The sequence below is a fragment of the Nicotiana tomentosiformis genome, chromosome 4 (assembly GCF_000390325.3).
Source record: "Nicotiana tomentosiformis chromosome 4, ASM39032v3, whole genome shotgun sequence".
In the NCBI taxonomy this organism is placed as follows: Eukaryota; Viridiplantae; Streptophyta; class Magnoliopsida; order Solanales; family Solanaceae; genus Nicotiana; species Nicotiana tomentosiformis.
This window is the reverse complement of record NC_090815.1, coordinates 95,965,561-96,037,649: the sequence shown is the minus strand read 5'-3', so window position 1 is coordinate 96,037,649 and position 72,089 is coordinate 95,965,561. Positions and strand designations below refer to the sequence as shown.

The following is a 72,089-nucleotide window of genomic DNA, read 5'->3' as shown; positions in this document are numbered from 1 at the left end:
CACTATGGCTCGAGAGATTGAGATGGGTACTTCTTATGAGCTAATTGTGGAGATAGCCCGGAGGATTGAGGGTGTACGTCAGCGTAGCCGAGAGCAGGTTACTAGAGATAAGTGGTTTAGGTATTCTGGAAGAGTTCAAAGGTGCTCCGTCTGGGGGCAGAGGTCAATTCATGAGAGGGCAGTCCAGCAGGCCCCCATATACAACACCACCGCCTCCTCGAGGTGCTCCAGTGCGACCCTATCTCAGTGCTATACTTAGAGAGTACTTATCGGCCACCAGCTATTCAAGGTTCTTCTAGTGGGTATTCAGGTCACCAGGGCCAGACTTCTAGTCAGCAGCTTATCGCACCGAAACGTTGTTACGAGTGCGGGGATCCCAATCATATACGGAGATTCTGACCCAGACTGCGGGGTAGACCAGTGCAGCAGGGTCAGCAGCCTATGATTACCGCACCAGTTTCTCCACCAGTAGTCCGACCACCAAGAGGTAGAGGACAGGTGGGTAGCGGTCGTCCTAGAGGTGGAGGTCAGCCAGGCGGAGGCCAGCCAGTTAGCGCTCCAGCTCGGTTCTATGTTTTTCCAGCTAGACCAGATGCAGAGGCCTCAGATGCCGTGATTACATGTATTATTTTTGTTTGCGGCAAAGATGACTCAGTATTATTTGATCCAGGATCTACGTATTCATATGTGTCATCTCTATTTTCTCCATTCCTGAGTGTTTCTCGTGAGTCCTTAAGTACTCATGTTTATGTGTCTACTCCTGTGGGCGATTCTGTTGTTGTGAACGGGATCTACCGGTCCTGTATTATTACATTCTGTGGTTATGAAACTAGAGCAGATCTCTTATTGCTTGAGATTACTGATTTTGAAATTATTCTAGGCATGGACTGGTTATCTCCATATCATGCTATTTTAGATTGTCATGCCAAGATTGTTACCTTGGCTATTCCAGCATTGCCTAAGCTGGAGTGGAAGGGTTCGTCTGTTAGTTCATTTAATCGAGTTATTTCTTTTATAAAGGCTCAACACATGGTTGAGAAGGGTTGTTTGGCTTATGTAGCCTATGTTCGGGATACTACTGCAGAGACTCCAGCTATTGATTCAGTGCATGTAATTCGGGAGTTCTCCGATGTATTTGCTTCAGATCTTCCAGGTATGCCACCTGATCGTGATATTGATTTCTGTATTGACTTGGCTTCAGATACCCAGCCTATATCTATCCCACTGTATCGCATGGCTCCGAAAGAATTGATAGAATTGAAAGAACAGTTTGAGGAGCTACTAGCCAAAGGGTTCGTCAGACCGAGTGTATCGCCTTGGGGTGTACCGGTATTATTTGTGAAAAATAAGGATGGAACAATGCGGATGTGTATTGATTATCGCCAATCGAACAAAGTTATTATTAAGAACAAGTACCCGTTGCCACGTATTGATGATCTATTTGACCAGTTGCAGGGTGCTAGGGTATCCTCTAAGATTGACTTGAGGTCGGGGTACCATCAGTTGAAAATTCGGGATTCGGATGTTCCGAAGACTGCTTCTCGGACTAGATATGGTCATTATGAGTTTCTGGTGATGTCTTTCGGTTTAACTAACGCTCTGGTTGCGTGTATGGATTTGATGAATAGGGTATTCAGGCCATATATTGATTTGTTTGTCATTGTCTTCATTGATGACATTTTGATCTACTCGCGCAGTAAGGAGGAGCATGAGCAGCATATGAGAGTAGTGCTTCAGACGTTGCGGGAACAAACGTTATATGCTAAGTTCTCTAAATGTGAGTTCTGGCTTTAGTCTGTAGCATTTTTGGGGCATATTATATCGGGCAAAGGTATTAAAGTCTATCCCAAAAAGGTTGAGGAAGTTCAAAATTGGCATCGTCCCACTTAGGCGACTGAGATCATGGGTTTTCTGGGTTTAGCAGGTTATTATCGTCGGTTCGTGGAAGGTTTTTCATCTATTGCAGCACCTTTGACCAAATTAACCCAGAAGGGTGCTCCGTTCCGATGGTCCGATGATTGTGAAGTGAGCTTTCAGAAGCTCAGGACAGCATTTACTACATTACCCGTGTTAGTGTTGCCTTCCGGTTCGGGGATGTATACAGTATATTGTGACGCTTCACGCGTTGGTTTGGGTTGTGTATTAATGCAGGAAGGGCGAGTTATTGCATATGCTTCATGCCAGCTGAAGCCCCACGAGTAGAATTATCCGATACATGATTTGGAGTTAGCCGTGATTGTTCATGGTCTTAAGATTTGGAGGCATTATCTTTATGGGGAGTCTTGTGAAGTTTACACTGATCATCGCAGTTTGCAGCATCTGTTCAAACAGAGGGACTTAAATCTGAGACAGCGCAGATGGCTTGAGTTACTAAAAGATTATGATATTACTATCATGTACAATCCAAGCAAAGCAAATGTGGTTGCAGATGCCTTGAGTAGAAATGCGGAGAGTATGGGTAGTTTGGCTTCCTTTTCAGCAGAGGAGAGGCCATTAGCTTTGGTTATTCAATCCTTGGCTAACCGACTTGTGAGGTTGGACATTTCACAGCCCAGCTGAGTTCTTGCATCTATTGTAGATCAGTCTTCACTATTTGAGCAGATCAAGGCTCGCCAGTATGATGATCCACACTTAATGGTTATTCGAGAAATGGTACTACGGGGTGGTGCCAAGGAAGTTACTATTGGAGCGGATGGCGTTCTGCGACTCCAGGATCATCTATGTGTCCTTAATATGGATGGACTGAGGAAAAGGATCCTAGAGAAGGAACACAGTTCTCGATATTCTATTCATCCAGGTGCTACGAAGATGTATCATGACCTGAGGCAGCATTATTGGTGGCAACGAATGAAAAAGAACATTGTTGAGCATGTAGCTAGGTGTCTGAATTGTCAGCAAGTGAAATATGAGCACTAGAGGCCAGGTGGCCTACTTCAGCAGATGACTATACCAGAGTGGAAATGGGAACGCATCACTACGGACTTTGTAGTTGGTTTGTCGCGGATCTTGCAGAAGTTTGATGCAGTTTGGGCCATTGTTGATAGTTTGACCAAGTCGGCACATTTTATTCCTGTTATGACTACGTATACTTTAGAGAGGTTGGCCCAGATTTATATTCAGGAGATAGTTCGGTTGTACGGCGTGCCAATTTCTATCATATCAGATAGAGGCCACCAGTTTACTTCACATTTCTGGAGAGCAGTACAGAGTGAATTGGGGACCCGTGTAGAGCTCAGCACAGCCCTTCATCCGCAGACCGACAGGTAGTCAGAGCGGACAATTTAGATTTTGGAGTATATGCTCAGGGCATGTGTGATTGACTTTGAAGATCATTGGGATCGTCTCTTGCCTTTGGCCGAGTTTGCTTATAATAACAGTTACCAATCCAGCATCGAGATGGCTCCATTTGAGGCTTTATATGGTCGGCGATGTCGTTCGCCCATCGGGAGCCTTGGAAACAATAAAATTGATTCAGGAGCGACTTCATACAGCGCAGTCCAGACAGAAGAGTTACGCGGATCAGAAAGCGCGTGTTTTATCATTTATGGTAGGTGAAAAAGTTATCTTGAAAGTTTCGCCGATGAAGGGAATCATGAGATTTGGGAAAAAGGGGAAATTGAGCCCAAGGTTTATAGGCCCATTTGAGGTGTTGAGATGAGTTGGGGAGGTTGCTTATAAGCTTGCATTGCCTCCCAGCCTATCAGGAGTTCATCCAGTTTTCCATGTATTTATGCTCCGGAAGTATCATGCCGACCTATCACATATGTTAGACTTCAGCACAGTTCAGCTGGATAATAGCTTGGATTATGAAGAGGAGCCAGTTGCCATTGTTGATAAACAGGTTCGCCAGTTGAGGTCCAAGAGGATTTCTGTAGTAAAAGTCTAGTGGAGGGGCCAACCAGTCGAGGAAGCAACTTGGGAGGCCGAGGAAAACATGCAGAGCAGATATCCACACTTATTCAGTACTTCAGGTATACTTCAGGATGAACGTTTGTTTAAAAGGTGGAGAATGTAATGACTCAACCGGTTATTTTGACTTTTAGAACCCCGTTACCTAAAATAAAACTTCTCGTATGTGTTTTTAATGATTTATGACTTACGGGGATGGTTGGTTCAGGATTTGGAAGTGTTTGGGTTGAAATCGGAACATTTGGTTCTTTAAGATGGCTTTAAAGGCCAAGTTTGACTTTGGTCAACATTTTGAGAAAACAACCTCGGAATAGAATTTTGACGATTCCAACAGCTCTGTATGGTGATTTTGGACTTAGGAGCGTGTTCGGAATTTTATTTGGAAGTCCGTAGTTAAATTAGGCTTGAAATGGCTAAAATAAGAATTTAAGTTTGGAAGTTTGACCCGGGAGTTGACTTTTTGATATCGGGGTCGGAATCTAGTTTCAAAAATTTTCATAGCTCCATTATGTCATTTATGACTTGTGTGCAAAACTTGAGGTCAATCGAAGTTGATTTGATAGGTTTCGTCATCGAATGTAGAAGTTGGAAATTTTAAGTTTCATTAAGCTTGAATCAGAGCATAATTCGTGGTTTTAGCGTCGTTTTATGTGATTTGAGGTTTAAAATAAGTTTGTATGATGTTTTAGGACTTGTTTGTATATTTGGTTGAGGTCCCGAGGGCCTCGGGTGAGTTTCAGATGGTTAACGGATCAAAAGTTGGACTTAGAAAGCTGCTGCAATATTTCTCTTCTGCTGAATATTCTGGACTGTGATCGAGCCCAGGATCGAGCCCAGGGTCGACGGCCAGGGACGAGGCTCAGGATTGAGCCCAGCTCGAGGGCTATGATCCAAAGCTCAGCCTCGATGCCATGATCGAGGCCATAACCGAAGGCCTAGGCTCGATGCCCTGATCGAAGGCCCAGCCTTGATGCCATAATCGAAGGCTCATGATCGAGGCCATGATCGAAGGCCCCGACTTGATGCTAGGATCGAGGCCATGACCAAGGTCCAGGCTCAAGCCTGTGATGGAATCCACGATCGAGGCCTAGGCTCGAGGGTCATGATCGAAGCCACGATCGAGGACCAGTTCCGAAGGCTGTTTGGGCAGTTTTATAAAAAGAGGGTATTCGTCTCATTATTTTTAACAAATTGGAGCTTGAGGAGAGGCAATTTTGGATAGATTTTTAAGGAAAAACATTGGGGTAAGTGATTCTAACTCGGATTTAGTCTATATACACAAATATATCATTGGTTTCACCATTTATTTAGTGTTTTGAGATTGAAATTTTGGAAATGTTTAGAAATCTCATAGAAACGAATTTTTGAGATTTGGGTATCGATGCAGAGTCGGATTTGAGTGAAACTGGTATGGTTGGACTCGTAATTGAATGGGTTGTCGGATTTCGTAACTTTTGCGGGATTCCGAGATGTGGGTCCCATGGACGAAATTTTAATTAATTTCGGATTTTTATTGAAAATGTAGTATTTCCTTATAGAATTGATTCCTATAAATGTTAGTGATTTTATCAAATTATTTTTGGTTAGATTCGAGCTAATCGAAGTTGGATAATCGAGGAAAAGGCCTACTAGTGGATTAAATTGGAGCAAGATAAGGTAAGTCTCTTGTCTAATCTTGTGAGGGGGAAATCACCTATTGTTGCTAATTGTGGGGGCTACGTACGCACGAGGTGACGAGAGTCCGTGCGTAGCTACTATTAATGCTAATGTCCGGGTAGTTTAGAACTTAAAGCATGAATTACTTGTGTAAATTGTATTCTTTTTTTAATTAATATTATTATTATTATTATATATATATATATATATATATATATTGTGAATTGTTAGATAAAAATATTAAAGGATGGAAATCTCAGATACTTGATTTTCTATTTAAATTAATTAATTATTAAGAGAAATTATTCTTCCTCCTGAATTTATCTTATAATAAATATACTCTCATTCCAGAGGTACATAAGAAAATGTCCTCCTTTCTTGTGGAGCGGGACGAATGCCTCGGCAAGATAGATGCATCTATGGATCGTGCCGCACGTCCCTCAGCAGTGTACACGAAACTCTGGATCGGGCCGTACGACCTCGGCAGAAATCGTGCTTAATAATATTAATAATTACACGATACTTGGACAGTTTATTGCAGCTTGTGAAGCTAATTGATAAATTGAAAATCTTTGGAATTTAATGAATTATTATTCCTTCTTGTTAAGGAATTATTGTTATTCCTATAAATGAGACTAATTGATAAATTTGGAAATTTATTGGAATTGAAAAAATTTAATTAATATATTGAGAATTGTTGCATTTGAAGAAATTTAATTATTTCTGTTGGTTAAATAAATTATTGTTATCTTCTGTGAATCATGTTGATCTAGATATTTTAGTTTTATTTCAATCATTATTATTGACCCATAGTGAGTGTCAAAGTCGGTCATCTCGTCTCTACCACTTCGAGATTAGGATTGATACTTACTGGGTACACGTTGTTTACGTACTCATACTACACTTGATGCACTTTTTGTGCAGGACCCGAGGCAAGTACAAGTGGGGGACCTATCGTCTTACACCCATGTTATCCAGGGGCATAGTGGTGAGCTGCCTTTCTGAGCCGTTCTGCAGCTACCAGTGTCTCTCCTTGTATTTTTTATTCTGTCTATTTTTATTTCAGACAGTATTAGAGGTTTTGTATAATCTACTAGATGCTCATACACTTGTGACACCAGGTCTTGGCACACACATTGGTAGAATTTGGTGTCTTATTATTTTTCTTGGATTTAAATTTTATCGATATATGTTTAATTTATTAGTTGGTTTGCCTAGCTGTAGTGTTGGGCGCCATGATGACCTATAGGTGAAATTGGATCGTGACAAGCTGCACCAACCCGTTCACTCCCCATTGGCATCAACTAAAGGACGACAATACATTCCAACCCAAAGTCATATTGTATCCTTTTTCATATTAAGCTACCCCATCCTGTCACACCCAATCTTCCTCAATATAGCACCCGATATTCCAAATTAAGTCCATAGACCTAGTCACTGTCCACCATGGATCCCAATCACTCCAAACTTTCCTCAAGACGTGTAGCTATCCTACCCCATAACCCATATGCTACCTTGCCACTCTCCCACTTTGGTCAAACCCTCTCCTTTAAGCAACTACTCGACTCATGTTTCTCACACTTGGCCTTCTAGAAGTTTAACCATCGTGAGACACCTCCCACGTGTCCTTCCTCATCCTTCGCTGCCTAGTTGTTACCCTAATCAATATCTATCTCTGTATCACTTGGACCAATAGATCGCCACCAACTTTAAACCTCCCCGAAGATCATCTTCCTTCCTCAACACCCGGAACACCGATTCAATCCTGAATCACCGCACACTGCGATCTCTGACAGCCGCTTCCCCGACACTATTTCACAATACCCTGCCCTGAAGGCAAATTGATGAAGACCATAACACCGGCAAACTTAACACATTCAATCAAGGGCAACGACACCACATTATTGATGAAAATTCTACCACGCTCGAGAATACCAAATCTCGTTATTTTATCAACCCAAATTTAAACATTCCTAGTCCGATTGCCTTTCCTTCACCGGAAATAAAATCTTGGATCTCTGAATCATGCACTGAGTAAACCTCCTTCTAAATCATTCACTGCTTCGACGCATAGACAAGCATCCTTACATTACACAAACACGGTGTGATAGCAACACACGAATCGTCATACCAATTGGTGCATAGCCCCCAAAACTATCAAAAATACAGCTACTGAGCTGAGATGACAGAACATCCTTCCACAAGGCGACGACGTTAGCCCCAATCGAATACGTAGGGAGAGACATCCTGCTCTACATCATTAGTGCCATTAAAATTCCTCGATTCCAATTTATAATAAGCGCTTCGTTTCGCGTAAGATTGAATAGGAAGGAAATGAAGGCATAAGCCTCAATGGAATCGAATCGCACAATGAGGAAACAAGAAGGGAAGGGCTCCTAACAGCCATGTAGCCTCTCGAAAATAAGTACAGACGTCTCTGTACCAATCCGCAAGACTCTACTAGACTCGCTCATGACTCGTGAGACCTAAGTGAACCTAGTGCTCTGATACCATGTTGTCACGACCCAAAATCTGTTAAAGGTCGTGATGGCGCCGGACACCACTGCCAGGCAAGCCAACACTAAATAGTTAATAAAATTCTCATTTTAATATTTTTGAAATCGTAAATTTACTACAATTTATCTAGTAAAAGATGAGTTTACAGAATAATAATAATAATAATAATAATGTTTCCCAATTTCAATACTGAACATCCCATAATCATCCCAGAATCCGGTGTCACAAGTGCATGAGTATTTTCTAAGAATTTAAAATAAGATACAATAACTGTCAGGAATATAAATTGGACAGGAAAGAAAATATAATACTCTGAAGGAGACTCTGCTGGCTGCTGTGCATCGTATAGAATGCAGCTCACCTAAGTCCACACCATAATCACGCCTCTGCGCCCACAAGGCCTCTAAACATATGTGTACCTGCACAAAAATGTGCAACAAGTGTAGTATGAGTACGTAAATCAACGCGTACCCAGTAAGTATCCCGTCTAACTCCAAAGAAGTAGTGATGAGGGGTCGACTTCGACACTTACTATAGGCTATAAATGGGGTATCAATGATATAATTAAGAATGGATTATATGAACGGTTGTAAGCTCAATATTTTGAAGTAAGTAAGCAGTTCTTTCGTAATAAAGAAATCTCCAAATTTATCTCCCGTTATTTAACAATTTAACTCAGGTCGAGGAGGCAATATCATTATTTATAAGTTTCAAGGCAAGTAATACAAGAATGCGCAAATCATGCCGAGGTCGTACGGCCCGATCCAACAAATATTTAAATCGTGCACTGCTAGAGGGTCGAATGGCGCGAACCATAGATTCATCTATTTACTACCGAGGCGCTCGGCCCAATCCACAAATAACAATTATTTTCAATAAAACACAAGTTTCTCATTTACAGTCAAGTATCTCTACAAACCTTCAAGTAGTGAATTTAACCTTACACAATTCTTTTATCAATTCCTATCATGACTAAGTGATTATATTAGCAAGTAAGGGTACAAACATTCCAAGTATAGCATGATACGGGTCCTAAACTACCCGGACAATAGCATAATAGTAACTACGTACGGACTCTCGTCATCTCGTACGTACGTAGCCCCCACAATTAGGTACAAACAATTATTTAATTCACCTATGGGGTTAATTCCCTCTTACAAGGTTAGAAAGGAGACTTACCTCACTCCGAAGTTCCATAACCATCTTCCGAGCCCTTCAAACAACTCAGATCGATGCCCAACGCTCCAAAACTAGTCAATAAATGAGCAAATCCATAAATATATACTCTAATACTCATTATAATCCAATTTATAACAATTCTCAACTCCGTTCGAAAAGTCGTAAAAACCACCCTCGGGCCCACGTGCCCGGGTTCCAAAAAATTTCAAAGATAATCATTACCCATAACCTTATGAACTCAAATATATGATTTATTCCCAATTCCATGCCCAAATTCGAGGTCAAAATCCAAAATACCAAATTCTAGGTTTTCTACCAAAAACCCCACAATTTATACTAATTTCCATGTTCAAATCCATATAAACTCATGTATTTAACTCAAAGTTGTGAATAAAGCACTTACCCTATTATGATTCATGAAGGTGGCACTCCAATGTGCTCCAAAATCAGCTCCCATGGGTGAAAATGAAATGAGATAGAGCCAAACCCGTGCTTTAAAGGAGACACTGCCCAGCCCCGACATCCGCACCTGCTGCTTCTTCGTTGCATCTGCGGTCTCGCAGGTGCGGCCATAACCTCGCACCTGCGCATTCCCTATGCCTAGCTCAACTCCGCACCTGCACCTTTCCTTCTGTATTTGCGCCTTCGCAGGTGCGGACATACCCTCGCACCTGCGCTCCCAGATTCTTCTCTCACTCTCGCACCTGCGATGCACCTCCGCATCTTCGACCGCGTAGGTGCGGACAACCCTTCGCACCTGCGGTCACTACCCAGCTTCGCCCAAACTGCACCTGCGGCCCTTATTGCGCAGGTGCGATCACACCAGATATCAGCTACCTCATCTTTTCTTCCAAGTCCAAACTCGATCCGTTAACCATCCGGAATCCACCCGAGGCCCTCGGGACCTCAACCAATTATACCAACACATCCAAAAACACATTACGAACTTAGTCAAACCTTCAAATCACATCAAACAACGTCGAATTCATGAATCGCACCCCATTCCAAGCTTAATGAACTTAAGAATTTCAAACTTCTACATTCGATGCCGAAATCTATCAAATCACGTCCGATTGACCTCAAATTTTGCACACCAGTCACATTTGACATTACGGACCTACTCCAACTTCAGGAATCAAATTTTGACCCCGATATCAAAAAGTCCACTTCTGGTCAAACTTCTCAAAAACATTCAAATTTTGTAGCTTTAGCCAAATGACTCCAAAATGACCTACGGACCTCTGAATCCACTTCCGGATGTGAATCCGTTGTCACAAGTGTATGAGCATTTTCTAGGAATTTAAAATAAGATACAATAACTGTCAGGAATATAAATTGGACAGGAAAGAAAATATAATACTCTGAAGGAGACTCTGCTGGCTGCTGTGCATCGTATAGAATGCAGCTCACCTAAGTCCCCACCATAATCGCGCCTCTGCGCCCACAAGGCCTCTAAACATATGTGTACCTACACAAAAATGTGCAACAAGTGTAGTATGAGTACGTAAATCAATGCGTACCCAGTAAGTATCCCGCCTAACTCCAAAGAAGTAGTGATGAGAGGTCGACTTCGACACTTACTATGGGCTATAAATGGGGTATCAATGATATAATTAAGAATGGATTATATGAACGGTTGTAAGCTCAATATTTTGAAGTAAGTAAGCAGTTCTTTCGTAATAAAGAAATCTCCAAATTTATCTCCCGTTATTTAACAATTTAACTCAGGTCGAGGAAGCAATATCATTATTTATAAGTTTCAAGGCAAGCAATACAAGAATGCGCAAATCATGCCGAGGTCGTACGACCCGATCCAATAAATATTTAAATTGTGCACTGCCAGAGGGTCGAATGGCGCGAACCATAGATTCATCTATTTATTACCGAGGCGCTCGGCCCGATCCACAAATAACAATTATTTTCAATAAAACACAAGTTTCTCATTTACAGTCAAGTATCTCTACAAACCTTCAAGTAGTGAATTTAACCTTACACAATTCTTTTATCAATTCCTATCATGACTAAGTGATTATATTAGCAAGTAAGGGCACAAACATTCCAAGTATAGCATGATACGGGTCCTAAACTACCCAGACAATATCATAATAGTAGCTACGTACGGACTCTCGTCATCTCGTACGTACGTAGCCCCCACAATTAGGTACAAACATTTATTTAATTCACCTATGGGGTTAATTCCCTCTTACAAGGTTAGAAAGGAGACTTACCTCGCTCCGAAGTTCCATAACCGGCTTCCGAGCCCTTCAAACAACTCAGATCGATGCCCAACGCTCCAAAACTAGTCAATAAATGAGCAAATCTATAAATATATACTCTAATACTCATTATAATCCAATTTATAATAATTCCCAACTCCGTTCGAAAAGTCGTAAAAACCACCCTCGGGCCCACGTGCCCGGGTTCCAAAAAATTTCAAAGATAATCATTACCCATAACCTTATGAACTCAAATATATTATTTATTCCCAATTCCATGCCCAAATTCGAGGTCAAAATCCAAAATACCAAATTCTAGGTTTTCTACCAAAAACCCCACAATTTATACTAATTTCCATGTTCAAATCCATATAAATTCATGTATTTAACTCAAAGTTGTGAATAAAGCACTTACCCCATTATGATTCATGAAGGTGGCACTCCAATGTGCTCCAAAATCGGCTCCCATGGGTGAAAATGAAATGAGATAGAGCCAAACCCGCACTTTAAAGGAGACACTGCCCAGCACCGACTTCCGCACCTGCTGCTTCTTCGTTGCATCTGCGGTCTCGCAGGTGCGGCCATAACCTCGCACCTGCGCATTCCCTATGCCTAGCTCAACTCCGCACCTGCGCCTTTCCTTCTGCATTTGCGCCTTCGCAGGTGCGGACATACCCTCGCACCTGCGCTCCCAGATTCTTCTCTCACTCTCGCACCTGCGATGCACCTCCGCATCTTCGATCGCGTAGGTGCAGACAATCCTTCGCACCTGCAGTCACTACCCAGCTTTGCCCAAACCGCACCTGCGGCCCTTATTGCACAGGTGCGATCACACCAGATATCAGCTACCTCATCTTTTCTTCCAAGTCCAAACTCGATCCGTTAACCATCCGGATTCCACCCGAGGCCCTCGGGACCTCAACCAATTATACCAACACATCCAAAAACACATTACGAACTTAGTCGAACCTTCAAATCACATCAAACAACGTCGAATTCATGAATCGCACCCCATTCCAAGATTAATGAACTTAAGAATTTCAAACTTCTACATTCGATGCCGAAATCTATCAAATCACGTCCGATTGACCTCAAATTTTGCACACCAGTCACATTTGACATTACGGACCTACTCCAACTTCAGGAATCAAATTTTGACCCCGATATCAAAAAGTCCACTTCTGGTCAAACTTCTCAAAAACATTCAAATTTTGTAGCTTTAGCCAAATGACTCCAAAATGACCTACGGACCTCTGAATCCACTTCCGGATGTGAATCCGTTGTCACAAGTGCATGAGCATTTTCTAGGAATTTAAAATAAGATACAATAACTGTCAGGAATATAAATTGGACAGGAAAGAAAATATAATACTCTGAAGGAGACTCTGCTGGCTGCTGTGCATCGTATAGAATGCAGCTCACCTAAGTCCCCACCATAATCGCGCCTCTGCGCCCACAAGGCCTCTAAACATATGTGTACCTACACAAAAATGTGCAACAAGTGTAGTATGAGTACATAAATCAATGCGTACCCAGTAAGTATCCCGCCTAACTCCAAAGAAGTAGTGATGAGAGGTCGACTTCGACACTTACTATGGGCTATAAATGGGGTATCAATGATATAATTAAGAATGGATTATATGAACGGTTGTAAGCTCAATATTTTGAAGTAAGTAAGCAGTTCTTTCGTAATAAAGAAATCTCCAAATTTATCTCTCGTTATTTAACAATTTAACTCAGGTCGAGGAAGCAATATCATTATTTATAAGTTTCAAGGCAAGCAATACAAGAATGCGCAAATCATGCCGAGGTCGTACGGCCCGATCCAACAAATATTTAAATTGTGCACTGCTAGAGGGTCGAATGGCGCGAACCATAGATTCATCTATTTATTACCGAGGCGCTCGGCCCGATCCACAAATAACAATTATTTTCAATAAAACACAAGTTTCTCATTTACAGTCAAGTATCTCTACAAACCTTCAAGTAGTGAATTTAACCTTACACAATTCTTTTATCAATTCCTATCATGACTAAGTGATTATATTAGCAAGTACGGGCACAAACATTCCAAGTATAGCATGATACGGGTCCTAAACTACCTAGACAATAGCATAATAGTAGCTACGTACGGACTCTCGTCATCTCGTACGTACGTAGCCCCCACAATTAGGTACAAACATTTATTTAATTCACCTATGGGGTTAATTCCCTCTTACAAGGTTAGAAAGGAGACTTACCTCACTCCGAAGTTCCATAACCAGCTTCCGAGCCCTTCAAACAACTCAGATCGATGCCCAACGCTCCAAAACTAGTCAATAAATGAGCAAATCCATAAATATATACTCTAATACTCATTATAATCCAATTTATTACAATTCCCAACTCCGTTCGAAAAGTCGTAAAAACCACCCTGGGGCCCACGTGCCCGGGTTCCAAAAAATTTCAAAGATAATCATTACCCATAACCTTATGAACTCAAATATATGATTTATTCCCAATTCCATGCCCAAATTCGAGGTCAAAATCCAAAATACCAAATTCTAGGTTTTCTACCAAAAACCCCACAATTTATACTAATTTCCATGTTCAAATCCATATAAATTCATGTATTTAACTCAAAGTTGTGAATAAAGCACTTACCCCATTATGATTCATGAAGGTGGCACTCCAATGTGCTCCAAAATCGGCTCCCATGGGTGAAAATGAAATGAGATAGAGCCAAACCCGCACTTTAAAGGAGACACTGCCCAGCACCGACTTCCGCACCTGCTGCTTCTTCGTTGCATCTGCGGTCTCGCAGGTGCGGCCATAACCTCGCACCTGCGCATTCCCTATGCCTAGCTCAACTCCGCACCTGCGCCTTTCCTTCTGCATTTGCGCCTTCGCAGGTGCGGACATACCCTCGCACCTGCGCTCCCAGATTCTTCTCTCACTCTCGCACCTGCGATGCACCTCCGCATCTTCGACCGCGTAGGTGCGGACAATCCTTCGCACCTGCAGTCACTACCCAGCTTTGCCCAAACCGCACCTGCGGCCCTTATTGCACAGGTGCGATCACACCAGATATCAGCTACCTCATCTTTTCTTCCAAGTCCAAACTTGATCCGTTAACCATCCGGAATCCACCCGAGGCCCTCGGGACCTCAACCAATTATACCAACACATCCAAAAACACATTACGAACTTAGTCGAACCTTCAAATCACATCAAACAACGTCGAATTCATGAATCGCACCCCATTCCAAGATTAATGAACTTAAGAATTTCAAACTTCTACATTCGATGCCGAAATCTATCAAATCACGTCCGATTGACCTCAAATTTTGCACACCAGTCACATTTGACATTACGGACCTACTCCAACTTCAGGAATCAAATTTTGACCCCGATATCAAAAAGTCCACTTCTGGTCAAACTTCTCAAAAAACATTCAAATTTTGTAGCTTTAGCCAAATGACTCCAAAATGACCTACGGACCTCTGAATCCACTTCCGGATGTGAATCCGTTGTCACAAGTGCATGAGCATTTTCTAGGAATTTAAAATAAGATACAATAACTGTCAGGAATATAAATTGGACAGGAAAGAAAATATAATACTCTGAAGGAGACTCTGCTGGCTGCTGTGCATCGTATAGAATGCAGCTCACCTAAGTCCCCACCATAATCGCGCCTCTGCGCCCACAAGGCCTCTAAACATATGTGTACCTACACAAAAATGTGCAACAAGTGTAGTATGAGTACGTAAATCAATGCGTACCCAGTAAGTATCCCGCCTAACTCCAAAGAAGTAGTGATGAGAGGTCGACTTCGACACTTACTATGGGCTATAAATGGGGTATCAATGATATAATTAAGAATGGATTATATGAACGGTTGTAAGCTCAATATTTTGAAGTAAGTAAGCAGTTCTTTCGTAATAAAGAAATCTCCAAATTTATCTCCCGTTATTTAACAATTTAACTCAGGTCGAGGAAGCAATTTCATTATTTATAAGTTTCAAGGCAAGCAATACAAGAATGCGCAAATCATGCCGAGGTCGTACGGCCCGATCCAACAAATATTTAAATTGTGCACTGCCAGAGGGTCGAATGGCGCGAACCATAGATTCATCTATTTATTACCGAGGCGCTCGGCCCGATCCACAAATAACAATTATTTTCAATAAAACACAAGTTTCTCATTTACAGTCAAGTATCTCTACAAACCTTCAAGTAGTGAATTTAACCTTACACAATTCTTTTATCAATTCCTATCATGACTAAGTGATTATATTAGCAAGTACGGGCACAAACATTCCAAGTATAGCATGATACGGGTCCTAAACTACCCAGACAATAGCATAATAGTAGCTACGTACGGACTCTCGTCATCTCGTACGTACGTAGCCCCCACAATTAGGTACAAACATTTATTTAATTCACCTATGGGGTTAATTCCCTCTTACAAGGTTAGAAAGGAGACTTACCTCGCTCCGAAGTTCCATAACCGGCTTCCGAGCCCTTCAAACAACTCAGATCGATGCCCAACGCTCCAAAACTAGTCAATAAATGAGCAAATCCATAAATATATACTCTAATACTCATTATAATCCAATTTATAACAATTCCCAACTCCGTTCGAAAAGTCGTAAAAACCACCCTCGGGCCCACGTGCCCGGGTTCCAAAAAATTTCAAAGATAATCATTACCCATAACCTTATGAACTCAAATATATGATTTATTCCCAATTCCATGCCCAAATTCGAGGTCAAAATCCAAAATACCAAATTCTAGATTTTCTACCAAAAACCCCACAATTTATACTAATTACCATGTTCAAATCCATATAAACTCATGTATTTAACTCAAAGTTGTGAATAAAGCACTTACCCCATTATGATTCATGAAGGTGGCACTCCAATGCGCTCCAAAATCGGTTCCCATGGGTGAAAATGAAATGAGATAGAGCCAAACCCGCACTTTAAAGGAGACACTGCCCAGCACCGACTTCCGCACCTGCTGCTTCTTCGTTGCATCTGCGGTCTCGCAGGTGTGGCCATAACCTCGCACCTGCGCCTTTCCTTCTGCATTTGCGCCTTCGCAGGTGCGGACATACCCTCGCACCTGCGCTCCCAGATTCTTCTCTCACTCTCGCACCTGCGATGCACCTCCGCATCTTCGACCGCGTAGGTGCGGACAACCCTTCGCACCTGCGGTCACTACCCAGCTTTGCCCAAACCGCTCCTGCGGCCCTTATTTCACAGGTGCGATCACACCAGATATCAGCTACCTCATCTTTTCTTCCAAGTCCAAACTCGATCTGTTAACCATCCGGAATCCACCCGAGGCCCTCGGGACCTCAACCAATTATACCAACACATCCAAAAACACATTACGAACTTAGTCGAACCTTCATATCACATCAAACAACGTCGAATTCATGAATCGCACCCCATTCCAAGCTTAATGAACTTTAGAATTTCAAACTTCTACATTCGATGCCGAAATCTATCAAATCACGTCCGATTGACCTCAAATTTTGCACACCAGTCACATTTGACATTACGGACCTACTTCAACTTCAGGAATCAAATTTTGACCCCGATATCAAAAAGTCCACTTCTGGTCAAACTTCTCAAAAACCTTCAAATTTCTAGCTTTAGCCAGATGACTCCAAAATGACCTACGGACCTCCGAATCCACTTCCGGATGCGTTCCCAATACCAGAATCATCATACAGAGCTATTCCCAAATTGGAATCCCAAACGTACATGGATAACATTGAAATGCACTTCAATCCAAATTTATGAAATTCTTCCAAAATGCCAACTTCCACAATAGGCGCCGAAATGCTCTCAGGTCATCCAAAACCCAATCTGGACATATGCCCAAGTTCGAATTCATCATACGAACCTGTTGGAACCTTCAAATCCCAATTCCGAGATCGTTTACTTAAAAATCCAACCTTAGTCAATTTTTCCAACTTAAAGCTTCCGAAATTAGAATTTTCTCTCCAAATCAACTTTGAACTTCCCGAAATTCAATTCTGACCATACAGACAAGTCATAATACCTGAAGTCAAGCTGCTCATGGCGTCAAACTGTCGAACGACGTGCTAGAGCTCAAAATGACTGGTCGGGTCGTTACAATTATGGTGGTCTCGATTATTTAAAGAGGCATGTCAAATTTAGAGTGAACCATATGCCCTCTTAATAAATTCGTTATTGCTATATATACCACTTGTTATTATAGGTAACATTATCATGCCTCTCGGTATTTCAAGTTATGTACAATATAAGAATATTATTTCGATTCATCCTATCTATCTACAAAGAATAATCCAGCAATATTAGAGTTGAATTTTTGTAATTGTCACGACCCAATTTTCCCTTTGTATGATGTCGTGACGACACCTAGTCTCTACGACTAGGTAAGCCTAACATTTGCGGAATAATAAAATGAAAATATAAATTTAACAACTAACTGTAACAGTAATAACATAACTGGGTACCATGCTGGCTGGCATGTACAATAACCAACTATTCAAAAATACACAGAAATCCCAAAACCCGGAACATCGTAAATCACAAACTACAAAAGAAAAGTCTAGTATCTCTATACATCAGAGTCTAACAAAAGAAAAATACAGAAGATAATGGACATGGGAAAGAGTAGAAGGGGACTCCGAGGTCTGCGGACGCGGCAGATATACCTTGAAGTCTCCAAAGCTATCCCGGCTCACTGATAGTGCGGCAGATAAGGAGCAACTGGATCTGCATACGAAATTCATGTGCAGAGAGTAGCATGAGTACACCACAATCGGTACCCAGTAAGTGCCAAGCCTAACCTCGGTCGGGTAGTGACGAGGTCAGGTTAGGGCCCTACTGGTATATATATAATAAAACAAGGTAGAATGAAATACCGCAGTAAAATAAAGACTGAAATTTAACAGGAATGAAATCATAGAAGACAACAGCTCAGTACACAGAGATAACAACAGGGGATCTCCCGAGATTCCATCTCGTAGTCCCAAATGTAAATGTGTAGTACAGGGGGATCTCTCGGAATACCGTTCCGTAGTCCCAAAGTAAATATGCAGTACAGGGGGATCTCCCATAATACTGTTTCGTAGTCCCAAAAGTAAATATGCAGTATAGGGGGATCTCCCGAAATACTGTTCCGTAGTCCCAAAGTAAATATGCAGTACATGGGAAAACAGTAAATAGGGGATCGGGGCTATAACTCTCAAAATGACTGGCCGGGTCGTTACATCCTCCACTCTTAAAATAATCGTTCGTCCTCGAACGAGCATGATGTAATGACTCGGCCGGTCGTTTCGAGAGTCATAGCCCCGATTTCCCTATTTCTGATTCCTTTTGTGCTTTTCAACTATATTATGATATATCGGGTTAGTTGGTTCGGGTCCGGAGTGGCTTCGGAATGAATTGAGACATTTAGTCTCTTATTTAGAACCTTAAGTTGGAAAAGTCAACCGGATATTGACTTATGTGTAAATGGTCTCGGATTTGAATTCTTATAGTTCCATTAGCTTCGTTAGGTGATTTTGGACTTGGGAAAGCATCTAGAATGTGATTTGGAGATCTGTAGTGGAATAAGGCTTGAATTGGCGAAAGTTGGAAATTTGGCGATTTCGATCTGCAGTGGAAAATTTGATATCAGGGTCGGAATGGATTTTCGGAAGTTAGAGTAGTTTCATGGTGTCATTTGTGACGTTTGTGTAAAATTTGAGGTCATTCGGACGTGGTTTGGTTGGTTTCAGCATCGGTTGTCGAATTTGAAAGTTTAGAAGTTCTTAGGATTGAATATGAGGGTAATTTGGTATTTTGATGTTGTTTTGAGAGATTCGAAGGCTCGAATAAGTTCGTATGTTGATATATGACTTATTGGTATGTTTGGTTGAGGTCCCGAGGGGCTCGGGGTGATTCCGGATGGCTAACGGGAGGTTTGGAATTTGGAAATGCAGCTGAACTACTGCTGCTGGTGTTTTTCCGAACCTGCGGAGGGGGAGCCGCAGGTGCGAGGTCGCAGGTGCGCTTGGGGAGCTGCAGATGTGGACATAGAGGACCTGGGCTGGAACCGCAGGTGCGTAAGAGTGGTCGCATTTGCGAGCCCGCAGATGCGAGGCTGAGTCGCAAATGCGAAAGTGAGGAGATTGGCCTATTCCGCAGAAGCGGAGGGAGATGCGCAGGTGTGCAACCGCAGGTGCGCAACCGCAGGTGTGAGAGGTTGGTCGCAGATGCGGAACCTGGAGTATTAAGTGAGTTTTGCACCTGCGATGGAAATTCGGCAGGTGCGGTATCGCAGAAGCGTAAAAGGGACCGCAGGTGCGGTATCGCTGGGCAGAAGGTACAAAAAGGGGACTTCGTGATTTTCGCTCATTTCCACCATTTTCAATTCGGACCTTGGAGCTTTTGGAGTGAACTTTTGAAGGGATTCAAGGGTTTTCACAGAGGTAAGTTTCTTGAGCTCTAATACTCCTAGCTATAGTGTTTTCCTGTTATTTTCCCACCTAATTAGTAGGATTTTTTAAGTGAAATAAGGGGTTAAGGCTTGGGATTTTGGAGAGTGTAATTTGAGGATTTGAGGGACCAAATGATGTTGGATTTTGATAAATTTAGTATGGGTAGACTCGTGAGTGAATGGGCTTTCGGGTTTTGTGACTTTTGTCAGATTTCGAGACGTGGACCCGGGGGGCGGGTTTGAGTGAATTTTGGGATTTGGCCTATAATTTGGTATTTTCCTTGTGGGATTCATTCCTTTAGCTTATATTGATCGTATTTTATTGCTTGTGGCTAGATTCGGGTCATTTGGAGGCCGGTTCAAGAGGAAAGAGAATTTTCGGAGTAGGAGTTCTACGTTATTGAATTAAGTAACAGTTTTAAATCTGGTCTTGAGGGTATGAAACCCGGAGTTCGGTATAATGTGACTGTTTGGATGTGGCACCCATGCTAGGTGACGGGCGTGCGGGTGTACACCGTGAGGGATTGAGACTTGGTCCGTCCCGGGAGACTATGAAGTCTAATAGCCTTTATTTGTGTTTATATGCATTCCTGTCTACTAGAACTTGACTATCTTTCATGTTAGAAATCATGCTTAGTCTATATTCCTGATCATGGTAGTTATATTCAATCATAATGATTCTTGTACATGTTTACCTCAGTCTCTGCTATTTCCCCTGATGATATACTGTAACACTTTGATTTGGGATGTTTTTCCTTTCTTTATTGAGAGCTATGAGACTTGAGAGGTTCATTACTGAGTGAGGCCGAGGGCCTATTTGTGAGGTATTGTACCTTAGCACAATAGTTGTCCGTGTGGGCCTTGATATGATATTATAGCACGTGAGCTGTTCGTGCAGATTATAGCGCTTGGGCTATAGGAGCCCCTCATGAGTCTGAACACCCCCAGTGAGCACAGGTACCTATTGAGCGTGTGCATTGAGGGCTGAGAGTTGAGTGTCGAGTTATTGAGGGTTCGAGTGACAGTGTCTGTTAGGTTTCATCTATTTCACTTTGTTGCTGCATTTAGCTGATAATTGTCTGGCAGGAATTGTTAATTATGCAACTGATCTTATACTCATGTTTACTCTTAACTGTGAAAATTATCAACTGAATTGTTCTGTAAAGCTCATCACTACTTCTCAATTCCTTATTCATTGCTGTTACTTACTGAGTTGGTTGTACTCATACTACACCCTGTACTACATGTGCAGATCCAGGTGTGTCTGCACACGGAGACTGTTGAGTCCAGGCCTGTTTGAGTTTCGGAGACTGCAAGGTAGCTGCCAGCGTCCGCTGGACCTTGTTACTCCTTCTACATTTCTTTCCATTTGTAATGATATTTAGACATTGGCTGTAATAGTTTTATATACTTAGACGCTCATGACTTGGTGATACCCTAATGTTTGGGGCTCGTTTTCCGCACTTTGTTTCCAAATTTGAGTTTAACTTTGATTTTATGAAAACAATTCCTAATATAGAAAGCTTTACTTTACTTTTATATTTAGTTTGGAAGTATTTTTTTGGAAGGTCGGCTTGCCTAGTACCACCCATAGGCGCCATCACGACACGTTAGGTATTGGGTCGTGACAAGTTAGTATCAGAGCCTAGGTTACATAGGTCTCATGAGTCATGAGCGGGTTAGTAGAGTCTTGTGGATCGGTACGGAGACGTCTACACTTATCTTCGAGAGGCTGCAGAACCCTTAAGAAAATTTCACATTCTTGGATTCTTGTCGTGCGAATCTATCTATTCTGGTAACTAAACACCTGTTGTTTCATTCTCTCACAGATGGTGAGGACTCGTGCTACCAGTCAGGAGGGCCAGCCACCAGGACCGCGAGAGGCCGAGGCTGCGGTAGAGACCGTGGTAAGGGCAGAGGTGCAGCCCGCACAACAGCCGGAACAGTACCTGCAGATCCACCAATTGTCCCAGATTAGGACTAGATTCCAGTTGTTGATGCACCAGCACCATCTGTGCCTATTGTGATTCCAGGCCTTCAGGAGGCCTTAGCTTAGATTCTGACCACGTGTACCAGTCTTGCTCAGGCGGTCTCTGTTACGACCGCAACAACCACTTCTCAGGCTGGGGGAGGTGCTCAGACTCCCGCTTCCCATACACCAGAGCAGGTGGTACAGGGATTCCAGACACCGGGGGCACCACCAGCCCAGCCGATTACAGCTGCTCAGGATTATGTGGTTCCTGTTATGCCTGAGGATGATCAGCGTAGATTGGAGAGGTTTGGGAGACTACAACCTCCACTTTTCAGTGGCACAGAGAGAGAGGATGCCCAGGACTTTTTGGACAGGTGTCAGAGGATACTCTGTACAACTGGTATTCTAGAGACTTATGGGGTCTCATTCACTACCTTTCAGTTTTCTGGGGCTACACTCAGATGGTGGGAGACTTACGAGAGGCGTAGGCCTGTTGGCGCAGCAACCCTTACTTGGCAGCAGTTCTCCGTGGTCTTTTTGGAGAAGTTCGTGCCTTAGTCCTTTAAAGAGGAGCTGCGTAGACAGTTTAAGCAGCTTCGCCAGGGTGAGATGTCTGTGATGCAGTATGAGATGCGATTCTCGGAGTTGGCCCGTCATGCTATCTGATTGGTTCTCACATATAGGGAGAGGATCATGAGGTTTATAGATGGTCTCACTTTTCAGCTACGGTTGCTTATGACCAGAGAGAGGGTGTATGGTGCTACCTTTGATGCGGTTGTCGACATTGCTCGGCAAATTGAGATGGTTCACGGTCAGGAGAGGGTTGAGAGGGAGGCCAAGAGGCCTCGTGGTCAGGGTGGATTCAGCGGTGCTCATTCTGGGGGTCAGTTCCAGTACGATAGAGGTCGTCATTTCAGGCAGGCTCAGATAGCTCGGCCATTTCACCGTAGTGCATCATCTGGCCATGGTTCTCACAGTCATCAGTAGGGCCAGCCATCTTTCATTGCACTACCAGCGCAGAGTTCTCATCATGCCCCATCCGCTCAGATATCCCCGGGTAGTTCTTTTGGGCATTAGGAGCAGCATTTTCGTTATAGGAGGGGTTATTTCGAGTGCGGAGATTTTGGTCACATTATGAGAGATTGCCCTAGGCTATTGGGTGGGACTCCACAGCAGAGTACTTGGCCCATGGCACCAGCACCCGTTCCTCCACTACCCGCCCAGCCAGCTAGGGGTGGAGCTCAGCCAGCTAGGGGTGGAGCCCGGTCAGCTAGGGGTCGCCCGAGAGGGGGCGGTAGATCAGGGGGTGGACAGGCTTGTTTCTATGCTCTCCCTACCAGACCAGATGCTATTGCTTCAGATGCGGTGATTACAGGTATTGTCTCAGTTTGTCACAGAGATGCCTCTGTATTATTTGACCCTGGTTCCACGTATTCATATGCTTCCTCGTATTTTGCCCATTTTTTGGATATGCCCCATGAGACTTTAGTTTCATCTGTTCATGTATCTACTTATGTGGGCGATACTATTATTGTGGACCGCGTATATCGGTCATGTGTAGTGACTATTGGGGGTCTAGAGACCCGAGTGGACCTTTTGCTGCTCAGTATGGTTGACTTTGATGTGATATTGGGCATGGATTCGTTATCTCCATGTCATGCTATTCTAGATTGTCACGCTAAGACTGTGACGTTGGCGATGTCGGGGTTGCCGAGGGTTGAGTGGAGCGGTTCTATAGACTATGTTCCCGGTAGAGTGATTTCATACTTGAAGGCTCAATGGATGGTTGAGAAGGGTTGTCTATCCTATTTGGCTTTTCTGAGAGATGCTAGTGCAGAGACTCCTGCCATTGATTATGTTCCGGTGGTACAGGATTTTCCGAATGTGTTTCCTGCAGACTTACCGGGCATGCCGCCTGATAGGGATATTGACTTCGGTATTGATTTGGTGTCGGGCACTCAGCCCATTTCTATTCCACCGTATCGTATGGCACCAGCGGAGTTAAAGGAACAGATTCAGGAACTCCTTGATAAGGGGTTTATTCGGCCTAGTGTGTCACCTTGGGGTGCACCAGTTCTATTTGTAAAGAAGAAGGATGGTTCCATGAGGATGTGCATTGATTACAGGCAGTTGAACAAGGTCACAGTCAAGAACAAGTATCCTTTGCCTCGTATTGATGATTTATTTGACCAGCTTCAGGGAGCGAGGGTGTTCTCCAAGATTGATTTGAGGTCCGGTTATCACCAGCTGAAGATTCGGGATTCTGATTATCTTAAGACAGCTTTCAGGACCCGATATGTCCATTATGAGTTCTTGGTGATGTATTTTGGGCTGACCAATGCCCCGGCAGCGTTCATGCATTTGATGAACAGTGTATTCCAGCCCTATTTGGACTCATTCATTATTGTATTCATTGATGACATTCTGGTGTACTCACGTAGCCAGGAGGAGCATGCTCAGCACTTGAGGATTGTATTACAGAGATTGAAGGAGGAGAAGCTTTATGAAAAGTTCTCCAAGTGTGAGTTCTGGCTCGGTTCCGTAGCATTCTTGGGGCACGTGGTGTCAAGTGAGGGTATTCAGGTGGATCTAAAGAAGATAGAGGCAGTGCAGAGTTGGCCTAGACCGTCCTCAGCCACGAAGATTAGGAGCTTTCTTGGTTTGGCGGGCTATTACTGTCGCTTTGTGGAAGGATTTTCATCTATTGCATCGCCCTTGACAAAATTGACTCAAAAGGGTGCTACATTCAGTTGGTCGGATGAGTGTGAGGAGAGCTGTCAGAAACTCAAGACTGCTTCGACCACGACTCCAGTTTAGTTCTGCCATCAGCTTCAGGCTCTTACACCGTGTACTGTGATGCCTTGAAGGTAAGTATTGGATGTGTTCTGATGCAGGAGGGTAGGGTGATTGCCTATGCCTTGCGCCAGTTCAAAATCCATGAGAAGAACTATCATGTCCATGATCTTGAGTTAGCAGCCATTGTTCACGCCTTGAAGATTTGGCGTCATTATTTGTATGGGGTTTATTGTGAGATCTATACTGATCACCGGAGTTTGCAGCATTTGTTTAAGCAGAAGGATCTTAACTTGCGTCAGCAAATATGGTTAGAGCTTCTTAAAGACTATGATATCACTATTTTGTACCATACGGGGAAGGCCAATGTGGTGGTCGATGCTTTGAGTCACCAGGCGGAGAGTTTGGGGAGTCTAGCATATCTCCCAGTAGTAGAGAGACCCTTGGCATTAGATGTTCAGGCCTTAGCGGGCCAGCTTGTAAGATTGGATATTTTGGAGCCAAGTCGGGTATTGGCTTGAGTGGTCTCCAGGTCTTCTCTTTATGACCGTATCAGGGAGCGTCAGTATGATGACCCCCACCTGCTTGTTCTTTAGGACAGGGTTCAGCGAGGTGATGCTAGGGATGTGACCATTGGTGATGACGGTGTGTTAAGGATGTAGGGCCAGATAGGTGTGCCTAATGTGGATGGGCCCAGGGAGTTGATTCTCGAGGAGGCCCATAGCTCGCGGTATTCCATCCACCCGGGTGCCGCGAAGATGTACTGGGATTTGAGGAAGCACTATTGGTGGAGGCAAATGAAGAAAGATATAGTTGGGTTTATGGCTCGATGTCTCAACTGTCAGCAAGTTAAGTATGAGCATCAGAGACCGGATGGATTGCTTCAGAGGTTAGAGATCCCAGAGTGGAAGTGGGAGCGGATCACCATGGACTTCGTAATTGGGCTCCCACGGACTTCGAGGAAGTTCGATGCTATTTGGATGATTGTGGATCGGCTGACCAAGTCTGCGCACTTCATTCCAGTTGGTACTACTTATACTTCAGAGCGGTTGGCTGAGATTTATATCCGAGAGGTTATTCGTCTGCATGGTGTTCCAGTTTCCATTATTTCAGATGGAGGTACTCAGTTTACATCGTAGTTTTGGAGGGCCGTGCAGCGAGAGTTGGGTACTCTGGTTGAGTTGAGCACAGCTTTTCACCCTCAGACGGACGGGCAGTCCGAGCACACTATTTAGATATTGGAGGACATGTTGCGTGCTTGTGTCAATGACTTTGGGGGTTCATGGGACCAGTTCTTGCCGCTCGCAGAGTTTGCATATAAAAACAGTTACCAGTCGAGTATTCAGATGGCTCCGTACGGGGCTTTATATGGGAGGAGGTGTAGATCTCCGATAGGATGGTTTGAGCCGGGTGAGGCTAGGCTCTTGGGTATAGACTTGGTCCAGGATGCATTAGATAAGGTGAAATTGATTCAGGAGCTGCTTCGCACGGCGCAGTCTAGGCAAAAGAGCTACGCGGACAGGAAGGTTCGTGATGTGTCTTTTATGGTTGGGGAGAAGGTTTTGCTGAAGGTATCACCCACGAAGGATGTTATGAGGTTTGGGAAGAGGGGCAAGTTGAGCCCTCGATTCATTGGGCCTTTTGAAGTGCTTCAGAGGATAGGGGAGGTAGCTTATAAGCTTGCCTTGCCATCCAGCTTGTCGAGTGTGCATCCAATGTTTCATGTTTCCATGCTCCGGAAGTATGTTAGAGATCCTTCCCATGTTTGGGACTTCAGCACGGTTCAGTTGGAGGGTGATATGACTTATGATGTGGAGTCGGTGGCCATTTTGGATCGGCAGGTTCAGAAGTTGAGCTCAAAGGACATAGCTTCGGTGAAGGTGCAGTGGAGAGGTCAGCCTATGGAGGAGGCCACCTGGGAGATCAAGCGGGAGAATCGGAGAAGATATCCACACCTATTTGAGACTCCATGTATGTTTCTAGACCCGTTCGAGGACGAACGTTTGTTTAAGAGGGGGATGATGTAACGACCCGGCCGGTCATTTCGAGAGTCATAGCCCCATTTTTCCCATTTATGCTTCCTTTTGTGCTTTTCAGCTATATTATGATATATCGGGTTAGTTGGTTTGGGTCTAGAGTGGTTTCGGAATGAATTGGGACACTTAGTCTCTTACTTAGAACCTTAAGTTGGAAAAGTCAATCGTATATTGACTTATGTGTAAACGGTCTCGGATTTGAATTCTGATGGTTCCATTAGCTTCGTTAGGTGATTTTGGACTTAGGAGAGCATCCGGAATGTGATTTGGAGGTCCGTAATATAATAAGGCTTGAATTGGCGAAAGTTGGAAATTTGGTGATTTCGTTCGGTAGTGGAAATTTTGATATCGGGGTCGGAATGGATTTTCGGAAGTTGGAGTAGGTTCATGGTATCATTTGTGACGTTTGTGTAACATTTGAGTTCATTCGCACGTGGTTTGGTTGGTTTCGGCATCGGTTGTCGAATTTGAAAGTTTAGAAGTTCTTAGGCTTGAATCCGAGGGTAATTTAGTATTTTGATATTGTTTTGAGTGATTCGAAGGCTCGACTAAGTTCGTATGTTGATATATGAGTTGTTGGTATGTTTGGTTGAGGTCCCGAGGGGCTCGGGGTGATTCCGTATGGCTAACGGGAGGTTTGGAATTTGGAAATGCAGTTGAACTGCTGCTGGTGGTATTTTTCCGCACCTGCGGAGGGGGAGCCGCAGGTGCGAGGTCGCAGGTATGCTTGGGGAGCCGCAGATGCAAACATAGAGGACCTGGGCTGGAACCACAGGTGTGTAAGAGTGGTCACATCTGCGAGCCCGCAGATGCGAGGCTGAGTCGTAGATACGAAAGTGAGGAGATTGGCCTATTCAGCAGAAACGGAGGGAGATGCGCAGGTGCGCAACCGTAGGTACGAGAGGTTGGCCGCAGATGCGGAACCTAGAGTATTAAGTGAGTTCCGCACCTACGATAGAAATTCCACAGGTGCAGTATTGCAGAAGCGTAAAAGGGACCGCATGTGCGGTTTTGCTGGGCAGAAGGTATCAAAAGGGGACTTCATGATTTTTGCTCATTTCCACCATTTTCAATTCGGACCTTGGAGCTTTTGGAGTGAATTTTTGAAGGGGATTCAAGGGTTTTCACAGAGGTAAGTTGCTTGAGCTCTAATACTCCTAGCTATGGTATTTTCCTGTTGTTTAGTAAGAATTTTTAAGTGAAATAAGTGGTTAGGGTTTGGGATTTTGGAGAGTGTAATTTGAGGATTTGAGGGACCAAATGATGTTGGATTTTGATAAATTTAGTATGGGTAGACTCGTGAGTGAATGGGCTTTCGGGGTTTGTGATTTTTGTCAGATTTCGAGAGATGGGCCCGGAGGCCGGGTTTGAGTGAATTTTGGGATTTGGCCTATAATTTGGTATTTTCCTTGTGGGATTCATTCCTTTAGCTCATATTGATCGTATTTTATTGCTTGTGGCTAGATTCGGGTCATTTGGAGGCTGGTTCGAGAGGAAAGAGCATTTCCGGAGTAGGAGTTCTACGCTGTTGAGGTAAGTAACAGTTTTAAATCTGGTCTTGAGGGTATGAAACTCGGAGTTCGGTATAATGTGACTGTTTGGAGGGGGCACCCATACTAGGTGACGGGCGTATGGGTGTACGCCATGAGGGATTAAGACTTGGTCCGTCCCGGGAGACAGTGAAGTCTAAAAGCCTTTATTTGCGTTTATATGGATTCATGTCTACTAAAACTTGACTGTCTTTCATGTTAGAAATCATGCTTAGGCTATATTCCTACTCATGGTAGTTATATTCAGTCATTGTGATTCGTGTACATGTTTACCTCAGTATCTGCTATTTCCCCTGATGATATACTATAACACTTTGATTTGTGTTGTTTTCCCTTTCTTTATTGAGAGCTATGAGACTAGAGAGGTTCATGACTGAGTGAGGCTAAAGGCCTGTTTGTGAGGTATTGTACCTTAGCACGTGAGTTGTCCGTGCGGATTCTGATATGATATGGTGGCACGTGAGTTGTTTGTGCGGGCCTTGATATGATATTATAGCACGTGAGTTGTCCATGCAACACGTGAGTTGTCCGTGCGGATTATTGCGCTTGGGCTGTAGGAGCCCCTCATGAATCTGAACACCCCAGTGAGCGCATGTACCTATTGAGCGTGTGCATTGAGGGCTGAGAGTTGAGTGTCGAGTTATTGAGGGTTCGAGTGATATTGTCTGTGAGGTTTCATCTATTTCACTTTGTTGCTGCATTTAGCTGATAATTGTCTGGCAGGAATTAATAATTATGCAACTGATCTTATACTCAATGTTTACTCTTAACTGTGAAAATTATCAACTGAATTGTTCTGTATAGCTCATCACTACTTCTAAATTCCTTATCCATTGTTGTTACTTACTGAGGTGGTTGTACTCATACTACACCCTGCACTACATGTGCAGATCCAGGTGTGTCTGTGCATGGAGACTATTGAGTCCAGGCCTGTTTGAGTTTCGGAGACTGTAAGGTAGCTGCCAGCGTCCGCAAGACCTTGTTACTCCTTCCACATTTCTTTCCATTTGTACTGATATTTAGACATTGGCTGTAATAGTTTTATATACTTAGACGCTCATGACTTGGTGATATCCTTGGGGCTCGTTTTCCGCACTTTGTTTCCAAATTTGAGTTTAACTTTGATTTTATGAAAACATTCCTCATATGGAAAGCTTTACTTTACTTTTATATTTAGTTTGGAAGTATTTTTGGGAAGGTCGGCTTGCCTAGTACCACCGATAGGCGCCATCATGACACATTAGGTTTTGGGTCGTCACACATAGAGACATATCTAAAGTGGTGAAAACATGAGGATAACGGCTGCGCATATCCTGCTCAGTCTCCCAAGTCGCCTCCTCGACCGGCTGTCCCCTCCACTGAACCTTCACAGAAGCAATGTTCTTTGACCTTAGCTTTCTGAATTGCCTGTCTAAAATAGCCATTGGCTCCTCAACATAAGATAGATCCTTGTCCAACTGGACGGAGCTGAAATCCAATACGTGAGCTGGATCACCATGATACTTACGAAGCATCGAAACAGAAATACCGGATGAACTCCTGCTAGGATGGGAGGTAAAGCAAGCTCATAAGCAACCTCCCTAACTCGCCGCAACACCTCAAAGGGACCAATAAACCTTGGGCTCAGCTTGCCCTTCTTTCCGAACCTCATAATGCCTTACATAGGCGAAACACAGAGCAAGACCCGCTCTTCAACCATGAATGCAACATCGCGAACCTTTTGGTCCGCGTAACTCTTCTGTCTGGACTGGGCAGTGCAAAGTTTATCCTGAATCACCTTAACCTTCTCCAAGGCACACTGAACCAAGTCTGTACCCAATAATCTAGCCTCGCTCGGCTTGAACTAACCCACTGGGGACCGACACCGCCTACCATACAGAGCCTCATATGGTGTCATCTGAATGCTGGACTGATAACTGTTGTTGTAGGCAAACTCCGCAAGTTGCAAAAACTGGTCCTAAGCACCTTCAAACTCCATCACACACACACGGAGCATATCCTCAAGAATCTGAATAGTGCCCTCGGACTGCCTGTCCGTTTGAGGGTGAAAAGTTGTGCTCAACTCCACCCGAGTACCCAACTCCTATTGTACAGTTGTCCAAAATCATGATGTAAATTCCGTACCCTGGTCAAAGATAATAGATACCGGTACGCCATGAAGCCTGACAATCTCGCAGATATAAATTTGAGCCAACTGCTCCGAATAATAGGTAGTCATCACAGGAGTCCAACAACGAAGTCCATAGTGATCCGCTCTCATTTCCACTCCGGAATCTCTATCTTCTGAAGCAACCCAACCGGTCGCTGATGCTAATACTTCAAATGCTGGCAATTTAGACATCTAGCAGCATACTCTACTATGTCCTTCTTCATCCTCCTCTACCGATAATGCTACTTCAGGTCCTGATACATCTTCGCGGCACCCGGATGAATGGAGTACCGCGAGCTGTGAGCCTCCTGGAGAATCAACTCACACAAACCGTCTACAGTAGGCACACATAGCCTGCCCTGCATCCTCAATGCACCATCCTCCCCAATAGTGACCTCATTAGCATCACCGTGCTGGACCGTGTCCTTAAGGACAAGCAGATGGGGGTCATCATACTGACGCTCCCTGATACGATCATAAAGAGAAGACCGAGAGACCACACAAGCCAATACTCGACTCGGCTCAGAAATATTCAATCTCACAAACTGGCTGGCTAAGGCCTGAACATCCAATGCCATAGGCCTCTCTGCTGCTGGTAGATATGCTAAACTCCCCAAACTCTCTGCCCGACGACTCAAAGCATCGGCCACCACATTCGCCTTCCCAAGATGGTACAAAATGGTGATGTCATAATCCTTAAGCATCTCTAACCACCTCCTTTGATGCAAATTAAGATCCTTCTGCTTGAACAGATGCTGCAAACTCCGGTGATCAGTATAGATCTCACAAGGTACACCGTACAAATAGTGCCTCCAAATCTTCAAGGCATGAACAATAGCTGCTAGATCAAGGTCGAGGACAGGATAGTTCTTTTCATGCACCTTCAGTTGTCTGGACGCGTAGGCAATCACCATATGGTCCTGCATCAACACCGCATCGAGGCCAACTCGCGACGCATCAAAATAAACTGTATAAGGCCCCAAACCTAAAGGCAATACCAATACTGGGGCTGTAGTCAAAGTTGTCTTGAGTTTTTGAAAGCTCTCCTCACACTCCTCTGTCCACCTGAACGGAGAACCCTTCTGGGTCAGCCTGGTCATAGGCGTTGCAATAGATGAAAATCCCTCAACAAACCGACGGTAATACCCCGCCAAACCAAGGAAGCTCCGGATCTCTGTAGCTGAGGACGGTCTGGGCCAACTCTGCATTGCTTCCACCTTCTACGGATCCACCTGGATCCCCTCACTCGATACTATATGACCCAAGAATGCCACTGAGTCTAGCCAAAACTCACACTTTTAAAATTTTGCATATAACTTCTTTTCTCTCAAGGCCTGAAGCGCAATCCTTAGGTGCTGCTCATGATCCTCTCGACTCCGGGAGTATACCAGAATGTCGTAAATAAACACAATGATGAATGAGTCGAGATAAGGCCGGAACACACTGTGCATCAAGTGCATAAAAGTTGCTGGGGCATTCGTCAGCCCAAAAGACATCATAAGGAACTCGTTGTGACCATACCGAGTCCTGAAAGCAGTCTTCGGGATGTTTGGCTCCCGAATCTTCAACTGATGATAGCCGGAACATAAATCAATCTTGGAAAACAACCTGGAACCCTGTAACTGATCAAATAAGTCATCAATATGAGGCAATGGATACTTGTTCTTCACTGTAACTTTGTTCAACTGGCGGTAATCAATACATATCCGCATTGAACCATCCTTCTTTTTCACAAATAAGACAGGAGCACCCCAAGGTGACATACTGGGTCGAATGAATCCCTTATCAAGCAGCTCCTGTAACTGCTCCTTCAACTCAGGCGGAGCCATATGATATGGAGGAATAGAGATGGGTTGAGTGCCCGGTAACAAATCAATATCTCTGTCGGGCGGCATCCCCGGAAAATCAGCTGGAAATACATTTGGAAAATTTCTCACTACTGGGACTGACTCAACTGTAGGGGTATCAATACTGATATCTATCAGATAAGCTAGATACGTGTCACACCCCTTCTCAACCATTAGTTGAGCTTTAAGAAATGAAATAACTCTGCTGGGAGTATACTCTAAGGTACCTATCCACTCTAATAGCGGTAATCCTGGCATAGCCACCGTCACAGTTTTGGCGTGACAATCAAGAATAGCATAATGGGGTGACAACCATTCCATGCCCAAAATAATATCAAAGTCCACCATGCTGAGCAATAATAAATCGGTTTTGATACCAACTGATGTAACGACTCGGTCGGTCGATTTGAGAGTTATAGCCCTGATCCCCTATTTACTGTTTTCCCCTGTACTGCATATTTATTTTGGAACTATGGAATGGTAATCCGGAAGATCCCCCTCTACTGCATATTTACTTTGGGACTTCCGGTATTCCGGGAGATCCCCCTATAGTGCATATTTACTTTGGAACTACGGAACGGTATTCCGGGAGATCCCCCTATACTGCATATTTACTTTGGGAATACGAGACGGTATCTCGGGAGATCCCCTGTTGTTATGTCTGTGTACTGTGTTGTTGTCTTCTATGATTTCATTCCTGTTAAATTTCAGTCTTTATTTTACTGCGGTATTTCATTCTACCTTTGTTTATTATATATATACCAGTAGGGCCCTGACCTGACCTCGTCACTACCCGACCGAGGTTAGGCTTGGCACTTACTGGGTACCGATTGTGGTGTACTCATGTTACTCTCTGCACATGAATTTCGTGTGTAGATCCAGGTGCTCCTTATCAGCCGCACTATCAGTTAGCCGGGATAGCTTTGGAGACTTCAAGGTATATCTGTCGCATCCACAGACCTCGGAGTCCCCTTCTACTCTTTCCTATGTCCATTATCTTCTGTATTTTTCTTTTGTTAGACTCTGATGTACAGAGACACTAGACTTTCCTTCTGTAGTTTGTGATTCACGATGTTCCGGGTTTTGGGATTTCTGTGTATTTTTGAATAGTTGGTTATTGTACATGCCAGGCGGCATGGTACCCAGTTATGTTGTTACTGCTACAGTTAGTTGTTAAATTTATGTTTTTATTTTATTATTCCGCAAATGTTAGGCTTACCTAATCGTAGAGACTAGGTGCCATCACGACGTCATACGGAGGGGAAATTGGGTCGTGACATGTTGGTATCAGAGCTCTAGGTTTATAGGTGTCGTGAGTCACAAGCTGGTTTATTAGAGTCTTGTGGATCGGTACGGAGACGTCTGTACTTATCTTCGAGACAACTTTGGAGACTTCAAGGTATATCTGCCGCGTCCACAGACCTCGGAGTCCTCTTCTACTCTTTCCCATGTCCATTATCTTCTGTATTTTTCTTTTGTTAGACTCTAATGTATAGAGACACTAGACTTTCCTTCTGTAGTTTGTGATTCACGATGTTCCGTGTATTGGGATTTCTGTTTATTTTTGAATAGTTGGTTATTGTACATGCCGTGTGGCATGGTACCCAGTTATGTTGTTACTGCTACAGTTAGTTGTTAAATTTATGTTTTCATTTCATTATTCCGCAAGTGTTAGGCTTACCTAGTCGTAGAGACTAGGTGTCGTCACGACGTCATACGGAGGAGAAATTGGGTCGTAATAGTAATATAGTTTTGAAAGAGAAAACCTAAAAAGAATTAGTCTAAGACGATTGAGGTTTAGCTCTAAATTCTTTTTCTCAATTCTAACACAATATTTCCACGTTGTGGAATTGCCACGTGGCTTAGGAGAAAGTTTGATATTTTTAGTTTTAGGACTTTAATGTTACTACTACAGTCAAATAACAATTTTGGTTGGATTTAAAGTTCTAAAATTAAGCAAAATCTTAAATATTTGTCACGGCCCAATTTTCCCCTTCGTATAACGTCGTGACGGCACCTAGTCTCTATGACTAGGTAAGCCTAACATTTGCGGAATAATGAAATAAAAAAAAACATAAATTTAACAACTAACTGTAGCAATAACAACATAACTGGATACCATGCCACTTGGCATGTACAATAACTAACTCCTCAATATACTACACGGCATTTTCAAAACCCGGAACATCGTGAATCACAAATTACAGAAGGAAAATCTAGTGTCTCTATACATCAAATTCTATCAAAAGAAAATACAGAAGATAATGGACATGGGGAAGATTAGAAGGGGACTCCGAGGTCTGCGGACGCAGCAGATACCTTGAAGTCTCCAAAGCTGTCCCGGCTCACTGACAGTGCGAATGATAAGGAGTACATGGATCTGCACACGAAAAATATGTGCATAGGAGTAGCATGAGTACACCACAATCGGTACCCAGTAAGTGTCAAGCCTAACCTTGGTCGAGTAGTGACGAGATCAGGTCAGGGCCCTACTGGTATAAATATAATGAAATAAGACAGAATGAAATATCACAATAAAAATAAATACGGAAATCTAACAGGAATAGAATCAATGAAAGACAACATCTCAGAACACAGTGATAACAACAGCGGATCTCCCAGGATACCCTCCCGTAGTCCCAAATGTAAATGTGTAGAGGGGATCTACCAGAATACCGTTCCGTAGTCCCAAAGTAAATATGAAGAACAGGGGGATCAACCGGAATACCGTTCTGTAGTCCCAAAGTAAATATGCAAGACAGGGGGGATCTACCGAAATACCGTTCCGTAGTCCCAAAGTAAATATGAAGAACAGGAGGATCTACCGGAATACCGTTCCGTAGTCCCAAAGTAAATATGCAACGCAAACAATAGAAATACAACTGCATCACGAATTCTTACGATTTAGACTAAGTACAAGTCAAGGAAGAAGCAGGAAATTCACTAAACATGCTGCACAGAGTTCACATAAGAAATTAAGATACGTAGACAAGTTGTTCTAAACTAAATAGGATATTTACATATGCTAGTGTAGCTCAGTTAAGGAACACATGTATTTTACTAAATGAAAATGGAGTTTTGCAACAATAGCCTGTGTACGCACTCGTCACCTCACGTACACAATGCTCATATATCAAAAACAGTACCAAATCCTAAGGGGAGTTCCCCCACACAAGGATAGGCAAGCCACTTACCTCGAACCAAGCTCAATCAATCGGTAAGAATGCCTTTTCCACGAATATCCAACTTCGAATGGCCCAAATATAGCCAAAAATAATTACATATCATAAATACAATTATAATAGACTAATCTAATTAATGAAATCAAGATTTTAATAAAAATTCCGAAATCTGTCCTAAAAAGTCGACCCGAACCCACATCTCGGAATCGGGTAAAAGTCATAGAATACTAACACCCATTCACTCACGAGTTCACTCGTACCAAAATTATCCAAATCTGATGTCTAAATCCCAATCAAAACTCAAAAATTCGGTTAGGGAACTCTTCCCCTATTTTCCCAATTTTTCAATCCAAATCCGAAATTAAATGGAGGAAACAACTATAAATTAATGAAATACAACCAAAAATGAGTTAGGAATCGTTACCCCAAAGCTCTCTCTGAAAATCCCTTGAAAAATTGCCAATTCCCGAGCTCCCAAGTCCAAAAATGAATCAAATCCTCGATTTTTCCTCTTTTCTGCCCAGAAATCTTGCTTCTGCGAGCCTTCAACCGCACATGCGGTACCGCACTTGCGGAAATTCCATCGCAGGTGCTAAATCACTTAAGGGGGACTGAGTCCGCATCTGCGAGCCCGCATCTGCACTCCACTTCCGCTTCTGCGGATCTATGGTCGCACCTGCGGTCCCAGCTAGACAGGGTCAAAATTGCTTTTGCGGCTCCATGGCCGCTTCTGCAGTGCTGCACCTGCGGCCCAAAGGGCGCAGGTGCGATTACACCAGGTGCAGCAGCTCCAGCAATTGCATAAGTCCCAAACTCAATCCGTTAAGCACCCAAAACTCACCCGAGGCCCCCGGGACCTCGACCAAACATACCAACCAATACTAAAACACCATACGGACTTAGTCGAGCCCTCAAACCATATCAAACAACGCTAAAATCACAAATCATCCTCCAATTCAAACTTAAGAACTTGACATTTCCAAATTCGACAACCGATGCCGAAACCAACCAAACCACGTCCGATTGACCCCAAATTTTGCACCTAGTCATATTCAACATTACGGACCTACTCCAACTTCCAGAATTGGAATCCGACCCCGGTATCAAAAAGTCCACGACCAGTCAAAATCTCCAAAAAATTGACTTTCGCCATTTCAAGCCTAAATGAGCTACAGACCTCCAAAACACAATCCTGACACGCCCCTAAGTACAAAATAACCCAACGGAGCTAACGAAAGTGACGAAACTCTATTCCGGAGTCATCTTCACACAATTCTGACTACGGTCAAAATCCTAAGACTTAAGCTCCCGTTTTAGGGACTAAGTGTCCCAAAATATTCCGAAACCCAAAAAAACAATCTCCTGGTAAGTCACATAAGCAGAAAAAGGTACGGGGGAAACAGTAAATAGGGGATCGGGGCTAATACACTTAAAATGACCGGTCGGGTCGTTACATCCTCCCTATCTTAAAATAATCGTTCGTCCTCGAACGAGCATAGAAACATACCTGAAATGGTAAAAAGATGAGGATAACGGTTGCGCATATCCTGCTCGGTCTCCTAAGTCGCCTCCTCGACCGGCTGTCCCCTCCATTGAACCTTCACAGAAGCAATGTTCTTTGACCTTAGCTTTTTGACCTGCCTGTCTAAAATAGCCACTAGCTCCTCAACATAAGATAGATCTTTGTCCAATTGGACTGAGCTGAAATCCAATACATGAGCCGGATCACCATGATACTTCCAGAGCATAGAAACGTGGAATACCGGATGAACCCCTGCTAGACTGGGAGGTAAGGCAAGCTCGTAAGTAACTTCCCCAACTCGCCGCAACACCTCAAAGGGACCAATAAACCTTGGGATCAGCTTGCCCATCTTTCTGAACCTCATAAGGCCCTTCAAAGGCGAAACTCGGAGCAAGACCCGCTCTCCAATCATGAATGCAACATCGCGAATCTTCCGATCCGCATAACTCTTCTGTCTGGACTGGGTTGTGCGAAGTCTATCCTGAATCACCTTAGCCTTCTCCAAGGCATCCTGAACCAAGTCTGTACCCAATAATCTAGCCTCGCCTGGCTCAAACCATCCCACTGGGGACCGACACCGCCTACCATACAGAGCCTCATATGGTGCCATCTGAATGCTAAACTGATAACTGTTGTTGTAGGCAAACTCCACAAGTGGAAAAAAACTAGTCCCAAGCACCCCCAAAATCTATCACACAAGCACGGAGCATATCCTCTAGTATCTAAATAGTACGCTCGGACTGTCCATCCGTTTGAGGGTGAAATGCTGTGCTCAACCCAACTCGAGTATCCAACTCATGTTGTACAGCTCTCCAGAACCATGATGTAAATTGCGTACCCCGGTCAGAGATAATAGATACCGGTACACCATAAAGCCTGACGATCTCACGGATGTAGATTCGAGCTAGCTGCTCGGAAGAATAGGTAGTCATCACAGGAATGAAATGAGATGACTTGGTCAGCCTATCTACGATTACCCAAACTGCATCAAACTTCCGCTGAGTCCGTGGGAGTCCAACAATGAAATCCATAGTGATCCGCTCCTATTTCCACTCTGGAATCTTTAACTTCTGAAGCAATCCACCTGGCCGCTAATGCTCATACTTTACCTGCTGGCAATTCAGACACCGAGCTACATATTCTACTATGTCCTTCTTCATTCTCCTCCACCAGTAATGTTGTCTCAAGTACTGATACATCTTTGCGGCACCCGGATGAATAGAGTACCGCGAACTGTGATCCTCCTGGAGAATCAACTCACGCAAACTGCCCACATTAGGCACACATAGTCTGCCCTGCATCCTCAATGCACCATCATCCCCAATAGTGACCTCCTTAGCATCATCGTGTTGGACTGTGTCCTTAAGGACAAGCAGATGGGGGTCATCATACTGACGCTCCTTGATACAATCATAAAGAGAAGACCGAGAGACCATACAAGCCAATACTCGACTCGGTTCAGAAATATCCAATCTCACAAACTGGCTGGCTAAGGCCTGAACATCTAATGCCAATGGCCTCTCTACTACAAGTAGATATGCTAAACTCCCCAAACTCTATGCCTGGTGACTCAAAGCATCGGCCACCACATTGGCCTTCCCCGTATGGTATAAAATAGTGATATCATAGTCCTTAAGTAGCTCCAACCACCTCCGTTGACGCAAGTTAAGATCTTTTTGCTTGAACATATGCTGTAAACTCCGATGATCGGTGTAAATCTCACAAGGAACACCGTACAAATAATGCTGCCATATCTTCAAGGCATGAACGATAGCTGCTAACTCAAGGTCGTGGACATGATAGTTCTTTTCATGCACCTTCAGCTGTCTGGACGCATAGGCAATCACCCTACCATCCTGCAACAACACCGTGCCAAGACCAATCCATGATGCATCACAATATACAATATAAGACCCTGAACCTGTAGGCAAAACTAATACTGGGGTTGTAGTCAAAGTTGTCTTGAGCTTCTGAAAGCTCTCCTCACATTCCTCTGTCCACCTGAACGGAGCACCCTTCTGGGTCAACCTGGTCATAGGAGCTGCAATAGATGAGAAACCCTCTACAAATCGACGGTAATACCCCGCCAAACCAAGAAAACTCCGGATCTTTGTAGCTGAGGACGGTCTGGGCCAACTCTGTACTGCTTTAATCTTCTTCGGATCCAGCTGGATCCCATCACTCGATACTAAATGACCCAAGAATGCCACTAAGTCTAGCCAAAATTCACACTTTGAATATTTTGCATATAACTTCTTTTCTCTCAAGGTCTGAAGTGCAGTCCTCAGGTGCTGCTCATGATCCTCCCGACTCCGGGAGTATACCAGAATGTCGTCAATAAACACAATGATGAATGAGTATTGATAAGGTCGGGACACTCTGTGCATCAAGTGCATAAAAGCTGTTGGGGCATTGGTCAGCCCAAAAGACATCACAAGGAACTCTTAGTGACCATACCGAGTCCTGAAAGTAGTCTTCGGGATGTCTGGCTCCCGAATCCTCAACTGATGATAGCCGGAACGTAAATTAATCTTGGAAAACACCCTGGCACCCTGTAACTGATCAAATAAGTCATCAATACGAGGTAATGGATACCTGTTCTTCACTGTAACTTTGTTTAACTAGCGGTAATCAATACACATCCGCATAGAACCATCCTTCTTTTTCACAAATAAGACAGGAGCACCCCAAGGTGACATACTGGGCCAAATGAAGCCCTTATCAAGCAACTCCTGTAATTGCTCCTTCAACTCCTTCAACTCAAGAGGAGCCATACAGTACGGAGGAATAGAGATGGGTTGAGTGTCCGGCAATAAATCAATGCCAAAATCAATATCTCTGTCGGGCGGCATGCCCGGAAGATCAGCTAGAAACACATCTGGAAAGTCCCTTACTACTGGAACTGACTCAACTGTAGGGGTATCAATGCTGACATCTCGCACATAAGCTAGATACGCGTCATACCCCTTCTCAACCATTCGTTGAGCTTTAAGAAATGAAATAACTCTGTTGGGAGTATACTCTAAGGTACCTCTCCACTCTAATCGCGGTAATCCTAGCATAGCCAGTGTCACGGTCTTAGCGTGACAATCAAGAATAGCATAATGGGGCGACAACCAGTCCATGCCCAAAATAATATCAAAGTCCACCATGCTGAGCAATAATAAATCGGCTCTTGGTCTCAAAACCACTAAGAGCAATCAAACACGCCTGATACACGCGGTCCACAATAAGAGAATCTCCCACAGGAGTAGACACATAAATAGAGGAACTCAAAGAGTCCCGCGATACGCCCAAATGCGGGGCAAAATAAGAGGACACATAAGAATATGTAGAGCTTGGGCCAAATAATACCAACGCATCTCTATGACAGACTGGGGCAATACCTGTAATGATAGAATCAGAAACGACTGCCTCTGTACGAGCAGGAAGGGCATAATATCTGGCCCGGCCTCCCCTCTAGGCCGACCTCTACCTCCCCGACCTCCACCTCGAGCTGGCTGAGCAAGTGGGGTGGTAGCTGGTGTTGTAATCATAGCCTGAGGACCCGGTGGAGCACGTTGTGGCTGAGAAGTCTGTGGAGGTGCACCCCTCCTAAGTCTGGGGCAATCCCTCACCATATGGCGAGTGTTGCCACACTCAAAACAAGCTCTGGGAGGGCGTGGATACTGTGACTGGCTCGGGCCAGGTCTGCTGGACTGGCCGCTAGGAACACCCCTTGCAAGAGGCACACTAGATACTGGCGGTGCATAATAAGGCTCCCGGGGCCTAGAAGGGACCGGAATACCACTGGCAGCTGGAAGAGTTGAATGGATGGGGAGACTCAAATAACCCTTACCATGGCGAGCAACTAGGGAATGAGCACCAGAATAAGAACCAGTCTCTCGAGACCTCTTGGCCTCCCTCTCCTCTCTATCCCGGGAAAGCATGCCCTCCAATCTCCTGGCGATACTCACAACCTACTGATAAGAAATATCCATCTCCAATTCCCTGGCCATACTAATCCGGATACTGGGGTGGAGTCCCTCAATAAACCGTCGAACCCTCTCTCGAACTGTGGCAACCAAGGCCTGTGCATGTCGGGCCAAATCACTGAAGCGAACTGCATACTCTGACACAGTCATAGCACCCTGGCGCAGCTGCTCAAACCCCGCGCGCCATGAGTCCCTGAGGCTCTGAGGGACATACTCTCTCAAAAACATGTTCGAGAATTGAGTCCATGTAAGTGAAGCTGCCTCAGCCGGACTACTCAACTCATAAGCACGCCACCACTTATAGGCTGCTCCTCTAAGCTGGAATGTAGTAAAAGAAACCCCACTCGTCTCCGCTATGCATATAGTACGGAGAATACGATGACACTCCTCCAAAAAACCCTGAGCATCATCTGTAGATAATCCGCTGAAGGTAGATGGGTGGTACTTCTTATACCTCTCAAGTCTGAGTTGCTCCACCTCAGAAGCTGTTGCCCTAACCTCGGGCTGAGCTGGAGCTATCGAGCCACATTGGTACAATCTATGGGACCTGGTCGACCTGAACCCGCTGCTCTGGAATACCGGCGACGGGAGTCTATGCTCCTCCCCCGGCCTGAGATGTGGCAGGAGCAAGTGGAATCAATCCAGCTTAAGCTAAGGTGCTGAACATGCTCAGAAATTGGGCTAGAGTCTCCTAGAGGGCTGATGCAGAAATAGGTACATCAGGTGTCTGCCCTCCAGCTGGAGCTACTGGGGGCTCCTCTGTAGCAGCTCGTGCGGGCGCACTGGCTACACCACGTGGACGTCCTCGGCCTCTACCCTGGCCCGGCCTCTCGAAGCTCTAACAGGGGGCGCGGGTGTCTGGTCATCAGATCCGCTTGTACGTGTCCTCACCATCTGTGAGAGAATAGAATAGAGAAGTTTAGAATTTTTGAAGTCAATAATTTTCGCACGACAAGGAATCAAAGTAGTGCAATTTTCCTAACAGTTCCATAGCCTTCTGAAGATAAGTACAGACGTCTCTGTACCGATCCGCGAGACTCTAATAAACCGGCTTATGACTCACGTCACCTATGAACCTAGAGCTCTGATACTAACTTGTCATGACTAAATTTTCCCCTCCGTATGATGTCGTGACGGTACCTAGTCTCTAAGACTAGGTAAGCCTAACATTTGCAAAATAATAAAATAAAAAATAAAAAATATATAAATTTAATAACTAACTGTAGCAATAACAACATAACTGGATACCATGCCACTTGGCATATACAATAACCAACTCCTCAATATACTACACAGCATTCCCAAAATCCGGAACATCGTGAATCACAAACTACAGAAGGAAAATCTAGTGTCTCTATACATCAGAGTCTATCAAAATAAAATATATAAGATAATGGACATGGGGAAGAGTAGAAGGGGACTCCGAGGTCTGCAGACGTGGCAGATATACCTTGAAGTCTCCAAAGCTGTCCCGGCTCACTGATAGTGCGACTGATAAGGAGTACCTAGATCTGCACATGAAAAATATGTACAGAAAAGTAGCATGAGTACACCACAATCGGTACCCAGTAAGTGCCAAGCCTAACCTCGGTCGAGTAATGACGAGATCAGGTCAGGGCCCTACTGGTATAAATATAATGAAATAAGACAAAATAAAATATCGCAATAAAAATAGATACGAAAATCTAACAGGAATAGAATCAATGAAAGAAAACAGCTCAGAACACAGTGATAACAACAGGGGATCTCCCAAGTTACCGTCCCGTAGTCCCAAAAGTAAATGTGCAGGGGAGATCTACCAGAATACCGTTTCGTAGTCCCAAAGTAAATATGCAGAACAGGGGGATCTACCAGAATACCGTTCCGTAGTCCTAAAGTAAATATACAAGACATGGGGGGGATCTACCGAATTACCGTTCCGTAATCCCAAAGTAAATATGCAGAACATGGGGATCTACTAGAATACCGTTCTGTAATCTCAAAGTAATTATGCAGCGCAAACAATAGAAATACAACTACATGTGTAGAGGGGATCTACCAGAATGAAATATCACAATAAAAATAAATACGAAAATCTAACAGGAATAGAATCAATGAAAGACAACAACTCAGAACACAGTGATAACAACAGCGGATCTCCCAGGATACCCTCCCGTAGTTCCAAATATAAATGTGCAGAGGGGATCTACCAGAATATCGTTCCGTAGTCCCAAAGTAAATATGAAGAACAGGGGGATCAACCGGAATATCGTTTTGTAGTCCCAAAGTAAATATGCAAGACAGGGGGGATCTACCGGAATACCGTTCCGTAGTCCCAAAGTAAATATGAAGAACATGAGGATCTACCGGAATATCGTTCCGTAGTCCCAAAGTAAATATGCAACGCAAACAATAGAAATACAACTACATCACGAATTCTTACGATTTAGACTAAGTACAAGTCAAGGAAGAAGCAGGAAATTCACTAAACATGCTGCACAGAGTTCACATAAGAAATTAAGATACGTAGACAAGTTGTTCTAAACTAAATAGGATATTTACATATGCTAGTGTAGCTCAGTTAAGGAACACATGTATTTTACTAAATGAAAATGGAGTTTTGCAACAATAGCCCGTGTACGCACTCGTCACCTCACGTACACGATGCTCATATATCAAAAACAGTACCAAATCCTAAGGGGAGTTCCCCCACACAAGGATAGGCAAGCCACTTACCTCGAACCAAGCTCAATCAATCGGTAAGAATGCCTTTTCCACGAATATCCGACTCCGAATGACCTAAATCTAGCCAAAAATAATTACATATCATAAATATAATTATAATAGACTAATCTAATTAATGAAATCAAGATTTTAATAAAAATTCCGAAATCCGTCCTAAAAAGTCGACCCGGGCCCACGTACCAATTCACTCACGAGTTCACCCGTACCAAAATTATCCAAATCCTATGTCTAAATCCCAATCAAAACTCAGAAATTCGGTTAGGGAACTCTTCCCCTATTTTCCCAACTTTTCAATCCAAATTCGAAATTAAATGGAGGAAACAACTATAGATTAATGAAATACAACCAAAAACGAGTTAGGAACCGTTACCCCAAAGCTCTTTCTGAAAATCCCTCGAAAAATCGCCAATTCCCGAGCTCCCAAGTCCAAAAATGAAGAAATGAATCAAATCCTCGATTTTTCCTCTTTTCTGCCCAGAATTCTCACTTCTGCGAGCCTTCAACCGCACCTGCGGTACTGCACTTGCGGAAATTCCATCGCAGGTGCAAAATCACTTAAGGGAGACTGAGTCTGCATCTGCGAACAAGGGCCGCTTTTGCGAGCCCGTATCTGCACTCCACTTCCGCTTTTGCGGATCTATAGCCGCACCTGCGGTCCCAGCTGGACAGGTTTGGTCCGCATGTGCGATTACACCAGGTGCAGCAGCTCCAGCAATTGCATAAGTCTCAAACTCAATCCGTTAAGCACCCGAAACTCACCCGAGGCCCCCGGGACCTAGACCAAACATACCAACCAATCCTAAAACACCATACGAACTTAGTCAAGCCCTCAAACCATATCAAACAACGCTAAAATCACAAATCATCCTCCGATTCAAACTTAAGAACTTGAACCAAATTCGACAATCGATGCCAAAACCAACCAAACCACGTCCGATTGACCCCAAATTTTGCACACAAGTCATATTCAACATTACAGACCTACTCCAACTTCCGGAATCGAAATTCGACCCCGGAATCAGAAAGTCCACTACCGGTCAAAATCTCCAAAAATTCAACTTTCGCCATTTCAAGCCTAAATGAGCTACAGACCTCCAAAACACAATGCGGACATGCCCCTAAGTTCAAAATCACCCAATGGAGCTAACGGAACCGACGAAACTCCATTCCAAAGTCGTCTTCACTCGGTCTAGGACTTTCAGTTTCCAAGTACTATTACTAAGATTAAAGGAATAATTTAACTATGTATAACTTGCAAAAATATTGTGAAAACTATTACTTCTTTGGTTGAAAATATTTATTTAGCCGATTGTATATAATCGCTATATAACTTAAAGTTGTTTGGTCCACAAAAATTTAATGCCTGCTAAATATTTTGAAAAAGGTTACTTTTATGGTTGAAAATATTTATTTAGCAAATTGTATATAACTAATATATAATTTAAAGTTTTTTAGTTAATTTTTATTTTGGATAGAGGCATAGTTATTACTGTTATTGTATTAAAAATACTTTATCAAACTTTTTGATTGCAAAAATTAAAAAAAAATCATTTCAAAATAAGATTAAGGATTTTTTCCTTCCGAAGAATTAGATTTCCTGGGCAATCTTTAACTTCAAAAGAAACTTCCTATTAGAAGGAAATAGGTCTTATTTTTTCTTAATTTATAACAGATGTAAGAATAACTATCGGTTCATCTAAATTTTAAATTATTAATGGTGATTATAATTTTATCTAGCATATATTGTAGCAAAAAATAATTAATTTTTCCAACACGGAATTATCTTTTGAAGAAAAAATACAGCTATTGAAGGGTATTTTATGTTTGTTGACTCAAGAATTTGTTAACTATAATTAGGGTAGTTTAAGTGCAGTTTCATTGTCTCTATATAGTTTCGGGAGAAAGCAAAAGTTTATGATATTAAGTTTATAGTATAGTTTTATTCAACGTAGAATAGAATGTAACTGACAAAAACCAAAAGGAATATTATTAATCTAATAAGGAAAGACTTATAAAAATAATTTTAATTGATTTCAAAATCTTAAATATTAGGAAAATAGTAAAATGACTATTTTATCTAATATAAAATTTATTTTTAAGGCTATTTTGGTCGCTTGACATTTTATTCATACTTTTATAATAATAAAGATATAGATAGAATAGATAAAAAAAAAAGGTATATTAGAAAGAGCAAATTAATCAAATCATAATTTATTTACATTAAAAATAAATACATTAGAATAATTGTTATAAGATATTAAAATAAGGAAAGCAACGGTTAAACCATGAAGAAGACTATCATGGAATTAAACGTAAGAGAAGATCTTAAATTATCCCTTATAAAAGGCGTATACAAAATTATAATAAAGAAAACTCTTTTGATTCTTCTAGTACGAGAAATAAGAGATAATTAATTTTGAAATTAAATTTTAAATAAATTTATTCTATATTTGATTGGGTTAAAATAATAATATAATTAATTTTCGAATTAATTATTTTGAGATTATAATATTATTTTTATCTGTATAAGAGAGTGAAATAATAATTTTAAATAATTAATTTTAAGCCCTTTGACTCTTAAAATTGAAAAACGCCAACATACAACAATAATTAACTTTCTCGAAGCCGAAAAGCACGTGGAATACGAGAGAACTTCAGCACATGTCACTATTACCCACACGTGCGGCCCCACCCCAATCGCTGCCATATTACTAAGGAACCGGTTCTCAGTGGGCTCCACACTCTCCTCCATATATATACGCTCACGAGTCCCAATTTTTCTGCGCTGCGCCACCTCTCTCTCATCTTCTCCTCTTCATCCATTAACTCTTTCACTTCACAATTCAATCTCTCTCCCTCTCTATATTCAAGCACATTTCTCTCTCTGTATATATATAATAATAGTAATAATCTATTAAACGTGTTATTCGATATTGATCGGAGATAACCTCAAGTGATGGCGGCGACGGCGGTTCCGCCACCGGCTGTGCAAACTCAGGCGGAAACGACGGCGGTCGGAGCGACACCACCGCCGACTCCGCAGATGGCAATGGGAGGTGATGGTAACGGTAGTGGTGGTGTTGGTGTGACGACGAGTACGAACTATGCCCTGTACGTAGGGGATCTGGACACGTCAGTGGAAGAAGGACAACTATATGAGGTGTTTAACCACGTGGCACAAGTCGTGTCCGTTAGGGTTTGCAGGGATCAATCGGGCCGGTGCTCCCTCGGTTACGCTTACGTCAATTTCACTTCTCCACAAGATGGTTAGCCACTAGTATTGCTTCTTGTTGCAACACACACACACACACTGAATTGTTTATTTGCATGTCGGTTTATTTTTGCTTATACGACTTTTGCTTTGTTGATAAAGTTCTGGAATGATATTTTGACTGTAGTTTCAACTTTCAAGTGATTGTTACTGGTTTGATTACACTCATTGCTTTGAGTTTTCTTCCTTTTCTTTTTATTATTCTTTTGGGTTTTCGTAATTAAATATTTGACCACTTCTCGATTTATTGATATCGTAGATTTGTGTTGATACAATTCTATACTTCTGTTCCTTGTACTTTATGCTGTTTATTTTAACAAAATAATAAAGCTGTCAGCTTTTGTGTTTGCTGCTTTTAAGTGCTTCTCATTAATTTTGTTTGACTATTGTTTTCAAATCCCTTTCAAATGGTAATTGCATGAAATTCTTCGCTAATTCATTAGTAGTCACAGCGAGCCTTTTCATCTTTGTTTGGTCAATTGAAATGTTTTTAAATTTTATTACGTAATATGGGCGTTAATGACCTTTTCCTTTTGTAATTTAATTTATTCATTGCAGCTGCTACTGCTAGGGAGTTATTAAATTTTACTCAGTTGAATGGAAAACCTATGAGGATAATGTTTTCTCATAGAGACCCTAGTCTGCGGAAGAGCGGATATGCAAATGTTTTCATTAAGAATCTGGACTCGTCAATTGATAACAAGGCGTTGTATGACACTTTTGCTGCCTTTGGAACGGTTCTTTCCTGCAAGGTAGCTGTTGATAGTAATGGTCAGTCAAAAGGATATGGATTTGTACAATTTGATCAGGACGAAGCTGCACACAATGCAATCAAGCGTCTAAATGGTATGTTGATAAATGATAAACAAGTCTATGTTGGCCACTTCATCCGTCGACAAGAAAGGAGTCAAGCAAATGCCTCTGATAAATTCACAAATGTGTATGTGAAAGACCTTCCTGAAACTACCACTGATGAGGATCTTAAGAAGCTTTTTGAGAAGTATGGAACCATCACCAGTGCTGTAGTTATGAAAGACAAAAATGGGAAGTCCAAGTGTTTTGGCTTCGTCAATTATGAGAGCTCGGATGCTGCAGCCTCTGCTGTTGAACAGTTGAATGGCAGTTCCTTCAAAGAAAAAGTTCTGTATGTAGGCAAGGCCCAGAAGAAATCAGAACGGGAAGCAGAACTGAAAGCCAAATTCGAACAAGAAAGAGCTAGTCGATTTGAGAAACTAAAAGGTGCTAACTTGTATTTAAAAAATCTCGATGACAGTGTGAATGATGAAAATCTGAAAGGGTTATTCTCGGAGTACGGAACCATAACGTCCTGCAAGGTATGTCCCCAACATATTAATTTTTTAAGTGCAAAACATCTATGGAAAAGCTTGTTTTAGTGTTATATATCAACTTGAAATTATTATTAGGTGATGCGCGACTCAAAAGGGGTGAGCAAGGGTTCTGGCTTTGTTGCCTTCTCCACCCCCGAGGAAGCTACACGAGCTGTGAGTTGTCCCAAATTATCTAGTCTACCTTGTGTTGCTCTCTTTTAAAGAGACAGAAACATGAAGGCATAAAATGTTTTTATTATTGTTTCAGTTGAACGAAATGAATGGCAAGTTGATAGGAAAGAAACCTTTATTTGTTGCTGCTGCCCAGCGCAAGGATGAAAGAAGGGCATGGCTACAGGTGATTGTACATTAGATTTTTTCTCCTAAGATGTAACTTTCACGTGAACAGCAAATAATATTGGTTCCTTGAAGAGGGAATCTATCTAAGCATGCTATGATGTCATATGCCTGAATGTATTAGTTATATAGTGCACGTTACTTGTGATCAAAGGTATAGCGTATTTGCACTGCTTACTATCATAACCAGTCGTTTTTTAATCTTTGGGACTGAGAACATTATCAGTTCACCAATAATATATCGTGCCTTTAATATGACAAATGAGGTTCTAGATGATAAAATGTTCTATGGTATTTGTGGACTACTTTTATACTATATCCATATAAAAAACAAAGAAAGTCATTCCTTTTGATAAGATCTGGATTCATGTAATGTAAATTCGAAGAACGAATGGGGCATCCCTCTTATAAATTTTCTTTGACAATGAACTGCCCTTTCAGAAACATGAGCTTTCTGTTGTAGTGAACAAAACCTTTGAGTGTCAAAGGAGCTTCCTGTGGTATTTTGGTTCCTTAGACTTACAAATAGAGATTCTCTAGTCCTTGGATGTTATTCTTCCTTAAAAGTTGTTCGCATATCATCATCTTTTGTTTATGTTAAATCCATCCTGCTGGACATGTGTTGTACAACCTTTGAGTTTGAGGAGAAAAACCCCTCCTTCTGCCGAGGTCATACATCATACAACAGGCCCGAATTGAAGCCGAAGACCTATTCGAGGTCAAGGTCGATATTTTCAGGGTCATGTCTGGCCTTGATCCAGAAGTTCATAGGTCCCAAGCCCTTCTTAGAAAGCCCTCTTCCCTCTCCTTAAGTTAAGATAAAAAGAATGCTGCTTGATTGAATGAACATTGTAAGAACCTTTCTAACTGATACCCCAGTCATAATGTACATTCAGTGATAACTGGCCTTCTACAGATCATCATTTAGGATGTGTGTTGGCTTAATTCAGTGTCTACCTGTCAGCAGGCACATTTTGCTCGGATGCGACCAGCTGGGGGGATGGCTCCTCCTCCTGGACCTATGCCTGGGTTTCACAATGGGGCACCTCGACTTGTTCCTCAGCAGGTCTACTTTGGTCAAGGTGCCCCAGGACTTATAGCACCTCAAGCCGCTGGATTTGGCTTCCAGCAACAACTCATGCCTGGACTTCGTCCAGGTGTTGGCCCGAATTTCCTCTTGCCCTATCAGCTTCAGCGTCAAGGACAACACGGACGTGTTGGTGGAAGGAGAGGAGGGAATTCTCAACAGCAGCAGCAGGTGCATATTCTTTCTTTCTATTAACTTTACGTGAAAGTACATCATTTTTATTCAGGATGTATTCCACTTTCTTGTCTTCTAAAGGAATATATTTTTCGAAAATTATGTATGAGTATATTTTAGTTGAATATCGACAATCACTTCTAATGTAAACAACAGTTCAAAGTGATATAAATTCTAACTTCTTGGCTGTGGTACTTAAGCATTGACACGTATTTGGTTATTTCCCTATTTCATTATTTCATAAAAGCTTTGAATAAAAAGACACTAATTTTATATGATAGGTTGCAAGTAAAAAACATTACTATCTTAAAACCTTTGGCATATGTGAATGAGTGACTTCTTTGGTTAGGTACGATTTTATCAAGAAATTGATGAGAAATCTTGAAAATAATAGCACAACTGTACAATCTTCAAACTGGCGTTCAGTTTCAATTACTAATTCAGTTCTTGAGGACAAAGTTGAGTTGTTAAAGCTTTGTTTGTTATATGCAGTGGAACTCCGGTAGATTCAATCCCAATGGACGAAATGGCAGGCATCCTAGCATCACTCAAGGTATAATGGAACCAATTATGCCAGCGCCATTTGATGCTTCTGCTATGACAACATCTGCGTTGGACATCCAACGCACTAACCCAGTTCCACCATCAACACTTGCTTCTTCTTTGGCCTTTGCTTCTCCAGAAGATCAGCATCGGGTACGTCCTTGGTTATAGCTTCACTGTGCCATGCTGACTTTCGTGTCAAACTTGAGCTGCTGTCTCTTCGTTTCCCAATGCTTTATCAGCTTAACTCTGAATTGCAGATGCTTGGAGAGCAGTTATTTCCACTTGTGGAACGCATTGAACGTGATCATGCTAGTAAAGTTACTGGGATGTTGCTTGAGATGGATCAAACTGAGGTGCTTCATCTCATCGAGTCCCCTGATGCGCTCAATAAGAAAGTTTCCGAGGCTATGGATGTTCTTCGCATAGCAGGGCCAGGTTCTAGTGTTGGTGACAAATTTGGATCTCTCACCCTGAATGGATGAAGCAAATTTTTAATGGTGGTGGCGTAGGGAATCTATTACCTAGTTCTTTTGTGGGGTGGCTCTGGGGTTTGGCTAAGGCAGTAAATGACATTCTCTATAGGCTTCTAACTTTAGCAAAGAGACCTTCTTGGAATGATAAACTAGGAATTTGTTTTGCTCTCCTAATCACATTTTTTATTATTTTATTTATTTATTTTTGGTTTTTAGGGCTTCCCCATTGAATTTTCTCCTTCGACATTATATTGCTTTGAGACTCATTGCAACTTATGGATTGTTTTGTTTGACTAAAATTGTTCTTTTAGCCTCTGCATTTGTAGCATTTAGCATAATTCCGACATTTATGCTGTCTCATGTGACAAGGACATGATCAATTTAGTTTATTTGATTGCTGTATTTGCTGTAGGTAGTTGAGATGCATAAACTTCGGATGGTGAGATCCGGAGGTCCTGGTAAGGTAAAAGTCCTTTGATCCTAAACATCCGTTCGTAAAAATATGGCATGGTTGACCCTTCTTTAGCTGGGTTTATTGGCATTTTGAATGTATTTTACTTCAAAGTCTTTTAGGCATTTCCTCGGCTCCTTTTCATGTCGAGAACTTGCTCAATGGGGCTTTATATATCTAACTGTTCTAGCCAAATGGTACTTTTTTATGACAATCGCTTACGTTGAACTCTCAGTGAAAATATGTCAATTACAAGTCTTGCTGTCCACTTCGTTTAGTATTGTAAAAGCTAATCACTAAAACAAACGAAACTAGTTCCTTGAGCACAAATTTGTTATCAGCACATAATACGCTCATCTTAGACGAGTCGAGAGAAAATGAGGGTGGATTTCTTCGTCATCTAGTTTTTGATCCTTCAATGAGGTCCCAAAGGTATCATTGCTCCATTTGTTGACATCAGATGTGAATCCTCTCCCACTTGCGAACCGCAATTGACAATCATCTTCATCTACGTTTATGTACTCAGTCCATTTGGAAACTTTGTTGGCTGTCTTTGGCTGACTTCTCTCTGTTGACTTACCATAACCAAGATTTCTTTCATTCATAGAATTGTCATTGCCATATAGGTTGATGCTGTCATCCAATTTGCAAAGACTGTCTGTTGCAGGCTGAACAGACATGTCTGGTGGTACTCGTTTATTATCTCCCCACTTGGAGACCATCGATGTCATTGTTGCCTGACGTTTGCTTGGCTCCATACCTGCAAGTCAAAAAGCTCTAAGATGGTCACATTTTTTAACAAAGAACAGGCTTAGTGAAATTCCACAATGCAGTTTTCCAACAGTGAAGTTAGCCTCCCCAACCATCACCGTGACCACTCGAACAAGTAAACAGCTCGAAAGGGTGTTCAAGCTATTTTATCTGCTTCTTTGTTATCCCTTTTATTATACTAACACTGCCTCATCCTATGTGTACCTACCAACCTCAAGACTCTTCCTAAGTTGAGTTTCTCGACCCATTATTTTGTTTCAAGCTAACAAGGTCTTTGTAACTATGATTTACATGTTCATCTTCACTCTTACATACCAACCCAACGATGGCCTTTGCTTCTCTAGAAGGTCTTTACATTAGGATCTATACTCGAAGCTTTTAGACCTTTAACCATTGACAATTGCTCAGTATGTTCTCAACAACATAGTACAGTGCTTTTTACTAATCACTCCTCCCTCCCACCTCAGTATTTATGGTTAGGCACCAAAACAAGTGGCTAGAGGCGATCTAAGGCAAGTTCTGTCTCTGGGTTCAATTGAATTCATTGCTTTTGTCTCAAACTATATACATATACAAAAAATATGTATATTGAACCCACTGACTTTATACTCTGGACTTGCCTCTATAAGTCCATAAATATTAGCTGTGTTTTGTGCATTTTGATTGATGAGACACAGTAACACCAGACTTGGATTTCGAAAAATCCCAATACCTCACAGGATCGTAAAAACTACAATTCTCTGACTCCATAGGGTAGAACAAAAACTTTAGGAAACTATTGAGATTTAAACTGATTCGAACGTTGGGGGATTTGAGAGGAAAGGAGATGGGAGTTGGTAACGAAAACAATTGTGCTCGAAAGGAAAGAATTATATAAAAATTTCAGTAAACTAGACCTTGAGAAGTGCTTTGTTTTCTGGCATTCCGCTTTGAGAAAACTGGTCTGAAATGACCTTCAACAGCAGAGTACTTATTCAACTTAGGCTTCCTGAACAATTCTTTTGGCAACTCCGTCACAATCTTCGGCTCCATTACATCTCCTTGCACTTCCAAATCGAACAATCAAAACCAACAAACAAAAAAAAAGCACAATCCAGATAAAAATTAACCTACCTGAATCTTCATTGTTTTCAATTGCATTTTCTTCTGGATCGAGGTATTCAGTCCAATCAGTTCTCTTGTAACTTCTATGACTTTGATTCTGTTCTCCAATTTCTAGGGTTTCGGTTTCTTCCCTGCCTACCACGGGCAACTGATCCGTAAATTGACGAGACATGTTAAAATTCTGAACAAATAGGCGAACATCCTTGGCCTTGTACCCCTGGGCAAACACTTTCCGAACAGACTGTTTCTGATTACAAACAACGCAAGTCCATTTGTTGCTACTCTTCTTCTGCTGCTTCACCTGAAATATCTCTTGATATTCTCATTACGACGTTATTCTCTCTGTGTATGTGCAGAGAATGAACAGAAAGAGAAAATACCTGCATGGTGGAGCATTGACAGCACTGAACGGCGACGAACACCGTCGGCATCCTTCCGGCACCGGCGATTGGTTCCGTCGAAGGATTGGAGAATAGTGATAAACCGAACTGGCGGGGAAAAAAATGAGACTTTAAAATTTGAGCTTTGAAAAACGGGAGAAAAAAGAATTAGGCCCCCGCCTAAATATTTGGGTTCACTCACGGGGTGTGATATATTTTAACCTAACCGAGCTCAATCGATTACTCTGTTCTTAATAAAAGAGTTACGCTAGCTAGTAGTACTATTATATATGGAAATTTGAAAGTAAAATTATTTTTTAATTATTACTAAAGTTCTAAAGATAATTTTAATCTTTGTAGATACAGGCAGTACTAGATACCTAATGGATAAAAAAAGGAAAAATCAACATCACCTTCTCTACAACAACAAAAAAACTCAGTATAATCTCTCAAGTGAGGTCAGAGAGGGCAGTATATATGCAGACCTTATCTCTATCTGGTGAAGGTAGAGAGGCTATTTCCGATAGATCATCGGGTCAAGAAAAGGTAAAAAAAGAAGCTGTTAGCAACAAACAATTACAATAATAGGGAAATACGATAACTAAAACGAACGAAATAACATGTATGAATAGAGATCTAAATATAAAATAAAATATAAGAATAATACTAATACTATTGGTAAGGAAAGGAGAGACTCTCGACTACCTATTAACCTTTTACCCTAATTCTCGATCTCCACACCTTCCTATCAACAGTCATGTCCCCAATAAACTGAAGATGTGTCATGTCCTATCTAATCGCCATTATTTCGTTACCTAGCATAAAGCAATAAAATACGATAAAACATTATGAAATAGAATAGACACCTTATGTCTCAGGAAAAAAAAAATATCCATATTAGGAGGATAAGCTTTGGAATAGATTTTTTATTTCACAAGTAAGATTTAAAACTTACGAAAAAATCCTTATATTCCTTAACAAAATAGTATCATTATAATAAATTAAATTTCATCTCAATAAAAAATATACATTTAATAAACTTAATGCTCGAGATATAAAATAAACTACTACTACTATTGTTGTAACGACCCGACGAGTCGTTTTGTGAATTGGTGTCCCGTTCAACGGTTTAAGGCACCGAGCAACTTCAAAATATGTATTATGACATGCGCGTGTGGTCGAGTTTGTTTTCGGAAGATTCGGAATTTAATTGAAAGAACAATTCTTATTTTTGAAGCTTAAGTAAAAAGAGTTGACCGGAGTTTGACTTTTGTGCAAACGACTCCGGAATGGAGTTTTGATGATTCCAATAGCTTCGTATGGTGATTTCAGACATAGGTGTATGTCCGGATTTGAATTTGGAAGTCCGTAGGACAATTTGACGCATTTTGGCAAAAGTTGGAAAATAAAATATTTTTGGAAAATTTGAGTGGGAGTTGACTTTATTGATATCTGGGTTGGAATTCGATTCCGAAAATTGAAACAGCTCCATTATGTCATTTATGACTTGCATGCAAAATTTGAAGTCATTCCGGATTGATTTGATACGTTTCGGCACAAAATATAGAATTTGAAAATTTTCATAAACTTATAAGTTCGATTCGAGGTGCGATTCGTTGTTTCGGTGTTGTTTGATGTGATTTGAAGCCTCGACTAAGTCCGCATTATGTCATGGGGCTTGTTGGTATATTCGGACGGAGTCCCGAGTGGCTCGGGTGAGTTTCAGAGTGATTTCGGACCATTTCTAGGCCATTTTTAATTGCTGGTTTTGGGGTACAGCACTGTGTATCGCTAGAAATTTCTGATGCACATGACTGATTTTGGAAGCTTATATCTCACAATCTATAAGGAATTCAGAGATGATCTAAAAATAAAAGTTGTATCCCTTTGCGTCTAATTTTCAGAAAAGTAAACCATTCATCATTTGGATATTTTTACATAAAGTTATGATCGATTTACTGAAAACTGGTACTGCAATCTTTTTGCCTGGCAGTGTGCATCGCAAGAAATTTCTGCTGCACAAGGCTGATTTTGGAAGCTTATATATCGCAATCTATAAGGAATTTGGAGATGATTAAACCATGAAAGTCGTAGCCCTTTGATTCTAGTTTTCAGAAAGGTAAACCATTCATCATTTGGATATTTGTACAGAAAGTTATGATCGATTTACGGAATGATGGTACTACCTTTTGTTTTGGCTAGAAATAATGAGGCAAGTCGCATTTCACATATGCGACTTGCCTGGAAAGAAGCTTATATTCGGGAGTTAGCCATTTTTATTCATTCTCGACGATTTTAGAGCTCGAGAGAAGCGATTTTCGGGAGATTTTCAAGGAAAATATTGAGGTAAGAATTCCTAACTCAATTTTGGTTAAATTACTCGAATCCATTGTTATTTTTAACATTTAATTGGTGTTTTAAGTTGAAAAAATTGTGAAAATCCTTAAGGTTAAGATTGAGGATTTGAGGGCCGAGTTGTTATCGAAATTTAGTAGTTTTGATATGGTTGAACTCTTATCGGAATGAGTGTCCGGATTTCATAAAAATTATGTCGGGTTCCGAGAGGCGGGCCCGCGTTGACTTTCGGGTTGACTTTTTAATGTGAAATTTTAAGTCGACGTTATATTATCCGAAATTATTTCCGAAGAATTTTAATGAAGTTATATAATTTATTTGGCTAGATTTGAGCTGTCCGGAGATTATTTCATACAAGAAGGCTATTTTGGAATATCGGCCTAACTCCGTAAAGGTAAGTATCTTGTCTAACCTTGAGTTGAGGAATTACCCCTTAGTCATTGAGTCTTATATAGAAATTGTGTGATTGAAAGTCGTGTACGCAAGGTGACGAGTACGTACTCGAGCTTATATGTGTAAATTTTATTGGTTTAAAGTCTTAGGCATTTTTATGTATTAAATTGGATAATTGTTGGCATTTATTAAATCCTCCATTTGCCATACCTCAAATCCTTGTTTGTCGAATTTATTTTTATGTGATAATTTGGTGTGATTGCCACTTTGATTTTTATGTGAATCCCGTATGTTTGTTGAGTTGACATTTCCTGAAAATAATTAATTAAATAAGTTTAAAAGGAGGCATTTGTATATTTATCTGAAATTTGGATTAAATAAGGTATTGTCATGTGCTGAGCTATTTTTCCATCCTTGTTATTGCTTTTGAGATTTTATATACATTGTGTGGAGCCTTGGGCTATTTGATGTGAAATTAATTGATTTCGTTGTACTTTTGGAAAGGTTATGGCCTACGGACAATTTGTAATTACGAATTGATTATGTGGTGTTGTTGTGATAATCTTCTGTGTAAATTGTTGTGTGATTTGGGTTACTATTGTACGGCGTATAAGGGTGACATTCCATTGTTAATATTATGCAGGTATAAGGGTGGCATTTCATTGTTGTTATGTGTGTTGGGATATTGTCTGGACGGAGTGATAAGGGAGGCTATTAAACTGAGCGATAAGAGAGGCTATTAAACGGAGAGATAAGGGAGACTATTATAGGAGTGATAAGGGTGGCTATTGATATTGTCAGGGCGAGGGATAAGGGTGACTATTGATATTGTCGGGGAAGAGGGATAAGGGTGGCTATTATATGGAGTGATACGAGTGGCTATATGAGATATAAGGGTGGCTATTATATGGTGTGATACAGATGGCTATAGGAGATATAAGAGTGGTTATTGTCAGGAATAATCTGTGATAATGTGGGATTATTGTGTTGGTGATTTTTATGTGATGTTGTGATTTATTTTATATCTTGTGCAACTTGTTTTGTTAATTCAGAAAATTTGATAACAGTTTAATACATGTTGAAATTGTGAGCATGTGGCTATTGCCGGGCAGATTATGTTATTGGCACGTGAGTTGTTTGTGCGGTTGTGATATGAAATGTGGGCACGAGGTGCCGTGGATATATAATGATTACGATATTGGCAAGTGAGTTATCTGTGCAGTTATAAAATGAGATGTGGGCACGAGTTGCCGCGAGTAAATGATGATTTTATAATTGGCACGTGAGTTATCCGTGCGGATCTTATATATTGATATTTTGGCATGTGAGTTGCCATGCAGTTGTGATAAAAATATGGGCACGAGGTGCCGTGGAAATATGAAAGTGAGCTGAGACCCGTATTTTTATGATTATGAAATGAGGTGTCACAAGGTGACTTTTATTTGAAAGAATTATATTGAAGGATATTTATTTGAAACAATTATATTCGGAAGATATTTATTTGAAGGGAGTATATTCGAAATATATTTATTTGAAAAACTTATAGGTGACAAATTTATATTTGAAGGACATGATTACTTGGTTGTACTTGTGTTCATTATTCGTTTGAGCAATATTTATAGTGTTCTTGTGGCCTTATTGTTTATATCCTTGATTGATTCTTGTTGTCATCATTGCTATTTGTTTCCTATTATTTTGTATGCTATATTGCACAGGTTATTAGATCAGTGAGTGTCTTGACTGTATCTCGTCACTACTCCACCGAGTTTAGTCTTGATACTTACTGAGTACCGACCGTGGTGTACTCATACTATACTTCTGTACATTTTTGTGCAGAGCCAGGTACTGGAGATATTGGACTCGAGCAGAGTTAATGTATTGATCGCAAGGATTCAAGATAGAGTTGCTTGGTCGTCGCAGTCCCTTGGAGTCTTTTCATTTTATTGTAATGTCAATTATTATTCGAACAGTATTGTATATTCGATCCTTGAAATCATTTCATGTATTCAGTTAGAGTTCGTGACTCAGTATTACTAGTCTTGGGAGGTTGTTTGAATATTTTCGCTGTTGGTTTTGACACTTGTATTGAATTCAAAAAGAAATGGCTTGAATTGTTATTATGACCGGCTTACTTAGTCTTAGAGACTAAGTACCATCACGACACTTGTGATGGTATTTTGGGTCGTGACAATTTTTTTAAGGAAGTAGGGAAGGGGAAAACATCAGTTAAAATCTTAAGATTGTATTTACTTATTAAAAATGTTGCAGATGATAGTACAAATAAGGTGAGGAATAATTTTTTTTTAAAATTATACTTTCACAATGAAAATATATATATGTATCTTGATTATGTGAATTATGCAATTACATTTCAATACAAATTACATGCTATATTTAGTGATTAATTATATGTTAAAATCGTGTTGTTTCCTATATCATAGTTCTCACTACTACAAATAACTCATCGAATATGTATGATGAATAATTGTCACGACCCCAAATCCAACTAGTCGTGATGGCACCTAACCCAACCCGCAAGGTAAACCAGTTAACAACTATCTAATTCCAATGAAACCTAATGAGACAAATAAATAAGAAAAAATATCTGAATCTTATATATTTTCCAAGGACATGTAGTACAAATCATGAGCTTCTAAGATTAGAATTTACAAAGCTGGTATGAAATAAATATATCATCTGTTCGAAATGTACATAAACAGATTTTTATAAATCTAAAGCTACCATGAATAAGAGGCAGTTACGACCGGAACGCAGGTACGTCTTCAAATCCAGCTCACGTCGATCACATCAACATTAGCATCTAATATCTGCACGCAAGGTGTAGAAGTTTAGTATGAGTACAACCGACCCCATTTACTCAATAAGTAACAAACCTAACCTTGGGTTGAAAGTAGTGACGAACTGGAACAAAGGTCGGGGTCCAACACCAATAGCCAACAACAATTCATAACAACATAATGGAAGTAATAAAAGAAGTAGCTCAGACATAAAATGCTCAACTCATTCACAGTTCAAAAAAAAAAGTCCTGCTTTTCAAATATATCAGTAAAAACCCAAATCCTTTACCGAAATCACCAATTTATGAGTAAGTTTGAAAACTGTGATTTTTCCCAAAAACTTTCAACAGGTAAATATTTTATTTTTAAATGGCATGGGGGAAATTGCATCTCTATGCCTGTATGTCAAGCGTGCATGTGAATGCGATGCGACTCGGTGATAAAACCATATGCATACTCTTAGAGTATCATTTCACTCAGTCCTCCCAATCACTCAGTCCTCCCAGTAACTCGGTCCTCACAGTCACTCAATCCTCCCAATTGCTCTGCACTCGCACTCAATAGGTACCTGCGCTCACTGAGGTGTGTACAGACTCCGGAGGGGCTCCTTCAACCCAAATGCTATATCAAGCCAATCATGGCATAAATCAATAAAACATGTTGCGCCGTGGAACCCTATCCCATCATAAATCATTATATATAAAGCCAATATGGAATGTTGCGGCGTGCAGCCCGATCCCATAAACATCATCACCATCAGGCCATCGGCCTCACTCAGTCATCAACCTCTTTAGTCTCTCGGGCTCTCAGTGTCGTGAAAAGAATCAGTCCAAAAATAATGATGTGATGTATCAATAAATGGTAACAGATACTGAGATATGATATGCATATGAATGTGTATGACTGAGTATGTAAATGCAATGTGAGCAGATATCTCAACAGCAGAAATGACCTCAGTGGGTCTCAACAGAATAAGCATGCAACCTAGACATGGTTTCTAACATGGATCGCAGCTCAATAGCTCTAGTACGTAGAGATTTCATGGTTACAGATAAGATCATGTAATTACATAGTACCACAGAAGTAACAAAGTTACAATTCACACGGTGCACGCCCATCACCTAGCATGTACGTCACCTCAACACCAAACACATAACACATATATTCAGGGTTCATACCCTCAGCACCAATGCCGAGCAAGCTAAACAATACTCTGGAAATTCCATTCCGCGCGTATCAACCTTCATACGCCTTCCTATCTCCTCAATTCAAGCCAAACGATTCGTATCTATTCAAACAACATACAAATTAATCACAATTTACTCTAATGCTTACAATTTAACAATTTACAAAAAATTCCAACTCTGCTCGAAAAGTCGACAGTGGGGATCACATCTTGAAATCCGATGAAACAAACAAAATCCGACAACCCATTCAATTACGAGTCCAACCATACTATTTTACTCAAATCTGATTCCAAGTCGATGTTCAAATCTCGAAAATTCATTTTATGGAATTGTAGAAATTCCTCCGATTTCTCTTGAAAAATCAATAATCTAACGCTAAAAATGAAGATTAATTCATGGAATATAATCACAAGAGAGTCAATAACACTTACTCCAAGTTGTGTGGTGAAATTTGCCTCTGAAAACCGCCCAAACCGAGCTCCCCAACTCTGTTTTTGTCAAAAATGGTAAAACCTCCCGTTTATAGAGATTTTTAATGTTCGAGCGCCACAGGTGGCGTGGGGCGCTGCCTGTGGCCCTGTTTCCAGAAACTCTAAACATCCCAGCGCCAGGGTTAGCGCCCCACACTACCCTGGGCACTGGTGACGTGATTTTGTTTTTCCCGACACGGGAATGGGCATAACTCTCTCATACGATGTCCGAATTCGACTATTCTTTTTGCTATGGCTCCATAATTTCTATACGGATCTAATGTTTCAATCAAAACTGAATTTGGAGTTCATTTGATTAATGTGACACCACATATTCTTGAAGAATCGACGTCGAAATATTCTAGAAATATCCAAATTAAATTCCATTAACCATCCGAAATTCACCCGAGGCCCTCGGGACCTCAACCAAATATACCAACAAGTCCTAAAATATCATACAAACTTAGTCGATGCCTCAAATCACATCAAACAATACTAAAACCACGAATCATACTCCAATTTAAGCTTAATGAAATTAAGAAATTTCAACTTCTACATTCGATCCCGAAACCTATCAAATCAAGTCCGATTAAACTCAAATTTTGCACACAAGTCATAAATGACATAACGGATCTATTCCAATTTCTATAATCGTATTTCGACCCCGATATCAAAAAGTTAACTCCCGGTCAAACTTTCAATTTCTTATTTTCTCCATTTCAAGCCTAATTTAACTACGGACTTCCAAAGAATTTTCCGGACACACCCCTAAGTCCAAAATCACCATACAAAGCTATTGGAATCATCAAAACTAAATTCCGGAGTCGTTTTCACAAAAAGTCAAACACCGGTCAATCCTTTTCATTTAAGCTTCCAACATGAATTTCATTCATCCGAAGTAATCCTGAAACACCTAAAAATCAAAACCGACGATTCACATACGTCATAATATATCATATGAAGCTATTCAAGACTTCAAATAGTTGAAATGAGTATAAATGTTCAAAACGACAAGTCAGGTCGTTACATTCTCCCTCACTTAAACATACGTTCGTCCTCGAGCGTGCCAAGAGTTGTTCCTAAGCCCTTAAATCACTGTTCCACCTTACCACGCACATACTCGGGGGTGATCCCATGCCACCCTATTCCATATAAGCCTGACAACACAACATAATTGAAGATCAATACTTTAACCTTAGTCCGTACAATTTAGAACCCAAATTTCAAACATCCATAATTTCTTACAAGACACGAATCTCATAGCTACACACTGTATAAATCTGAACAAGTTGTATCAAGCTATAACCATAACCCCAGATATAATCATATAATATACTACACAACTCGCATGCTCGCAACACCATTTTCGATCATAGTAACTACTCAAAACCAACCTGATACTAGTATTAAACCCCATATCAAACAAAACCTTGTTCCAAAACCTTCATACATTGATGATAATAAAAGAAACATGCAGAATCTCATGACCCCTTATCAGATCAACAAGTCATGGAGCTCTCTCGCCCCAACCAGAACCATAATCACTTTCTAAGCCGACTTTCAATATTATCCTCTCGAATATACCGCAATCAAACCTGATAGTACCCATTCTAGGTCCAATGAACTTATATTATTAAACACAACTATCCCACAGACATGCCACACAAATATAACTCATGCCACAACTGCACAATCCGTGTACCCAAAAATGGGAAATATCTCAAAGAAGAGAACCATATTGCAAATTCAACAAGCACCACCACAACCGAAATGTTATGAGCTCATTATATATAGTAGAACCAAGACACATGAATCTAATAACGGTAACTAGCTATCCTAGATCTCACATTAACATTAATTGCATGGACAACTCATGTGTTATAGTATCAATATCTGGACCCACACGGATAACTCACGTGTCAATAATATCAGTATATAGATCCGCACGGACAACTCACGTGTTAATAACATAATCCTCCTGGCATGGTCACAGGCCTCCAGTCCAAGCATATCATACACAAGTAATCAATTAAGTACACATGTATATGATACATGAAATAATATTCACATGCTCCCGGACTGGTATAATTAACACACCATAGAGTAGGCATGTGCAAAGTGTGCTATCACAACTCAAATCTGCAAGTTAACACAGAAATAGTAACTACCCAGTTTATTTAGGGAATTAGCCTATTTGTAACCTCAAGTATAGCCCAGATAGTTCTCAACAAAGGTACGAATATGAGAAACGTTATACCTTTACGCTTAACAGTCAATTATAAGCATATCATAGCCTAAGCATTCTTCCGAGCCAGCACATGGGCTCAAACCTCACATATATACAAACTCGTAGCATGTAGTTGTCACAAATAATTAATGCAACTAGTGCCTCCATTGAGTTTAAATAAAATACTCACCTCAAATAGGCCGCAACCTTGAAACAATATGCTTATGAGAACTCACAGTCTCCAAATTCAAAGAACACATGAATCACCGTAACTGGTCCCAACTCTAGCATTCGAATGACTAACACATCTTTCATGCACAATTATCCCATGAGAAATTCTTCCAAATGTTTTCCATGCCATATAGCATTAATTAGAATATCAACGGTCTATCAACCAGGTGAGTATCGCAATACCGATGAACATCCGTAAGTCAAAACACTATGCGCCTTCTGAAATGCACACCCTTCTCAGGGATTACTGAGCAGTTATAATATTCCTCTAACTATCTAAAACTGACCATTTTGTCCAAATTCGCAACCTTCCCTTCAAGACTGAACTGCCACCTTGTACATGTAAATCTTAATCCCACACAACACACCACATCTATCATGCCATCATATGACAAGTACAAGAATCTCATTATGAACTCTGAGTCACCAGCAAATTACATACCCGGTTAGTTAGAAACCTTTCTCTTGCTTCCTTCCAGGAGGAAATCACAATACAAGTTCTCTACACCGGTAGAAAATATCCGTTTATAACCATGGTAGAAACCATCAAGAACACTTTGAAATCTATTTGCACATAACCAAGCTATTAGAGCTGAATCTCCATAACTTTACCAAGCCACGTAGGTCACCAAACCCAAGAATATTGCCACCAAAACACCTATAAAGTCTCACCACATCATAATTACCCACATAAATACCACAACCGAAACACCCACTTTGAAAATACCTTATTTGAGTCTAAAGTCATTTCATTCACCTTCCTGATACCGAAATATAAAATCCATAATGATAAAAAAAAATGCCACAAGTCTTGACACCATCCAACTTAAATCTCAAATTCTAGCCATATACAAATCCGTCAAAAATCCTCAGTTGCTACATATTAATCTTGAATCCATTAGAACTTTCTCGAGAGTCATCCACTATGCTCAAATCTCAATTGCACCGCCCAAATGGGCCGAACTGCCTATGCTCAATTAGCACAATAATACCCCAAAGAAGTAACCATGCCTTAACGCAACCGAGCTAATTCATACATCGTGCACACTACATCTGTCACGAATAACAACTCAACTCATTCCGTGATTTTCATATACTCATAAAGTGCAATATAACCCGTATCCAGGAATTTCCTTGCTCGAGTCATTCCTAATCTCAACATCTACATTCATAACTGATCTACAAGTATGTCTCAGACCAAAACTAAAATTTAACATATAACCATGAAATCAAACTGTCAATAGTAGGCTCCCCTACTTGGCTCAAAGCCATAGATCATTTCATTCAATAACTCACAATACCCATACCGTATTACTGTCATGATACTATAGTGAGATTCAACTCAATTCTTCACAAGCTCATGCAACACCAACCATAAAATACCTCAATCATCTGCTAAGCATGTATTTATTTCTCTTGACAGTCAAGTCAACTTTCTCAACGAGATTCAAATTCAAATCACAACACGTACACCCTGCCGGTAGAAAAGAAGCTCTCCACTCAACATTATAAGGGACACACCTACGTAGATTACTCCGCAGGAGATAACCCACCTGCTTAGCCTCAAATTGGCATCTTGTGATACCCTTTTGCAACCACGATTACTACGCCATCACTTAATCTTCCTAAGTCTAAACTCATAACGAGATATGAAAATCTACTTCACTCCACAATTAATTAGCATGAAAAATCTTTCAACACACTCATAACTTGAGACTATACGTCACATCAAGACAGTAATCTAGCACCCAATAGTCCTTTTTACATCTCAAGCAAACTATTCTCATCACCATCAAACCATCTGAACACATTTCACAATCACATCATGCTCATCATATAGCTATTCAACTGCTCATCGAGCCACAAATTCCACTCATAAGGACACTACCAGACATATGAGTCCAAATGTACAAGTTCACACAACTGAAGCTACTGAACCTAAGCTGCGGTCTAAACCTGACCTCAAGTTCTCTAGACTGGCCCATCACCAAAACACAGAATACATATCTCGAACCTCGTTCATGGAATCACAAGCTGGCGATGCACATCTGATATCGAGAGCTCACATGCGCACATGAATGCGTGGAAGGAATTCAAAGAGTTATATTTCAAGCTGAATCAATTTCGCACGATAAGGAAAGAAAGATGGAAATTATCCTAAATGCAATGTAGCCTCTCGAAGAAAAGTATGGACGTCATCATACCGATTCACAAGACTCTACTAGACACTTGCTCATGACTTGTAGAACCTATGAACCTAGAGCTCTAATACCAACTTGTCACGACCCCAAATACAACTGGTCGTGATGGCACCTAACGCAATCGCTAGGTAAGACAATTAACAACTATCCAATTCCAATGAAACCTAATGAGACAAATAAATAAGAGAAAATATCTGAATCTTATACATTTCCCAAGTACTGATAGTACAAATCATGAGCTTCTAAGATTAGAATTTACAAAGCTGGTATAAAATAAATACATCATTTGTTCGAAATGTACATAAACAGATTTTTATAAATCTAAGGCTACCATGAACCAGAAGCAGCTACGACCGGAACGCATGTACGTCTTCAAATCTAGTTCACGTCGATCACAGCAACATCAACATCCAATATCTGTACTCAAGGTGCAGAAGTGTAGTATGAGTACAACCGACCCCATGTACTCAATAAGTAACAAACTTAACCTTAGGTTGAAAGTAGTGATGAGCTGGAACAAAGGTCAGGATCCAACACCAATAACCAACAACAGTACATAATAGAAGTAATAAAAGAAATAGCTTAGAGATAAAATGCTCAGCTCGTTCACAGAGAAAAAAAATAGTCCTGCTTTTCAAATATATCAGTGAAAACCCAAATCCTTTACCGAAATCACCAATTTATGAGTAAGTTTGAAAACTATGATTTTTCCCAAAAACATTCAACAGGTAAATGTTTCATTTTTAAATGGCATGAGGAAAAATGCATCTCTATGCCTGTTTGTCAAGTGTGCATGTCAATGCGATGCAACTCAGTGATAAAACCATATGCATACTCTTAGAGTATCATTTCACTTAGTTTTCCCAATCACTCAATCCTCCCAGTAACTCAGTCCTCCCAATCGCTCTGCACTCGCACTCAGTAGGTACCTGCGCTCACTAGGGGTGTGTATAGACTCCGGGGGGGCTACTTTAGCCCAAGCGCTATATCAAGCCAATCATGGCATAAATAAATAAAATATATTGCGGCGTGCAGCCTGATCCCATCATAAATCAATATATATAAAGTTAATATGGCCTGCTACGGCGTGCAACCCGATCCCATAAACATCCTCACCATCACGCCCTCGCCCTCACTCAGTCATCAATCTCTCCAGTCTCTCGGGATCTCAGTGTCATGAAAAGAATCAGCCCAAAAATAATGATGTGATGTATCAATAAATGGTAACAGAGACTGAGATATGATATGCATATGAATGTGTATGACTAAGTATGTAAATGCAATGTAAGCAGATATCTCAACAGCAGAAATGACCTCAGTGGGTCTCAACATAATAAGCATGTAGCCTAGACATGGTTTCTAACATTGATAGCAGCTCAATAGCTCTAGTACGTAGAGATTTCATGGTTACAAATAAGATCAGGTAATTACACAGTACCACATAAGTAACAGAGTTACAATTCACACGGTGCATGCCCACACGCCTGTCACCTAGCATGTGCGTCACCTCAACACCAAATACATAATACGTATATTCAGGGTTCATACCCTCAGCACCAAGTTTAGAAGTGTTACTTACCTCGATCAGGCTGAATCCAATGACGAGCAAGCTAAACAATACTCCGGAAATTCCATTCCACGCGTATCAATCTCCATACCCCTTCCTATCTCCTCAATTCAAGCCAAACAATTCATATCTATTCAAACAATGTGTAAATAAATCACAATTTACTCTAATGCTTACAATTTAACAATTTACAAAAATATCCAACTCCGCTCGAAAAGTCGACAGTGGGGCCCATATCTCAAAATACGACAAAACTCACAAAATCCAATAACCCATTCAATTACGAGTCCTACCATACTAAGTTTACTCAAATCCGACTCCGAATCGATGTTCAAATCTCAAAAAATCATTTTATGGAATTGTAGAAAATTCCTCCGATTTCTCTTGAAAAATCAATAATCTAACGCCGTAAACGAAGATTAATTCATGGAATATAATCACAAGGGAGTCAATAACACTTACCCCAAGTTGTGTGGTGAAATTGGCCTCTTAAAACCGCCCAAACCGAGCTCCCCAACTCTGTTTTTGTCAAAAATAGCAAAACCTCCCGTTTATAGGGATTTTTAATGTTCGAGCGCCGCAGGTGGCGTGGGGCGCTGCCTGTGGATCTGTTTTCAGAACCTCTAAATATCCCAGTGCCAGGGCTAGCGCCCCACACTACCCTGGGTGCTGGTGACGGGATTTTGTAACTCTCTCATACGATGTCCAAATTTGACTATTTTTTTTGCTATGGCTCCATAATTTCAATACGGATCTAATGCTTCAATAAAAACTGAATTTGACGCTCATTTTCTTAATGTGACACCACATATTCTTGAAGAATCGACGTCGAAACATTCTAAAAATATCTAAATTAGATTCCATTAACCATCTGAAATCCACTCGAGGCCCTCGGGACCTCAACCAAATATATCAACAAGTCCTAAAATATTATACGAACTTAGTCGATGTCTAAAATCACATCAAACAATACTAAAACCACGAATGATACTCCAATTCAAGTTTAATGAAACTAAGAAATTTTAACTTCTACATTCGATGTCGAAACCTATCAAATCAAGTCCGGTATGGGTTTCTTGGGAGCTTTATGACCAAAACGTTCCTGGGCCGCGCTTGATACGAACTTGGTACTATCATACTGGGGAGCATTGACCGAGGCCCGCGGCCGGGAGGAGCTTACGTGACCACTGGAGGATGCACCTGTGGTTCTTCGTTTCTTGGATGGCATCATACTACCTGAAACAAATACCACTATCAGCGAAAGGCACGATGTGTGAACCAAGAGTGGTTACTCAGACTTCACCAGCATACTTAGTCACAAAATTTCATTCTCGAACTCATTGTGGCATTTATACATACACCTGATGCGCAAGTTTACCCGAACTCTCAAACACCAATTTTTATACCCCCAATTCAACCACAGATATACCAAAGTCGAATCTAACCTAACATGGTGAATTCCACTATTACCTCAACATACAAACAAGTATACTAAACAAAACAAAAATCTACTACAATACAAGAAAAGAAAAACAGAGAAACTAAACTAAGATGGAAACAAAAACAATGGCACTTACCTGAGGGAACTTGTGAGGATTTTGGGTTGGAAAGTTATGGAAGAGAAGAGATGATGAGAAGAGGGTAGGGTTTGATTTTGAAATTGGGGAAAGGGGTAAGGGTTTGTGCGTTTATTTTCTTATGTTTAGAGAGGGGGGTAGTTTAGATTAGAAGAAATGAATGGGGGGAGGGGGTTTTTTTAAAGGAAAAACAAAGAAAAAGAAAAGAAAAGAAAGAAAAAATAACTAATTCAAAACCCTACAAAACGGTGCCCAGTGCGCGGTCGCGCACGTGTGGCAGTGAGGTATAAAAATGCACAGCCATATGCGCGACCAATGAGAGTCTAAAAATGCGCGGCCATAAGCGCGGTCAGTGCGCGGCCGCACACGTTATATATATATATATATATATATATATATATATATATATTGGGTTGCCTCCCAAGTAGCGTTTGATTTAACGTCGCGACACGAGAATTACAACAAACCCATGAATTGCCTCCCAAGAAGCGCCTAATTTAACGCCGCGGCACAACTCGGGTTATACCTTATCAAGGATCTTTCAAGTACAAGGCCGATATCATTTTATCTACCTCAACCATGCCTTGATAATGTTTTAGCCTTTGCCCATTAAATTTGAACTTGCGAGATTCATCTTCCGATGTAATCTCGACGACTCCAATTGAATGCATCTCTACCACACGAAATGGTCCTGGCCATCTTGACTTCAACTTGCCCGGAAACAACCTCATTCTTGAATTGTACAACAATACCATATCTCCAGGTTTAAAGTTCCGTTCAAGAATATTTTTTTCATACATCCTCTTCATTCTCTCCTTATATAGTCTTGCACTCTCAAAAGCATGGTAGCGAAACTCATCAAGCTCGTGTAACTCAGTGACTCTACTTGTACCCGCCTCTTCTATGTCGAGATTCAACTGCCTCAATGCCCACCAGGCTCTATGCTCCAACTCCAATGGTAAGTGACACGCCTTCCCAAATACCAATTTATACGGCGACATGCCAATCGGCATTTTGAAAGCGGTACGATAAGCCAGAGTGTATCACTAACTTTCTCGCCCAATCCATTCTTGTAGCATTCACGGGCTTTGTCAAAACGCTCTTTATCTCTTTGTTCGAAACTTCCACTTGCCCACTCGTTTGTGGGTGATATGGGGTGGCAACCTTGTGGCGTACACCATATTTTTCTAACAACTTTGTGAAGGCTCGATTGCAGAAATGAGTGCCTCCATCACTGATTATTGCCCTTGGAGTGCCAAATCGGGTGAAGATGTTCTTTCTCAAAAAAACCAATGACCCCCTTTGCATCATTTGTAGGGAACGTTGCAGCCTCTACCCATTTTTACATGTAGTCCACAGCTACAAGTATGTACTTTTTGCCATATGAGCTGACAAAAGGTCCAATGAAATCGATTTCCCATACATCAAACACTTCTACCTCTTGAATTGGGTTCATGTGCATCTTATGTCAACGGGAATGTTCCCGGTTCATTGGCATTCATCACAACCCTTCACCCAGAAGTGTGCATCTTTGAACAATGTCGGCCAGTAAAAGCCCAACTCCAACACTTTCGCAGCTGTCCTTACCCCCCCAAAATGGCCGCCATATGGGGATGTGTGACAAGCCTGCAAAATAAAAGATTGGTCTATCTCTGGGATACATCTCCGGATCATGTTATCAACACAAATCCTGAACAGATAAGGCTCATCCCAATAATACATGCGACAGTCACGAAAGAACTTTTTCTTTTGGACAGAGGAAAGTTCATAGGGGACAATACCGCTTGCTAGGTACTTTGCAATATCTGCATACCATGGTTCTACCTCCAGGCTCGTAGCCAACAGTTGCTCATTCGGGAAAGTCTCCACAATCTCTTCTGTCTCAACCTTCTTCTCTGCTCCTTCCAGCCTAGACAAGTGATCAACCACTTGGTTTTCCGTTCCCTTTAGGTAACGGATTTCCAAGTCAAATTCTTGCAGCAGTAGCACCCATCGAATTAGGCGTGGCTTTGATTCTTTCTTCTCAATTAGGTACCTGAGTGCAACATGGTCAGTATAAACAATTACCTTCGAGCCTATCAGGTATGACCTGAACTTGTCAAATGCGAACACCACTGCTAGCATCTCCTTCTCAGTCACTGTGTAATTTAGTTGGGCATTACTCAAAGTTCTACTTGCGTAGTATATTGGATGTATGACTTTATGTTTCTACTGCCCAAGGACTTCTCACACCGCATAGTTGCTTGCATCACACATCAGCTCAAATGGTTGATCCAGTCGGGTGCAACTATGATAGGTGCTGACACCAACCTCTTCTTCAATTCCTCTAAAGCTACCCTACAATCTTCAGAAAACACAAAAGAGTGATCTTTTTCAAGCAATTTACACAAAGGGTTAGCAATTTTGGAAAAATCTTTTATAAACCGCCTATAGAAACCGGTGTGGCCAAAGAAACTTCTTATTGCCTTGACGGAAGTGGGTGGTGGAAACTTTTCTATTACATCAACCTTTGTGCGATCCACTTCAATGCCCTTGCTTGACACTAGGTGCCCCAAGACTATACCTTCATGTACCATAAAATGACATTTTTCCCAGTTTAATACTAGATTAGTCTCCATACACCTTTTCAATACTCTTTTCAAGTTCATAAGGTAGTCATCGAATGAGTTCCCCACCACTGAGAAGTCATCCATGAAAGCCTCCATTATTTCCTCTACCATATCTGTAAAGATGGCCATCAGTATCCATCCAAAAAGCAAAAGTGAGACCTCCCTGCCAATCTATCTAGCATCTGATCAATGAATGGCAGTGGAAAATGGTCTTTCTGGGTGGCCTTGTTCAACCTTCTGTAATCCATACATATTCGCCATCCCGTGACTGTTCTTGTTGAGATCAACTCGTTGTTCTCATTTTGCACTACATTCATTCCACCCTTCTTTGGCACATACTGAACTGGGCTGACCCAGTTACTGTCAGAGATGGGGAAGATTATTCCCGCATCTAACCACTTGATCACTTTTTTCTTTACCACTTCTTTCATGTTGGGGTTCAGCCTTCTTTGATGTTCTCTAGAAGGTTTGTGCCCATCTTCCAGTAGAATCTTATGCATACAATATGTCAGGCTGATACCCTTCATATCTTCAATGGTCCAACCAATTGTAGTCTTGCATTCCATTAACACCTACAAAAGTTGTTCTGCATGCACATCTAATAAACTGGATGAGATAATAACAGGTAAAGTTGAGTTAGGTCCCAAGAAGACATACCTGAGGTGAGCTGGTAACGACTTTAGCTCCAACTTTATTGGTTCTTCAATTGATGGCTTAGCTGGAGGGGTTTTTCTTTCTTCTAAGTGTAAAGGCTCGAATTCGAGCTCTCTTTTCCAGTACCCTTGCCTTTCAAGGGCCAAAACCCACTCTGCCAAGTCCTGACCATCCACCTCTTCTAAGTTC

The 72,089-nt window shown here is 41.5% G+C and overlaps 2 protein-coding genes across 3 annotated transcripts; one reads left to right on the top strand and one right to left on the bottom strand.

Moving 5' to 3' along the window:
* The first annotated feature begins 46,467 nt into the window (after positions 1-46,467).
* On the top strand, positions 46,468-51,156 carry LOC104102652 (polyadenylate-binding protein 3). Its single transcript, XM_009610425.4, has 7 exons — positions 46,468-46,955; positions 47,519-48,294; positions 48,385-48,462; positions 48,557-48,646; positions 49,613-49,903; positions 50,399-50,602; positions 50,710-51,156. The coding sequence occupies exons 1-7, from the start codon at positions 46,646-46,648 to the stop codon at positions 50,932-50,934; spliced, it is 1,974 nt and encodes a 657-aa protein (XP_009608720.1). The 5' UTR covers positions 46,468-46,645; the 3' UTR covers positions 50,935-51,156.
* A 469-nt stretch (positions 51,157-51,625) lies between these two features.
* LOC104102651 (uncharacterized) lies at positions 51,626-53,851 on the bottom strand. Of its 2 annotated transcripts, none has more exons than XM_009610424.4 (4): positions 53,632-53,851; positions 53,261-53,552; positions 53,044-53,187; positions 51,626-52,136 (listed from the first exon to the last, which is right to left on the bottom strand). In XM_009610424.4, exons 1-4 carry the CDS (start codon positions 53,680-53,682, stop codon positions 51,730-51,732), a joined length of 894 nt encoding a protein of 297 aa, XP_009608719.1. In that variant the 5' UTR covers positions 53,683-53,851; the 3' UTR covers positions 51,626-51,729. The 2 variants fall into 2 exon arrangements, with proteins under 2 accessions (XP_009608719.1, XP_009608718.1); XM_009610423.4 differs by having other exon boundaries at positions 53,044-53,193; positions 53,632-53,848.
* Positions 53,852-72,089: the final 18,238 nt, after the last annotated feature.

What these genes read in the sequence shown, in the direction of transcription:
- LOC104102651 (XM_009610423.4), bottom strand. Translation starts at nt 53,682, where the DNA reads ATGCCGACGGTGTTCGTCGCCGTTCAGTGCTGTCAATGCTCCACCATG. An exon ending in GTCAATGCTCCACCATGCAG is followed by an intron (nt 53,553 to 53,631) that starts GTATTTTCTCTT and finishes GAGATATTTCAG; the next exon opens with GTGAAGCAGCAGAAGAAGAG. An exon ending in AAAACAAAGCACTTCTCAAG is followed by an intron (nt 52,137 to 53,043) that starts GTCTAGTTTACT and finishes TTTGACTTGCAG; the next exon opens with GTATGGAGCCAAGCAAACGT.
- LOC104102652 (XM_009610425.4), top strand. Translation starts at nt 46,646, where the DNA reads ATGGCGGCGACGGCGGTTCCGCCACCGGCTGTGCAAACTCAGGCGGAA. An exon ending in CCGAGGAAGCTACACGAGCT is followed by an intron (nt 48,463 to 48,556) that starts GTGAGTTGTCCC and finishes TTATTGTTTCAG; the next exon opens with TTGAACGAAATGAATGGCAA. An exon ending in ATTCTCAACAGCAGCAGCAG is followed by an intron (nt 49,904 to 50,398) that starts GTGCATATTCTT and finishes TGTTATATGCAG; the next exon opens with TGGAACTCCGGTAGATTCAA.